The sequence below is a fragment of the Scomber japonicus genome, chromosome 11 (assembly GCF_027409825.1).
Source record: "Scomber japonicus isolate fScoJap1 chromosome 11, fScoJap1.pri, whole genome shotgun sequence".
Classification (NCBI taxonomy): Eukaryota; Metazoa; Chordata; class Actinopteri; order Scombriformes; family Scombridae; genus Scomber; species Scomber japonicus.
Window position 1 is genome coordinate 25,212,934 of NC_070588.1, and position 72,089 is coordinate 25,285,022.

General features: G+C 40.3%; 3 protein-coding genes across 3 annotated transcripts in view; 2 read left to right on the forward strand and 1 right to left on the reverse strand.

Moving 5' to 3' along the window:
- The first annotated feature begins 293 nt into the window (after positions 1-293).
- Positions 294-9,078, forward strand: tnfaip6 (tumor necrosis factor, alpha-induced protein 6). The gene is made up of 6 exons (XM_053328279.1): positions 294-393; positions 1,733-1,870; positions 2,798-2,959; positions 7,043-7,271; positions 8,832-8,872; positions 8,969-9,078. The coding sequence occupies exons 1-6, from the start codon at positions 294-296 to the stop codon at positions 9,076-9,078; spliced, it is 780 nt and encodes a 259-aa protein (XP_053184254.1).
- Positions 9,079-10,888: 1,810 nt separating this feature from the next.
- Positions 10,889-32,463, forward strand: rif1 (replication timing regulatory factor 1). The gene is made up of 36 exons (XM_053329205.1): positions 10,889-11,014; positions 11,567-11,615; positions 12,753-12,889; positions 12,983-13,061; positions 13,169-13,265; positions 13,387-13,517; positions 13,605-13,699; positions 14,585-14,774; positions 14,875-14,967; positions 15,479-15,617; positions 15,730-15,881; positions 16,508-16,616; positions 16,717-16,902; positions 17,608-17,718; positions 18,283-18,345; positions 19,259-19,362; positions 20,634-20,720; positions 20,820-20,893; positions 21,474-21,654; positions 22,282-22,389; positions 22,488-22,637; positions 23,000-23,099; positions 23,203-23,492; positions 23,686-23,888; positions 24,034-24,127; positions 24,236-24,367; positions 25,273-25,418; positions 25,518-25,607; positions 25,697-25,751; positions 26,914-30,066; positions 30,153-30,281; positions 30,362-30,448; positions 30,684-30,799; positions 30,937-31,087; positions 31,190-31,316; positions 31,590-32,463. The coding sequence occupies exons 3-36, from the start codon at positions 12,774-12,776 to the stop codon at positions 31,859-31,861; spliced, it is 7,410 nt and encodes a 2,469-aa protein (XP_053185180.1). The 5' UTR covers positions 10,889-11,014; positions 11,567-11,615; positions 12,753-12,773; the 3' UTR covers positions 31,862-32,463.
- Positions 32,464-46,562: 14,099 nt separating this feature from the next.
- Positions 46,563-72,089, reverse strand: part of raph1a (Ras association (RalGDS/AF-6) and pleckstrin homology domains 1a) — a 63,833-nt gene continuing 38,306 nt past the window's right edge. The window contains exons 7-19 of the mRNA XM_053329206.1: positions 71,438-71,617; positions 66,090-66,164; positions 58,384-58,461; positions 56,749-56,823; positions 56,247-56,331; positions 53,455-53,576; positions 53,218-53,283; positions 52,464-52,607; positions 52,266-52,376; positions 51,841-51,939; positions 51,516-51,636; positions 51,206-51,336; positions 46,563-49,246 (exon numbers count right to left, since the gene is read on the reverse strand). Coding sequence (XP_053185181.1) covers positions 46,877-49,246; positions 51,206-51,336; positions 51,516-51,636; positions 51,841-51,939; positions 52,266-52,376; positions 52,464-52,607; positions 53,218-53,283; positions 53,455-53,576; positions 56,247-56,331; positions 56,749-56,823; positions 58,384-58,461; positions 66,090-66,164; positions 71,438-71,617 — 3,657 coding nt within the window. The 3' untranslated portion in view covers positions 46,563-46,876. The remainder of the gene's footprint in view (positions 49,247-51,205; positions 51,337-51,515; positions 51,637-51,840; positions 51,940-52,265; positions 52,377-52,463; positions 52,608-53,217; positions 53,284-53,454; positions 53,577-56,246; positions 56,332-56,748; positions 56,824-58,383; positions 58,462-66,089; positions 66,165-71,437; positions 71,618-72,089) is intronic.

Sequence of the window (72,089 nt, forward strand, 5' to 3'; positions counted from 1 at the left end):
TAACAACATAGTTATGGAGCTAAAGTCCTAAATTGTAACACCTAACTAAATCAGTGCGGTTGACTAAAAACTTGAATTCATCTCTGTGGCTACATGCAGTGAAAGATCGTATCTGTGAAAATAGAAACTCTCAAGGAGGGGGCAGTAATTGTAGTACTACGTGAGTAAGAAAGAGTGCTCACCCACTTCCCACCTCTCTGAGGAGGCAGAAGCAGTCAGCATGTCGTATATAAAGCCAGCGCTCCTGGAAACATCTGGACCGGAGAGAACAGCTGCGCACGGAGGGCTGCAGGATGCAGGTCTTCACTATCCTCTGGACACTCGCGTTCTTGTTGAAAGAGGCGCACACATGGGGCTTCAAAGACGGAATATTCCACAATTCAATCTGGCTGGGTAAATAATTACGATCTTGCTGCTGTTGCTGTTGTAGTCGTTGTTGGTGAAATAATGTCGGTGACGCTGTCGCTGTGACGTGAGGGTCCGCTGTGGGGTAAAGTTCATCACTTAATCATTTTAATTATTGTAGGCTACTGATAGTGATGAAATCGGTAACGATCAATTATATTAACATCCTCAGTTTCATTCACTGAACATAGTCTCATTTCCTTTGTTTTTCTAAAAAACAGGATACTTTATTCAAACCATCAGACTCCAGTCTCAACGTTATCAAGCAGCATCCTGTTGCTTTACATGTCTCTGTTTCACGATGTTGTCCTCTCACAGACTTCTACCTGAGCATGTGAAAACTTCTGTGCTTGTTTTTTGGGAACATGGCAAGAGTGACCCTCACACAGAGGCACATTGTGAAGAATAACAAGGATTAATAGGCTGTACAAGCCCAGCAGCTTTCCTCTCTGCCAAACTTCATGTTTATGACCTGGCCGAGTACTGCATGAGGCTATATGGGGAAATGACTTCATCCCAGCATCCTACGAAATGCACAGAAAACCGCAAACAGGTCAGAGTCAAAAGAAAAACAAAAAAGTTCAATTTTCTATGACTTTGGGAACATAATTTTGTGAGCTTCCCTGTTCAATTTACTGAATTTGAAGAGCCGCTGATTCCTTTACAATCACCCCTGACTAGCAGCTCATAAATCCCCATTCTTTATATTTTTATGAGGTGTGAGCCTGTTGTAATACTGGAGTAGTGTTTCATATTGCCATATCTGGTTCACATGTACAGTATTTTCTCATATTATTACATGCAGCTTCTGCCTCTGTTTCATCTTTCCATTTTTTGGTTGGGCAGTGCTCAGTAAGGCAAATTGAGTTTCTCTGATTCTGCAATTGAATAGTTGGTCGCTTACTGGTGTTAACGGTAGAGTGAAAAGGCAGTTTTTCAGTGTAGTATGAAAGTTTGATGACTGTAAAAACACACATCAAACATGTTTAAATGATCAAAATATCAAATTGAGGCTATGTTAGAGTGCTCTCTGCTCAGTCTTGCAGTCATGCATGCGTAAAACCAAAACAGGATCAGCAGAGGACTCCCCATGGAAAAGACCAGGGAGCAGGTGACCTATTGGTGAATGTCCAAAATGGAGAAACATTTCATACACCTACCTCCCCCTTCCATGATTTATGTTTGTCTCAATGTTTGGATGTTTTCTGTATCTTTCTGATGACGCAAAGTCATCAAATTCACTGTGATTGCTACAGAAACACAGGCTGTCAGTTGTGTCTTGGCTGTGGACTGTGTTAACAGCTTTCTTGTGCTCTTTATTTGACAGAACAAGCAGCTGGGGTTTACCACCGGGAATCGCGCAAAGGAAGATACCAGCTGACGTATAAAGAGGCCAAAGCTGTCTGCAAATATGAGGGAGGGAAACTGGCCACTTATGAGCAACTGGAGGCCGCTCGACAAATAGGTCTGCAGCAACCTGCACACAAACATCTACAATACACATGTAGAGATCCTGCCAAAGAAGATTTACAATAGGGAAACTGTGTGGAACACACTTCATCATAACTCACAGATAGAGGCTCTTTTGTCTCTGTTAACACTAGTTCCCATTAGTCACAGTGTGCTGTTTGAGCCATTAACTTGGTGCTGTTTTATAACTTTTATAAGAACAAGTATTTACATTACCAGTCCATTCCACCAAATAGAGGCAGGTGGGGCTGTGTTTACCTTTGATCCATGAAATACAATTTTAAAAATCATGTTTGAGGACTTGTCTCGGATGTTATATAGGTAACACATCTCTTCACCCACTGGAATGCTTTTAACATGTAGGAAAAGAAGTTCATATGTTCAAAGGGTAAAGGTCAATTCGAAGCAGTTAGTGAAGTACTTCTTTCCACGAGTGCTTGGCTGTGAGCTGTTGCATGACACTGCCAAAATTTAAACTGTCTCTTGAGTATTGTAAAAGCCTGTTAACACGTTCTTGGAAGGGTAGTATCACTGTTCCCATGGCACAGAGATTGGATCCAGCCACTGGCTGTGGCATTGCAATCCACCTCCCTGACAGCTGAGTTTCCCCACGGCAGTCTACCTAGGAGGTCCAACCTTTTATCTGGGCTGCTCTGCCTGGGGTCTGCTGATTGTAACTCTAAGCTAAACTCTGAAGCCAGACTGTGTCTCCACAAGTAAGAGCGATCAAACAACAAACCAAAAAAGTCTTGCAGTGGTCGCCAAGAGGCCCTTATTCAATCTTTTCCATCTGAGGCTCACCATGTGGCACAGTTGAAATAATGCCTTTTTGTGGTTGAAGAATACAGTAGTTTATTTGTGACAGCATTATCAATGACTGTGACAGGTACTCTTGAATAAAACCAATTATTTGCTCTTTTAGGTTTTCATGTGTGTGCAGCTGGATGGTTTGATAGAGGACGTGTGGGTTACCCCATCGTCAAAGCTGGTGCAAACTGTGGATTTGGAAAAGTTGGCATCATCGACTACGGATTCAGGCTGAACAAAAGCGAAAGATGGGATGTGTACTGCTACAACCCAAACTGTGAGTGCATGTTTTGCATAAACTGTAACTTTACTTAAGAACTGTACTCAAAGCTGCCTTAATTAACATTGTTATACTAACTATGGGTTAGATGTGTAATGTGAACCGTGGCAAATCCGCAGATAATTATTGCCTGACTATGGAGCTCTCTGAAGCATTTTAGCATGTTTTTGCACCTTGTTATAATTTTCTGACCTGCAAATTTACTGTTTGGTTCACTCTTGGGTCTCTTATAGTTTTTCCTTTTTTCCAAAAGTGCCCAGATAAACCAACTAATATCATAATAACACATTCTCTATACCAACCTTATAGGATTGATAATGATGTTTTGTTGCTCCATGTGGCCAGGAAAAAAATTGTACACATACATATTTAAGTACTTAAAAGTTTTTTACTTGACTTTTATAGATAAGTGTATAATATTTATAAATATATTATAAAGAAATATTGAAATTTTGAATTCATGTTTTTTTCTTGCAGTACTCATAAGTTCCCTGAAGTAAACTAGCCGAATAAGAGGTTCTCTGTGGTTTAAACAATAAATGATGACTGTATCTCTGTGATTAAGTGTCAGAGTAATGAGTCACAGTGAGGGGATTCAGGTTGGGCACACAGGTTAAGAATAGTCATCCAGTCTGAGGCTCCACAGACTCAGGACGTTGTCATCACCACTGCTTCAAGTCAAACATGAGGGAGGGTACAGAGAACTTAATCTGTGCAGGACGGGACCACAGTGGAAGATAGGATCTTTTAGAATCTAGGCCAAAGCCACAATCTGAGTCCCACCCTGTGAGTTAGCATGGTCAGACATAGTATAAACTTGGCAGATCTAAAGCATCAGTGTGGTTCAGACGTCAGTGAGTAAATGCACCATGGAGAAAGTGATAACTGAGACATATGCTGGCCTATGAGTGAGGCACCACGCCTGAATGATTCACCATAGGCTGAAAGATGGAGTGAAACATAAATGACACAAAGATTTCACAATTTGCCATTTTAAGCTAAAGAATATATTAAACTTGGACACAAAAACATTCATTCATTCATTCATTTTCCAAACCGCTTATCCTCTCTAGAGGGTTGTGGGGGCGCTGGAGCCAATCCCAGCTGTCATTCGGCGAGCGGCAGGGCACACCCTGGACAGGTCGCCAGTCCATCACAGGGCCAGTCCATCACAGAGCTCACATATAGACACAAAAACTATTCGGAGAAATATTTTGAAAATGATTAATTATTCTTTCTGGCCATCTGATGCATATAAGTCCAATATTCACTCTCCTTTAGTTTTATTAAAGTTAAATGTTCAACTAAGTTCAGCGATAGTCGCTAATTTTGTCTGTCTACTGTTTGGTGCTGTTCACGTAGTATTCAGTAGGTTTTCAGAGCTTTTTTGCTTAAAACAGCTGCCTGTCTTCATCTGGAAATGATGTAGATGAGAGCCGTGAGAGTAAAGTTTTTAAAAGATGCTAAAACGCTCCAAAGGGCTAATGGAAACTGCAGAGTCAGATGACAGTTCTCTGTGATCTTGTCATTACAAGTAACCTGTTTCACATTACACATTGAAAATGTTGATTACAGCATCCCTAAACTGGGTCATCTCTATATTCCCACAGCCCTATATTCCCCCATTTCTAAGAAACTTTCCTCCCATCAAAATTAGGCCAGACCTATGTTCCCTCAGCCTTATGAACCCTCAAGGATTTTCCACCAATTCCCCTAATGCACATTCCATAATACACATAATGTGTTTCATCTATTAAAATGCTTGAAAGACAGGTGAAATTCTTTATTTTATTATTAAACTGAGGGAACACAGGGCTGAGGGAACATAGTACTGTGGGAACATAGACACGCTCCCCTTTAAACTTAGTCATTAAAGAACTGTGACCAACATATGTACAGAGCAGGAGATTTTATAGTTGAAAATAAATTTGAAGATGCTCTCTGTTGGACAAACTGTGTAACTGACACATTGCTTCTGGTACTGGCTGAAGTATATGCTGATACATATGTGTGTTATCATCATATATGCTGATGATATTAGCTCGTCTCGGTTTAGAAAATGTTTCATCCCCTCAAGCCAGTTCAAACAGATGATTTTAGATTTTAGACTAAATCAAGCTTAATTTCTCTCATTTCCTAACAACTTGCATTTAATAATCAGCGGCTGTGAGATTTATTGTTAGAGAAGAAAGCCACTTTCCCCTTTATGAATGAGAAATTATATAAAAGGTCTAATTTCATTTCCCGCCAGGAAGTCTGGAAGAAAAAACTTTTGATATCATTGTCATCAGCCTCAACATGTGTGTTTAATTTCTCCTCACTCAACAAAAGGATTTCTTTTCCCTGTTTTGAAATCATTCAGAGCTCACACGCAAGAGACAGACCCCCAACCCAAAATGCTTCACATGAACGTATGCACAGTCCCGTTAGCCGATTAAAGAAATACAGAGGACTGTGGGGAAAATGATACACTGGAGGATATCAAGTTTCTCCACGTCTGCGGTTGATAACGGTCCAGAGCTGCCTTTTACTGTCATGATATAAAATGTGTCAGTGGTTTTCTTACATGTGTGAGAAATGTATACACTGTATTTATATTATAAGCACATACAATATATGTAATATGAGTGTGAATGTGGTTATGGCACATGTACTAGGCCCCCATGCCGCCTTTATTTAGATTTGTTTTCCCAGTGAGCCGCCATGTAGTGATCTACTGTGCAGAGCTCCTACCGTTCACCACATTTACTTCATTTCTGCATGCAAGGAATACTTCTATGTAAAATATGATTGTCGAAAAATGTAATGTAACGTAACATAACATAGGCTAACGTACCATAGGCTAATGTAAAATAGGCTAGAGTGACATAGCGTGAGTATAGACTGTATGAAATGAATGGACGTAACATCTGTGACGTCACCCTTTGGTTTGTGGACTGCTGCTCGGAAGCCAGTAGTTTCGAATCTAGGCAGCGCCATCTTGAACATTTCAGGTGCATGCTCGGAAAAATAAAAACACGGATTCTACTTATATGGGCATGAGGCGGGGCCATAGGTGGAGCCATGGGCGGAGCGGGAAGGTTGCGATTGGTTGCGAGGGCTGGATCTCGAGGACATTGGTCAAACAACCTGTCAATCAAGACGTAGCCACACCCCAATGCATCGTCAAATATAAAATCAGGGATACTGCATTGAAGAAGGCTTTAAACTAGCGATTGAGACCATAAACACATTTTGAAAACGTTTACTGAGGTTAGAAATCAAGTGAGAAGTTGGTGAATTCTCCATTGACTGGTATAGAGTCGGTCGCCCCCTGGTGGCCTTTTGCTAGAATGCAGTTCTAAGTTATTTCCACATTGGCATCATTTCAGGACCGGAACTCGCTGCCTGAGCGTGAAGCAATGTAGCGTGACATGACATAATGTAATGTATGGAAGGGAACAGAACAAAAATGTAACATTACATAACATAACAAGCATTTAGATTTTCACATTTAATGCTAGTCATAGTAATTCATCATAGTTAGCAATGTAGCACTTATGATATTAGTTGTATTTCTAGTTCAAGTTAAAAGTTCGTTTTGATTTGTCATCACTCATTTGCTCCACCTGTCATTACTCCGATGATTTGATTGGTATTTGGTTGTATGCATTCCTGTCATCTAATGATCATATTAGTTGAAGAATATTTGTCATTTCAGCCCACTACAACCAGTATCTGTGGCTCCTCAGAGAGATATTCAGCTTTTTATAGGATTGCTTTAAGTTGATCTGATTGACCGGGACATTATCAACGTATTTTTTCAAGTAAAGCATCTGTATTCTATTAAGTGCCTTATAAGGTATCACAAGCGAAGTTATCACGTGAATTTAAGAATTTAAAAAAAAATTCTCTCGTGCTTAGAGCATGGTCTGCTTAGATAGTATATAAATGATATTTTTCACCTATTCAATATATCTAAATCTTCCATGTGCATATAAAGGGACCCACTTGTGACCCTAACCTTGTGTGTATGAAACTCATCATTAAAACATGTATCTGTGAAGACTAATGAGCAGGTATGGTTAATGTGTCTTACAGCCAAGGAGTGTGGTGGTGTGCTGACAGATCAGCAGAGGATCATTCAGTCTCCTGGATTCCCTGAGGAGTATCAGGATGAACAGATCTGCTACTGGCACATCCGAGTGCGCCTGGGTCAGAGGATCCACCTTCACTTCAGGGAGTTTGATGTGGAGGAAGACACAGCTTGTATCTCAGATTACCTGGAGGTTTATGACAGCTACGATGATGTCTCAGGCTTTGCTGGCAGGTGAGGATCACTGAGGGAAAAATAGTATCTATACATGAAGCTACCAAAACCTTACTGGACTTAAACATGTGCTTCATCAAGCAGTTGGCCCTAATGATGAAGGACATATAAATTGAATACATCATGCTGACAACATAGCCAATTAATCAAAAAAGAAAATAAATACCAAATGTGAACATTTACAATAAGACACTCAATACATGTTGGGACCACCTACCAATTTAACCCTTAGATGCACGAGTGACTGGACCCTACACTCTTCCAAAAGTGGGTCAAAAATGAATCAATGTGTTTTTATGCCACTTTTGTCATCTTGGTTAAGAATAATAATTTGTATTATATATTATTATATATTTTTTAACATGTATATATAATTTGCGTGGTCCACAAAATATATATTCCTGACAGTCACAGTTGATAAGAACCAAAGGTTCCGATGAAATTCCATAGGAAATGAATGCCGGTCATTTTTGACCCACCTATGGAAGCATGGTGTAGTAATACAAAAACTAGTGTTTCGTAAAATGTATAAAAGGTAAATATTAGATATTTATGCCATTTAAATATTTAAATGGCATGATATCAATAACATCGAGGAATAGCTGGAATATAAAATGATAACTTTTCATTACAAAGATATTGCAAGAAAACAACCGCACCAGTTCATTTTTGACCCACTTATGCATCTAAGGGTTAAGTCAGTGCATTAAATAGTAATGGTTTATTTATGATTTTGTTTAGTTTGGGAAAATCTGTGGGAAAAATGGGGATGTCCTTGAAAGAATAGCTTAATTAATAACTGACAATTTTCAATTCAATGTTCGCTAACTTGCTCGGTCTGGAGATTTCATCACACAGTCCTCACCAGCAGACACAGTTTGTTTAGTTGGGAACTGTTGATATTAAAAGTTTCAAAGCCCTTTCAGGACTTAAAAGTCAACAATGACAGCTTTATTTCTCCTTGAGATGCCAAATGTGGTGGTTGAATGGTGTTTCCAAGGGCAACAATGAACTGTCAAGCTAATTCAGTTGGCTAAAACACTCTGGTTATACTGAAAGGTTGATGTTACAGCAGTGAACTGGAAGAAGATTAGAAGTGTACCAATTAAACAGTGTTGCTGTTCTCTGTACAACTTATTTTCAGAAAAGTTCTGGGAAATAAAATAAAGCAGCAACTAAATCATTAATTTGTACATTAAACTGCAGGTTACCATTAGCAACAATACATGTGCTTTACACTATGTTACCATTCAATGGTGAAAGTAACTTAAGCTTTAGTTAAACTGACCTTTTAAAAAAAAAAGTACAACAGTATCAACAGTGCAGGAACATCAGTCAGCTTCATATAGTGATGTTCTTCACCTCTAACTCCCATCATTTTCTCTCATCATATATTACTGCTTGTTTATCAGACTGGTTGTCACTGTGACACTGAGACACTCTACTGGTCAAATCTGTTTTTTCGGGTGTTTTTTTCTGTCCTCTGAATGTTTGAACTGAGAGAAGAACACAACTCAAAAGTGCAACATGAACATCACTTTCTAATGTGTTTGTCTACAGGTTCTGTGGTGATTATTTACCTGACGATATCATCAGTACAGGTAAGACATCCTTGTACTTTCATAGAGGAAATACAGAATATGTCTATGCTAATCCTACAACAAAACATTTTATTCCTTTAATTTTTTGCTTTACAGGAAACGTGATGACACTAAAGTTCCTGTCTGATGCTTCAGTCACAGGGGGGGGCTTCCAGTTACGTTATACTGCCTTTAATGCATCTCTGGCTAAACACGATTTTCACTGACCAATGGTTTTATACACTGATGTAAAATGTAGTCGTATTAGTAGTATTGAATCTTTTTAGCTAATTAAAGAAATAATTATGTTGAATAAAAAAGGTCATTAAATTGTGCTTGTTTTTCTTTTCTGGTCTGACTTCTTCTTACGTTATAGAAAATAAACAATTCTGTCAAAGACTTACACTATAGAAAATTTAAAAAAAATAATGTATCCCTCGAGGGGCAATTTGAAGCAAGCAAGTCATTCACACACACATAAAAAATGTATGACAATGTTAGAGTTTAAACACACATGGATTAATAGTAGTGGCTCGTCTACAGCTGGCCAACAACATTCAACACCACAAAGACACAAAAGAGTCAAAGTGTGAATGCAGGAATGTGTCACTACACTGTGTCTATACACAAGGTCAGCTGGCCGTTTCTTGTACTGTAGCTGTTCACAAGTCTAATGCTCAGGTTATGGTCTGGTTTCCATTTATTCCACTTCTTTTTTCATAGGCTTTCACACTGTTAAGTCTTTTCAAAGTTTAACAACCATTACTGTGGCTTTTTGTGAATAAGCATTTATGTTTACACTGCTGCTTCTCAGTTTTTAATACCTCATCTGTGCATCTTTTATGAAACACCACCGTCCTTTAAATACATACGTCAACTTTGTACCTATTTATAATGACTTCATACTTCATACCTCTGGATTGATAATGTTGATAATTCTTGCATTTTACCAGTTTACAATGTTAGGTTAAGTTCCAGCAAAACACTGTACTGTAACTTTGACTCTTCTGTTTTATTCTTTTTTAGCTTATTTTTATTTTCTATTTAACTCTCTGTTAACTGTATTTAAATGTTTTTTTAATAATGTATTTTTTACATTTTGTCTTGATGCCTTTTATGTTTGATGTAAAGCACTTTGGATGACCTTATTGAAATGTGCCAAGCAAATAAACATGCCTAATTAAAGGGATTCTGGGTGGCAAATCTCATTAATATACTGCTTTTTGTTTTTTAAAAGTATTTTTGCATATTCATTTACCTTAGTGTACTATAACTGCTAGGCAGGCACAAAACTTCAATCAGTTTTATACATTGATAGACTTTATTATTACTTTAAGAAGGAGGGGTTTTTCACTCATGTTTTAAATAGTCAACATGTTACAGAATACATATATTGATGTTTTTAATTTTTTTAAATGAATATTTTTATATGTTGTAAATAAATCATGACGTGGGTTTATTTGGAGCACACGTGGGATTAAATGGTGTCATAGTATAAATTAAGCCCATGCCAGACTTTTGACTCTTTCACAAAATATCTTTATTTTATATTCCAAAATCTACATAAACTAATGAATACATTTTTTTATAAGAAATGATCTCCATTATAATCTTCCCAAACCTGACACTGGTCTTGTGTTTTTGTCTCATTGCAAATGATCACAGACCTAAAATAATTAAAACTAAATTACAACATCAAATTACCGTATAAATGAAAAAATTACCAATTCATTAGATTTTTATTGTTCGAATCTATTTTATTTATCTTTAATGCCATTAGATTAAAGTGAAGTTGAAGTTAAATTAGTTGAGACTGCAGTTCTGGAGAGGAATAAATAGGAGAACGTCACAGCTGGTTTAAATAGTTCCCTGTGTGTTTGAAAGGCATAATAATGGAAAGAAGAAGAGGAGGATGAAGATGAAGCTGCTGTTTTTCCTTATAAGGTCAGAGGGGCGGGTCCTGAGTGTGACGTACGCGGGGTCAAAGGTAATTTTGTACGTCTGCGTGGTGGTTTGGCGCCAGCGATTTCGCGGGGTAAAAGCACAAGGCGCAACAGAAGAAGAGAGCTAAAATAGAAAAGTGTAACACTGCGGAGGGCAGACTTCCACTCTTCACACACTGAGGAGGACTGCTGGAGCCTTTTCTTTACCGGGGGGTTGATGGTGAGCGGTGGAGGGAGGCTGCGTGTGTGTATGTGTATGTGTGTCAAACAAGCAAGTGTAAATATATGTTTGTTAGCTTTGTTTGTTCGTGTATTTGTTTATTTGTGTGTCGGAGAGTGTAAATAAACACCTGGCAGAGGATAGGTGAAGCACAGTCCTCCGCGGTGTGAGCACACAAAGTGTTGTCCGCCTGTGTGCATCAAAGTTGGGCCAGCTGCAGACTCGACATGCAGCCTGCTAGCGCTGCTAATCTGTTACAGCTAGTTAACATTAGCAGGCTTCTTGCTACTTTCCTGTATGCTTCAACATGACTACTGTTAGGGGTTTATGTGTCCTTAAATAATGCTAGAGGCTAGTTTTGGCAGTATGTTGAAGTTTTTAGTCACAGCAGGACACTGACTTGTTGTGATTCCTCTGAGTGTCCGAGAGGATGTTGCTAAATGGCCTCGGGTAGCATTCAGCAGCAGCAGCAGCAGCAACACACACTGAGAGACTGTGATGTTCACACATATCTGCAGAGTTAACATGTCTTCCTCTGCTCCATGTTCACAGCTCTGGATAGAGTGGAGGGTGAACACAACTCCACATACATCTCAGTGAGGTATGTCCATTAATTTGTTTTCTACCCCATGGCTTCTCAAAGTGAGGTGCAGGGACCCCCAGGGGACACTGGACTCTAGGGGGTTCCCAGCTTATTGTTGGTATCCCCCATCCATAAGTAACACAATGACAGAATGTATGACTGTTTTTGGTCATAATAAAACATCTAAAAGTACAAATCTTATTATGATATGGGAGACTGGGATAAAATCTTATCAAATTGGGGTCTGTGGTATAATTTCTGTCAATTATGACAGCACTGTGAAAGGTTAAGTTTGTGTTGCACCTAGCAACATCAAAACAGTTTAAACTGCTTTACATAAGATATAAAAAAGTCATCAAGGTGAGAGATAAATACACATAAAAGACACAGGATTTAAAAAATGTAATGTACAGCAAAGTACAAAATATGGTGTAATTGTGTTAGATTAATTTGATTTTAAAGATTTGGAGCAAACCTCAAGTTCTCTGGGAGTTTGTTCCAGATGTACGCTGTGTGAAAACTTAATACTGTTTCTCTGACCCAGAGCTTAGCAGACATACCTGTACCAGATCTTGAGTTATTAACAGATGCATAACTGTCTTCTCTTATCATCTTGTGGATGTTAAAATTTAGGTCTCAGTCCATGCATAAACCAAGATGTCGGCTTGGTTTGAGATTATTAATAACTGAAGTTGTCCTGCTTTGACTCAGCAACTTCTATTTTTAACCAGAACTGGAGTATAGACTTGAGTGAGTTATGAAAAATGTATGCAAATGAGTGGGTCCATCATGGAGAACTACAAAATAAAACGCTGACATCACAATTTTTCAGAGCCTCATATGATGTTTTAAGATGGGTTGTTTAGTCCATGTCCCAAAACTTACAGACTTTCAGTTTATGCAGCAAATTCTCACATTTGAGAAGTTGAGACCACAGAAATGACTCTAACCATGAATTGATTATCAAAATAATTAGCTAATTAATTCCCTGTCAGCTGATTAATTGGTTAAAAAGCAATTTACATTTTTACACAAAATTCAAGGTCTATTTCTAATGATCATAACATCTCCCCCTATCCACAACCACTCACTCCCTTGTTTCCTATCATAACTAACTCCCTCCTGCTTTTCTCCACCTTTTTTTTTTTTTTAAAGGCCTTGCGGTGGTGAGTAATAATGATGGCGACGGCGGGGCCTCCCAGCAACTCCAGCTTCCTCCCTCTGCTGGAGTCTCTGGAGGACGGTGCTGCCGGACAGTCGGAACAAACAGATGCCTACCTCACAATCGCCAAGTAGGTCGCCAGTGCTCGAACAGCCTCTAGATTTGTTGAAGAAGTCGTTATTGTTGGAATTTGTGAGGGGTAAAATATTTTCTTTATTTGCAGCCGGCTCAGCGGAGAGGAGGGCCGTCAGTTTCTCCCTGCAGTTGAAAAGCACTTTCCTCGTTTGGGTAAAGCCATCTTGGTGAGTCTTTTTTGCACGTCATTGATATTTATAGAACTCCTAAATGTCCTGTTTATTATGTTAAAATATTATAATTAATGCTGTTTTTCGTTTCTTGTTGTTTCCAGGCTCACATAAGCAGTCCCAACACCGACCTGTGCCAAGCTGCCTTGCAAGCTTTAGGGTTCTGCGTGTATCATTCTCACGTGGTCTCTGGAGTGCCTGGTACACAACTTTTTAACTTGAAAGATCACATGACATGGTGGGATCACATGATTATGGCTTTGAAGTTGCTGCTTTGAAAGTGATGATCCTTTTTTTTTTTTTTTTTTTTTTTGTCTTCCAGAAACCTTCGCATCAGAAATACTATCAGCACTTTGCTCCTTGGTGGTGAAATCGACAGATAAGAATACGTGCACTAGAGCATTATGGGTCATCTCCAAACAGAGTTTTTCTCCAGATGTGGTAACAAAAAAAGTAAGCGTCAGTAGAGGTTTGAATGAAGACAAATGTAGTGAAGTTTCAGGAGTGTCATGCTGATGTTGCATTGGTTCCTCTGCTCAGGTGCCTCGTATACTGGAGACTCTGGAGAGCGTGTGGAGCAGAGAGGACGTCCAGTCTGTTGTAATGGAGCATGAAGCATTGAACGTTGTCATCAGGTAAAAGAACATTTAGTCATGGTGGGGCATTATTGAATGGGAATACTAGTTTGTATACTAGTACTACTTTGTTAGATAGAGGGAATGAATGTGGTTATGCGTCTGCTTTTGTATTAAAAATGAGCAAAGTAGTACAAATCGGACAAAAGTTTTATTTTACAATATACATAGAAATATTAAATATTGTAGTTTTTTAATGGTCTGACTTTAGAGTTTAAATTTGAAACACTGATTGGGTCAGATTAAACAAAACGTTTATCAGTCATAAATAGCAATATTTAACTTCTGTAGCTTAATTTTTTTTAAAAAGGTGATTGTAGAGGAATGAGGGAAGTATTTCTTTCTTCAATACTTCTATGTCTTAGTATCACAATAAACAGCATTGAGCAATATTTAGTGAATCTGGCATATAGGTGCGTCTTTGTATTGCCTCTTGTTGAAGGTTCAGGTCATGACTTGAAGCAATTGCAATATTTTTTTAACACTTTAATCTCTTGCAAGGTCATGTTATGTTAAGTCAGTTATTTCTTCCTGGTTGCAGTCTTTTATCCTACAGTATGTAACAACACTAGAATGTGAAATAGATATGTGCTAGTTCAGTGACACTCATCTTTTTGTCCCTGAAAGTTAATGTGTTATTTCAGTGTACTGATGGGTAATCTTAAAACCCTGAATGGAGGTCATCTTTATTTCTGTCCAGGCCCACCTCCACTTTAAGACACTGCAGGAAGAAAACTGTCAAATAAATGAGTTACCTGGTTGCAGTGCATGTGTGTGCTTTTGTTACACACCATAACGCAAATGTATCTTCATTAGATTTTAAAGAAACTCCAATAATGCTGAATAAACAGCAGTAATCATTTATCTTTTGTATATTCTTCACAGGCTGCTGGAGCACGTGCCGAAGCAGATGGGCGAGGGAACGGTCCGGTGGGCGAAACTGGTCATCCCGCTGGTGGTGCACTCTGCCTCCAAGGTGCGCCTACGAGCCGCGGCGGCCATGGAGCTGGGCATGCCTCTGCTGCTGGAGAAACAGACGCAGGTGGCCGGCATCATTGAACCCATCATGTCTTCGGTGAGTAGTAACAACACATCACATTTTTAAATTTCTTTTTGTTTCCTAACATGAGAAACTGAAACTGTGCTGACATATCTTTTGTGTTTTGTCTTCACAGAAACTGATCCCAGAGCTGCAAAAGCTTTTCATGTCCAAGAATGAAACAAACGTCCTGAAGCTGTGGCCTTTATTCGTTAAACTTCTAGGGAAGGTAAAGCTCATCTGCCCTCATGTTCTGTTTTGTAAAGCATTAATATGTGAATCTGTGACTGTGAATGTGGCTCTTTTTTTTTTTTCTCCATAAATCAACATTGTCCATGGAGGAAGGGGAATTAGACACACTAGAAAAGTTAAAGCAGATCAGAAACATTCTTAGCTTTGATTTAGTTCTGCTACTAATTATAACTTAGGCAGACTTTAGGCCAAGAAAACAGTGAAAACATGATCAGCATCCCTATTTGAAACAGCTGAGGATGAGTTAGTCCAGACTGCAGTGTGTTCTCTGGAAGTTTTCCAAGGTTGAGATCAAATACTTGATACTTGGGGGGAAAAAAAAAAGAAGTCTAAGATCTGTCTTGTTAGAAGAAGTGAAAATCTGCAAGTTATCAGAAGTGTGAAGGTAGTAATTAACTGTCATTAATTTCCGACAGAGAGCTGGACATTTATTCAACTGTTTTTATTATTTTATTAATTATGTTGAACTTTTGTGTTTTTATGCACAGCTGCTCCACAAAGGAGGCCCCTTCATCAACTCCCTGCTGCATCTGGAGGAGCTCGGTTTCCGTAGCTCGTCTCCCACCATCAAGAAAATCGCCTTCCTCGCCTGGAAAAGCCTCATAGACAACTTTGCCCTCAATCCAGGTGAGCATCTCATCCCAGGTTTTTCCTCTCAGATCAGTCCTGGACATGATTTGAGCTCTTAGATTTAGTTCTTCAGAGTTTTAACTTCTCCCTCTCTTTCTCTCTCTCGCAGACATCCTGTGTAGCGCCAAACGCATGAAGCTCCTGATGCAGCCCCTCATATCCATCAACGTGAAGACGGAGGCCCTGATGCTCACCAAGGTGGAGGTCTGGTGGTACTTGGTGGTGCAGCTGGGAGCCAACCTGTCGCCCAACTTTGATCAGGTTCGACACGAATAAAAAAAAACAAAAAAACACCACCTAGACTCTATCTCAGTTGTCACATCTCTCTCTCTTCATTGTCTCTGTATCATATAGGCTGAAGGTGATGCTGCTTTTACCGTCATCACTTCATGTTTTGTCTCTTTAATGCTTGGATTTTATAAAAATGTGGTTTTGCGAAGTCCTGATTTGTTTGAAAAGGTCTTAAGAATACACAGTAGTAACCATTAGAATTAGCTGTAGTTACAATTAGTTGTACTAAAGTCAGAGAGCAGCTCAAAGAAAAGTGTGGCGGAGGCATGTGAATAATGGCTGTAAATGGAAGTCCAGCATTTAACTCAACTTGACGTGCCAGTGTTTTACTGCTCAGTGGTTACTTGTATAAAACCCGTTTGCACACAAGTGGGCGAGAGAAACAGATTGTTACTGTTTGCTTAGCAGTTAGGAAATTGTGTCAGTGGTGACAAAGAAGGATTGTTTTTGTGTCAGTAGTCTCATGTTGATGAGGTCAAACAGATTGAAGACATACATCCAGTATAAAAAGCTTACTAAATGTAGATGATTGTTGTTATTGCTTTAAGCCTGTTTATGAGTTTAGACATTGTGCTGTTGTGTGTGTCTCTCTCCAGGTTTCTGTCCCTCTGCTCCAGTCCACCATTGCAGCAAACTCCTCTTCTGTCCCAGGCACCCCCGCTAGAGCTCAAAACGGGGTATCAACACCAGGCACACCCAAGACTGGTACGTTTCTGCACATCCACTCTGACACATAAGTCTCCTGAGGTAACACAGCCTGACTGGTGGGGAGAGTATAATTTGTTTTTTTGTTTTTCCCCCCCAGCTACTGCCGGCACCTCAGGCTTCAACAGCTCGGCCAACGCCACCCTGATGAGCCTGAACTCCAGCGTCCAGGCTCCCACCACCTTCCCCTCCATCCAGGTGCTGGGGCTGGAGATGCTGCTTCATTATTTCCTGGGACCAGAGGTTGTTACCACGGCAGCAAAGCACAAAATCATCCTGAGTCTCGGTGAGAGTCGGAGTCACACGGTCCCTCGTTGTACATGCACTGCTCCGTCACAGGCGGATCTCACACCTGTTACTTCTGTTTCTGTTTGATGTTCTTCTATATTTTCTCCTTCACCTGAAGCTCTAAAGAAAATCACAATCGCACAACATCTTAATGGACTCACACTGGCAAAGTTGACAGTATACCACTGTAATGTGACGGACGTAACATACAGCAGGTTATAAATGAAGTGCAGATGTAGGGTATTGTTGGTATAGCCTTGCATATTCAAAGTTTCCCTTTTTAAACGGACTACCAAGGCAGCAAATTAGGAAATGACCCGGCAACAAAAACAGTGATTCTTCTATCTTCCACTACTTATAAATAGCCAACAAATAGTAAATGGTTGAATTTATTTACACTACTTTTGTGCTTTTACTTTTATATGTATAATACTTTTATCCAAACCATTCCCTAATAGTACGGAAATAGCTTGTTTCAGTCCTCTTCCTTCCTTATCAGAGGCTTATAAAGTGGATGAGGCAGCTTTCTAGTTGTATAGCTCGATAGTTTATTTACATAAATGGTCATGTCGATGATTCAGCTTCATGATCAGACCAGCATCTGATTCGTCAGCCTCTCCGTTGTCTAGCGTATGATAGGTCGATAAATAAACACTAGAATGAACATGTTTCACCACCGTTCTCTCTCTTTCCTCTCCTCCAGAGCCTTTGAACCACCCGCTCCTCTATGCCGCCTCCTCCTTCACTAAACACGCCGCCGCGCTCATCTCAAACATCAGAGACGGCATCACCAGCGTCGGCCAAGAAGCCCCAGGTAAACCTCACCGTCCCGTCTCCACCTTTCCTCCAATCAGCATCCAGCAAAATGTCAATGATTGTTAGTAAAGTAGAATTGAACCACCAGCAGTAGGAAGCTGTGTGTGTTAGTAAATGCTCAGAGCACATAAAGATGGACACTCTGACAGTTTATTAGTAGAAAGCAAAGTGTGAGTTATTTGACAGAACTAAACACATTTACAGAGAAGTACATTTTTATGGTATGAGTAGGGAGAGGGTTCATTTCTCTGAAGTCAGTAAAGTGTGTGTGTGTGTGTGTGTGTGTGTGTGTGTGTGTGTGTATATATGTGGTAATGTGATTCATGCAGAAACACTCTTTAACTTAATGTAATGAGAAACCTGGATTTCTGACTCAGGATAGAGGATTAGAGAAACTGAGAGCATCCTGATATACAGACTCATCACAATTTGCCTGAATTTGAAATATATTAAGTCTAAATATATCATCCCTCTCAATTACCACAGGTTGTATTTTAGAGCACATTTACTGATTTGTTTCTGTATTGACCTGCTCTCATCTCCTCTCTTCACCTCCATACAGAATCCCTTTTGTCTGTCTTATGGACCAATCTCGTTCGTTTTGTCAGCTTAACTATCGAGTCTGGTAAGTACTCTGGTGTTCAGTCACTCTGTACTCTGTGTGTGTGATTTGTAGAAAATGGATCTCAAACTCGGAGTCATTTGTTCCATTTTTTTGCAACAAATGCTGGTTTATAAACAGTTTCCTCTGTTCTGCTCTCTGGTCCAGTTGCGAAACCTGGACTGTTATGATGAGAAAATACCACAGACATGACAAAAATAGAAGCTGTGGGTGTCTTTGTTCTCATCTAATCAGACTCAGACTCCACTTTTAAGTCTGCAGTATTTTTATAAAAATATTTGATTTAAAACTTTAAAAAAAGCAGAAAACTGATCCTAATAAACACAGAACAGCTTCCTGTGATTGAGTGACTTTGTTTGCAAATTGATGAGATGCTTTTGCAGAATATTGGTTTATTTATCAGCATGCTTTGTGTCTTTTATTGCTACATTAATGGATGTTTCACTGCAGAGCCGATGAGATGAATCATGATCACTTGCCTGTAATTTCCACATATGAAATAACACACATAAATGGTCTTGCTTTACGCCAGCGTCTTTATAAACTGTTCTTTCATATGTGATTGTGGACGCTGCTCAGCAGGGTGGGCTCTTAAAGTTGTGGGTCCCGCCCAGCAGCTCCACATAGAGCACTCTGATTGGGTCTGGGCTCCCGTCAGTCGGGGGGAGGACCAGCGAGACCTCGTCCTCGTCTCCCGCCCGACCCATTCTCACTGTCATCAGTTTAAGTCGGAGCATTCAGAACCTTTTTTGGGTCTGGATCGCTGTGAAGAGATAAAAACACTGAGGGGGTCTCCCCCCCCGATGATGACCCTTCAAAAGTCTTAAAAAACAAGCCTCTGTAAGGATTTGTTTGTAGTTTTCATTCTGCTGATGTGTTTTTGTAAATGATTTCTATTCACATGTGTGTCTGTCAGTAGGCAGTAAGAAGGACCGTCAGGGCTGTGAAGTTCTGACTCTGATGCTTCAGGCTCTGCAGAGCATCGTCACCTCTGAAGCTCTGCCTGCAGACAGAGTCCTGGTAAGACTCAGCCCAAAACATCTGCCTCATCTATTTATGTACTTTACTCACCTCACTACACCCACAATTCAACTCTACTCATTTTATTCATTCATTTGTTGCTCCACATGATGGTTGGAATCTTCAAAGAAAGTGTGTGTGTGTGTGGTGTGTGTGTGTGGTGTGTGTGTGTGTGTGTGTAATGATAAAACTTGAGCACAAGTATTTTATAGTGTTAAAGTTGGTCCACACCAAGAACTGTAGGATAAGTTACTAGAACTAGAAATTGTTCTAACTGAAGTGGATGGCGGTGATGGAGTCCACACAGCATCTGTAATGATAATGACAGTGGTGAATGATGTAGTTTGGGATCACTTCAGAGTGATTTGATAAAGGATAGGAAAGCTGACAGCCAATCAAAATCTTTCCCATAGCCCATACAGCACCACACAATCTGCATCCAGCCTGACATTTCTAGTAAAACTCCTATACCTGCAAATATCGTAATTATGGCTGACTTAATGACTGATGACAATTTAATGCAGCTTTGCTCCTCTCTCACCACACACTGACGTTACTGTATACTGGAGCAGGATCACACTGTCATCAGAAGTCATTTCTTTTTTAGATAGATAGATTCTCCATTATCACGTAAAAAGCAAAGGTGGAGGATGTTTTAGGCTTCATGTCTGTGCTCATACTGTGTTTCTGCCACAGTGCAATTAAAGCTGCTCAACTGTGCGCTTTTTCACACGGCACTTTGTAGCGTCTCCCACTGTCAGTCGGTGCAGTTCGGTCTATAAATAAAGAAACAGCTCAGCAACTAGTGTCCTGAAATACACTTGAGAAACACATTGAATCAGCACCCGCCCTGTGAACCTGTCTGCCTTTCCTTCTTTATTTCTCTGTATAACATACAGCAGTAACAAGTTAATATCCATTTTTATTAGCTGCTGGAGTGTGCAGTGTGTGCTAGGTGCCACTGTTTACAGGGAGTTATTAAGTGTGGATGCTCACATTGTTATTGTTACAGTTATAGTTGTGGTTATCGTTGTTGGTGTGGACGGCCCTTTAGTAACAGTTAGTGTTGTGTTTTGATAATGAATTCTGCTGGTCTGTTGGAACTACTTCAAGTCATGCTCCTTTTCTAAATTAAAACAACTACAGCTTTGGGTTACATTCCAGCTCATCCTGCTTCTTTCAGCTGATTGATCGAAGTGTATTTTGTATTAACAGTTGGAAGTTTTTGTCGTTGAAACTGCTTCAACACAAATGTCTGTCTGTTCCTCCAGATTCTGTTTGAAGCCACAGTGAAAGGCGTTCCCCAGAGAGTCCTCGGCTCTGCCTCCTACCAAGTGGGCAAGATGGACGTACTGAATGTGAGTGAGAGCTTCTGGATCTACATTTTTATCACTTTCATCAATAGTTTTCATGGAAATGTTCTCAAAAATTTGATTTTTTGTTTTCCTTTGTTCCAGGGAACGCCGGCTCTGTACCTCGTTCTTCTCCTGTTCAACAGCAGCATGCTCCCTGCATATATAGAGGATGAGAGGTGGGACTCATTCTTTTTTTTTTTTTTTTTTTTTTCCCTAAAATGATCAGTTGAGCTCACATCTGTAGTTGGGTTCTCTCAGTCCAGACCAAATCTATGGTTGCCTGTTTAGTCTGTGAAGGTTATTCACTGACTCACTACAAGTCAGTGAAGAGTTGTTTGGAATTTGGGAACGTCCTTTTCAACAGCTCACTAATGTGGCATTCACAGTTTGATAAATACTTCAAGTTTTTCTAGTCTCGCAGTTTAGAGCCTGGTGCCTGATTGTCACCTGCAGAAAGTTTTTTGTCATAATTACAATCATTATGAGATTTAAAGCAGTTGAGGTTTAAAGCTACTAAGCTAGAAATGATCATAAGTATTATTTTTGACAATACTTGTGCTATTACACTAAATGATCTGAGTAGAATGTTATAGAAAATGCTTTGGTGCTTTAAACACAAATATAAAATGAGGATGTGAGTTTGAAATGGTGCACCAACACATGCATGCAAGATTTAGATTTTTTTTTTTTTGTCTCCCACATCTCAGCCCTAAAAAAAAAAACAGCTTAACATCTTTTTTGTATTTGTGTCTGCAGGTTTTTTCACTGCCTTCAGACTCTGGTGGGCTGTGGCCTGTCTGGTCCCACGTCCCCTCTGGCGTTTGGGGAAGCGGTGCTGGGCGCCATGAGCAACAGCGCCGCGACTCTGCAGAACAAGGAGCAGCTGTTGAGGATGTGGAGCGTGATGGTCAGCCCGCTCACAGACACCATCACACAGGTACACACAGAAGCACTGACACTGAAACTCACAGCGGTATGGATAGCTAAACAGAACAGACAATGAAGGTTTTAGTTTCTTTGTCACTGATGAGAACTGGAGAACAAAGTCTGATTTTGTAAATGAAGTTGAGGAAGGATGCTTGTTTAATATCTTTTTAATTTTCATCTGGATTTTAGTCTGCTTCATCTTGAACTGCAAGTTTATTTTGCAGTTTCTTCACAATCTATAAAACTCTTCCTGCCACAATAGTGTGACACTCTTCTCTCCACAGATATTTTACTGAGCACAAAAGTAAACTATTAAAAGTTGTGATGGAGGCAACATGAAACAGCTGTATTATCTCAGACCTTTTCTGTTTAGTATTATTAAATATTTAGCTTGGACTGGTAACCTTTTGTTTTTTGTACCTGATTTGAAGTAGAAACATTACAATGATTACAACACAGATTACATAAGTGTTTTTTCTGGGGAAAATATTATTGCAGCACATGAGGTTGAAGGTGAGGGATCACAGGATGTGTGTTTTCTGAGCAGGCCTGATGGCAGCAGAGCACTACATGAGTTTTATGTCAGAAATATTCTACATCTTTCCTTTTTTTTTAATTTTTTTTTTTTTTATAACAGTCTAATGAAGTCAACCAAGGTGATGCCCTGGAGCACAACTTCAGTGCCTTGCACTCTGCCCTGCTGTTCCCAGTCACTCATCTGCTACGTGGTGCTCCTCTACAGCAGGTCTGTACATTTTAAGCTACTTCACTATCATACATTCAGTTTGGCCAACAGTAATGATCTGATTCTCATCTCTGCATGTTTTTGTTTTTTTCTTTCAGGCATCCCAGAAGTCCATGCTGTCTACGTGGTCCAAACTGTACAAGGTGTTTGCCCGCTGCTCAGCGCTGGTGGTCACAGCGGAGGAAAACATCTGCTGTGAAGAGTTCTGTGCAAAGATGGCCGCCACAATCGACAAAGATGCCCTAACGGTGAGTAGAAGGAAAAAAACCCATAAGTGAATACCTAAACAAATGCATATGACAATGGATGGTCATTTCACAAATATACTCAATTTAAAAGCTACCAACCTGGACACAAATTCAGTAATTAGGTGGTAAAGGATGCAAAATTATGAAAATACATCTGCTGGTCCGATGTTTTTGTAATGATTCACCCTCAAGTTGAAGTCACTATTTTGCCACCACCAGCAGTATTGTTCCACAGTCTAGCTCACATCTGAAAATTTGGGCACATATTTTTAAATAAATGAGGAATGACAAAATAGAGACTGGTAATTTAGCATGACATTTATTGAATTTAACAGTCTTGTAACCCTTGTGTGATCCTCCAGGCTCCTTCGACATTGAACGCCGTTGCCAGTATCCTCCAGGTCGTGGTGGAGTGTGTGGACTTCTCTCCATACACACCTCATTTTCAGCAAAAGCTTAAGTGTAAGGAAACTTGAGCTCCCCTTTAGTTCAGCCTTTATATAACCCACTCTCCTGATTAAAGGCCTCTGTATGAACTTTTAGTTTTCTTTTTTCTTTCTTCCAGCTCCTCACACTCCTGTAATCTGGACAAGAAAGAGGAATAAAGCTCTGGGGAACTTGTCCACCTTCCAGTCGCTGCTGATACAATGTCTAGACGTCTATCTGGAGGACCCCGAGGCTTCCGCTGAGCCCACAGGATTGGCCCTGGTCTCCATCCTGTCTGCTCTCTTCACAAACCTGGTCCTCGCTATCGCTGTCCAGGAGGCGCTAACATCTCTGATTCAGCCTCTCACTGTCTTCTACAAACAGGCTGCCACCGAGCCGCCTAAATTCACCTCACAGATTCTGGCAAAGGTGGGTTCTTAATCAACACTGTCTTCACAAACCCTTTTTATAAGACTTTCGAGTGGCAGTTAATATCATTATAACTGCAGCTAGCACAGGAGTTAGGAAGTGACACGTGAAGAGAAGGAATACTGATATTTGTTAAAGCATGAATGTAAATGAACACATTTTAACAGTTTTATTTCCGCTCTGCTTCCTGCAGTTGGAGAAGCTACTCGGGGAAGTTCTCGGCTGCCTGCAGAGCAGCTCCACTTTGGCCTGCGATGATGAACTCTTGGCTCTGCTGTCTCCTCTGCTTTGTGTGGTATTTCCTCACAAGAACAAGCAGGTCCGCACGTCCGTCGCCCACTTCTGGAACTCTACCTTCGCCAACTCTGTCAGCCTCGCTTATCCAGATGAGCTCAGGTGAAAATCTCCATGTCATATTTATTGCAATCACATTTTGAGCCAGAAGAAAAGGCCACATGTATGTTTTGTTTTGATTTGAATAAACAATAAATGACATGAGATCTCCAGAGTTGAGATTATAATCATCTTTTTCTGTACTCAGACCAATCCTGAGCCAAGTAAAGCAAAAGACTCCAATCATTCTTCCTGGCTTTGAGGCAGTCAGTGTTCCTGATGAGCTCAGTGGACAGTATTCAGTGAGTTGGCCTGAACACCTTCTAACCTTTTTTTGGTTTAAATTCATTTAGTTTTAATTCACTACTCTGTCGTTTTTCTCATCTGACTGATGTTTTTTGTCTCTTCAGAGCGAGAGTTCCCAGATGGAGACCAAGCTCAGCGGTATTACAGTTTCTTCTGTGGGCAAGAGAGACTCACTGCTGGGAAAGACTCCTGAGCTTAAAGACAGGAGGTCCGCAAAGACTTCCAAGCCAGTTTCTGTAAGTCTAAACTCTCTTCCCAAGTCTAGTCTAAACTTTAATATCAGTCTAGACAGCATCAGATAAAGAGAGACGTTTGACCACTACACGAGTGCCAATGAAAATGTCAACTGTTTAAACACGACTGGCACATCCCACACAAGGTCTGACCATCAGTGATAACGTGAATGTTTGGTCTGCGCTCCATTTTCAAGAAAAACAAAAGATGTAGTGTTGAATAGGAAACTATTGCTTTTCTGTGGGCACCTCTAGAGAGAGCATTACTTTAAAAAACAAGTTATTTAAAGATTTCTGAGCCAATCTTATTGGCATCTACTAAATAAAGCAGATCCAATGTTGATCGTGTGGTTTCTGTACTCAATCAGCCTGGCAGTGTTGTAGCGCTGCTCTCTTATACAGCAGCCTACAGTGCGTGAGTGATCCTGGTAGTCAAAATACAGGGAGATTAACCAGGTTTCATTTTTACTTTTCGACCTTCAGTCATCTTCATGTTTTGAGTGTTTTAAAGCATTTAAAACTGAGATAGTAAAAAAACAAACAACTTTATTTAACAAGTTCAGAGAAGTTTTACTGTCTGTAATTTGATGACACTTATTATTGAAAGAGAAGCTCCATTTAAACCTGTGTAAATATTCATTAACCAGTTTTTGATTATTGTAAATTTAATTTGTTATAAATGTTGAACTTTCATTCATTACATATTAATTATTTAAAACAGCTCAATAGTTGTTGGTAACAGCAGATGACCAATATAAAAGGGTCAAATTATCTTTACCATCACCATCATGCTATATGCCCCCAAATATTGCAAGTGTATGTCCCCCAAACAAACAACTTGACTGTTTTTTTTTCACCATTGCACAACTTTTTTGTGTTTTTTCTTTTCTCTTTTTCCCCCTCTGCAGACAAAACTGGATTTTGGCTCTCCCAAGCCTCCCCGCAGAGAGGTTTTGGAGGAAGAGGCCTCTATTGACTTTGTCTTCATTCCTCCTGAGACGACGAAAGAGAGAGTATTAACAGAGCACCAGAAGGAAGTGAAGAGGACTAAAAGGTCAGATTTGTCCTTTCTGGTTGTTAATCTGTCAGACACTTCAAATGTAAAAAAACATTGCTGAGTGTAGAGCTAATTTTTTATTTTTTTATTTTTTAGGGTTGACATCCCAGCCATGTATAACAACCTTGATGCTTCTCTGGATACCACGGTGTTCAGCCAGTACACACAGAGCCAAGAAGATTCAGTGTAAGTTCAAAGCATCTGTTACCAAAATCTGAATAAATCCCTGCTCTCCCATAAAGCTGGATTCATAGATTAAACCATTTTTCCCACAGGGGCAAACTGCCAACTGAACAAGAGGACATGGTTGCCAAGGAGGCTCCAGGCAAGGTAACGAAACAAACACACACCAACATAAGGAACGAAATAACACTGGCAGGAAGGACTCCACCATGGTCCTGTCTTGTCCTGGTTTCTCTAATACTGTCAGAACAATACAAATAAAAACGGCTCCTTACACATCGTTTCTCACAGCACTTTATACCCGCCCCACGTGTAGTTTTAAGTATTGGTATCATCTCCAGGTCAAAAATCTTTACTACAGAAATCTTGAGCATTAATTAAGTCAATTATAGATAGTGATGTCTCATAACAATAGGATGCCATCAAAATAAAGGTAAATGAGGCCCTAAAATGTCTACTCTTTTCAGTGGGCAGAAATCCAATCAACAATCTGTTGATTTTTCGGGTTTTTATTCTTATTCATTGTGCATTAGAGTAAGTATGATGGCCCAAACATCTTCCTCCTGATCCACACCCTTAAGCTTTTCCTGTAGCATACTGGACCGTTCCTGGGCCAAATACGTAATTTCTCCAGCATGCTCTGGGTCTGCTCCAGGGTCTCCTCCCAGTTGAACGTCCCTATAAGGCGTCCAGGAGGTATCCTCATCTGATGGGGGAGAAAATTACAGTTTTCTGTTATCAGTTTCAGTAGTCCCAGTTTATTTTTAAAGTACATGGAAAAACAATAAATTATCAAGCATAAAATGCTTGTGAATCCCAAAGCAAAACAAATATTACAATATTTATGGTCTCTCAAGCATAGTTATTGAGCTGCAGGGTCTAACATTACTGACATTATGAGATGTATTTAATGAAAAGATATCGTGGTCGAGACCGAGTTATTGCTATCACTGAACTGGTAGAACGTGAAACTGCAATTATCTACAGCAAATGACAGATGCATACCTCATTATTACTTTACAGTGTGGTGATAGTGTATTGATATCATAATAAATTGCGTTATTTTTCTCATCCTGAAATGTTTACATTTTACTTTTCAAAGTAACCACTGATGAAGTAATCCATTAGATCCATTATAGATCCATTGGAACACAGCCATGAGGATTTCAGTAGCAGTTGAGACTGGTCTGAAACAATAGAAATCATCGTTTCTTCATCACTATAACTATAAGAGCAAACAGAGATGCTCTTAGACTTATAACGGATCTTTTGAGGACAGATTTATTCACTTGTATTTGGTTTCTTTCAGGTTTCTCAGGAAGCTGTGGCAAATGAGGAAGAAGCTGACGTTCAAACAAAAGAGACTCAAGACTACATGAGCCCCACAGCAGTGGAGAATCAGACAGAAAACCACAAAGAGGAAGAGATGATACCCCAGTCGGCAGATGTTTCAATGGAAGAGGACGCCAAGAATATCAGCACAGAAGACATGGATACAAATGCTAAAGAGGGCACCAGTCCCAACATCTCAGGCTCTTCAGATTTGGTCTCAGGAACTCCTCAGAAACCCTGCAGCCGTCGCCAATCCTTTATTACTTTGGAGAAGTACACTGAGGGTAAATCTGCTAGCCCCAAATCTGCATCTACGTTTACAGGTCCCCTCATAAAGACCACCAATAGCCAAGAACGCAGTGACGGCCTCAAAACATCCACCCCTCAAGCTTCCCAGACAGTCACTGGCCCAAACTCTCAGGACTGCCATTCCTCACAGACAGGACAAATTAACTCGCAGTGTCTTGAGAACAATCTCCAAGAGTCTCCTCGAAGGCCCAAAGTAGACTCTGGGAAGAAAAGTAAGCCTGTAAGGCTAACTGATAGACTGCCAAGTGACGCAACAGAGGATGAAGATGTTATCCCAGACACCCAGACTGAAGCTGAGGTTAAGGAGAGTACAGAAAAGTCTTCTACATTAGAGGAAAATTACCCCTCAAGCCAGGAAGGTGAATCTCAACAGAGTCTGGATGAATCTCAATCCTCCGAGACCCAGACCTCTCCAGGTGAACCCAGACGATCAGGACGCCCCAGAGTCAGACCTCTGCTGCCTGGAGAGAATACAGAGGAACAGGAAGAGAAACACATGCATTTGAAAAGGAGACGTTCTGGAGAGGAAAATAAAGGGTCAACCCCACTACAAGGCAGACCAAACACGAGAAGTAAACAGGCTGCTGAGGAGGATAGTGGCAGAAGACGAACAAGGGCTCAAAGTGACTTGAACAAGTCCAGTCAAACTAACTCTCAGGGTAGATCGTCGAAGAAGATCAGACTGTTCAACAATTCTCAGGATTTCCTTGCTAAACCTGAACACAAAAGGAGAAGTGCCAGAGATCAGGAGTCCAGCCAAACTGACACACAATCTGAGCATGAAAGTCAGTCACAGAAAAGGCCTCCGGGTCGTCCACGCAAATCATTGGAGAAAAAAATTTTGCCTGACAAAGAGTCCAGCCAAACCAACTTACAATCAGATACACAATCTGATTATGAAAGTCAGTCACAGGAATGGCCTGAGGGTCATCCACACAAATCATCAGAGATTAAGGTTTTACCTGAGAAAGAGTCCAGCCAAACTGCCACACCTGAGCTTGAGCTTGACCTTGTGGAACAGTCCAAAAAGAATGAAGATGAGTCAAAGAAAGATTCTCAAATGGTCACTTCATCTCCTCAAACTGATAACCAATCCCAAGAGCTCAAGCATGTAGAACAGACCAAAAATGAAAAGGTAGATTCTCAGACAATCTCCTCTTCCCCAACTAATGGAGAGTCACAAGATAAAACAAGCACTACAAGCCAGTTGGTGAATGAGGAGATGGTCAAAGACCAACACCAGACAGTAGAAGGAACAGATGACAACCTTAGTCAAGAGGACTCTCAAGTGATCACACCGTCATCTTCTGATAGCCAGTCTTTGCGTAGAAGAAGAAGAAGTAATGTAGCATCTGAGACAGCCGAATCGCAGGACTTAAACAACTCATCCAAAAGGCAGAGTAGATCTAATTCTCAGACAATGGAGTCAGTTGTCAGTCAGGCAGAGCCTAGAAGTGGAGGTAGGACCAGAAAGAGCAAGGTACAAGAGGAACAGTCCAAGTCAAGTCCAGAGAACTCTCAGTCATTAGATAATTCAGAATCAAGCCAGTCCTCCCAAGGAAGGGGCAGATATTCAAGACGAAAATCTTCACCAGCGTTGGCAGCCAATATGGAGTCTTCAGAGTCTGAATCTTTGGAAGCCAAAGAGACGCCTTCAGTGCCCAAAAAGAGAGGAAGGAAATCTCGAGCGTCTCTTGCAAGTCCTCTCACTATTGAACCCAAAGACATGATTGATGGTAATATTGCTAAGATTGATTCTGATATTTCTCAAAAGGAAGATTCACAAGGCATAGAAACAACTAATGTAACAGATTTGAATTCCCCAAAAAGCCAAGATTTGCAGGGCTCTGAATCCCTCCAGGTTACACCTAACATTGAGGAGCAAAGTAATGAAGGAGGACAAATGGAGGTGGAGGCTGACACTGCTGTACCATCAGAGCCTGTTGTCATGGACAAAACTGACACTGAAAACACAAAGGACAGCAGTGTGTCACCTCGCAAGAAAGACGAAACAAATGCTGATTCTACGTCACAACAAAGTGACATTGGAGACTCACAATCGGCCAAAATGCTTGAATCGGTTGAGATCAGCACTGAACCAATTCAGGAAGACTTACCATGTGGCACCTATGACTTGCCTGCTGGTGACGTACCTGCTGGTGACGTACCTGCTGAGACAACAGAGGAACAACAGGCCTCAGCGTCTTCACAGGAGCAAGTGGCTGAAGTGGCTGAAGTGGCTGAAGTGGCCGAAGTGGCCGAGCCCAATGACACGGTTACAGAAAACGAAAAGGAATCGGATCAAGACCACCAAGAACATCCAGTAGAGGACACTCCCAGTACCTCTTCCGGACAAAACCCAGAGGAGTGTCCAGATGTCATTGATGAGCCCTCAGTGGAGGAGGAACAGCCTGCTCCCATCGTAGAAGACAAATCAACAAACCAGCTCACAGAGGCCAGTTCCGGTGAAGACGTCACACCTCTGGAGGACAGCAGTGGTGACAACAAAACCCAGATTCTGGAGTGTCAGGATGAAGAGAAAACTCAGACTTCTAACTCTGAAAACAAAGGAGTCGTAACATCGGCTGCTGCTCTGAATGACGTTTTTGTCATTTTAGAACCGATGCCCAAACATGTTTTCCAAGAATCTCCAATGAAGCAGAAAGACCTGGAGGCTTTGATGGAACCTGACGTTGGTCAAAGTCCCATCAGTGGCAGGACCAGAGGAACCTGGTCTCCCTCAGCCTCCCCTTCTACTAGTATTCTTAAAAAGGGCCAGAAAAGACCATTAGAAGAGGAGACTCCCTCACCTCTTATCAAGGTAAGTGGATTGTAAAACATAGTTGGCTCTTCATATAAACAAGTTTCACTGCACAAACCTGGACTTTGTTGTCTCCAATTTTGCAGTCCCGCCGTGTGTCTTTTGCTGATCCCATCCATCAGCAGGAAACTGCAGATGACATCGATCGTCGCAGTCCGGCCATCAGAACCAGCTCCCCCAGAAGATCCAGAATTAGCAACATTCCACAGCCCAAAGTATGAATGAGGTCTACATGGTTGTTAATTGCTATATTTCAGTACCACAGGAACCTAATACCTTCTGCTCTTTATTCTAGTATATTACAACTCCAACAAAGGGCCTGCTAATCCTGAGTCCCAGAAATCTACACAGTCCAGGTTACAAGAGCTCCAAGAAATGCCTGGTATGTACACGAATAAGAAATGAACGTTCACTATTGTCATCATGTTTTTAGAGGTTGTTGGCGGTAGAAAAAACCCAGAAACAAGCTGGATTGCATTTTTATACATCATGCAGAGATGGAACAACATTAGCATTCATAAGGAACTGTCTTTGTCCACCATCTGTCAAATATTCATCCTTGTTAAAGTTCTTGTTTGGCATTATCTGACCCACTGGATGTTTGACTTTTCCCCCAGATTTCTGAAATGAGCCAGGAGCCTCGACCTGTCTCCAAAGACTGTATCTACCCTGCCCTTGTTGGCTGCTCTGCACCCGTAGAAGCTGTGCTGCCTCAGATATCCTCCAACATGTGGTGAGTACACCACAGGGTCCAGTAAAGCAAGAGGACACATCATAAATCATAACTGATCATCTGTATTCAAATATGAACTTGTTTTTGTATTCATGTCGAGCCTAAATGAAACCAAATGCTGATAATTGTCCTCGTAGGTCTCGTGGTTTTGGGCAGCTTGTACGAGCCAGAAACATCAAAACAGTGGGTGACCTCAGTGCTCTGACTCCCGGTGAAATCAAGACTCTGCCAATTCGCTCCCCAAAGATCTCAAATGTTAAGAAGGCGCTTAAAAGCTATGAACAACAGGTATTCCACAGATCCCTTTTTTAAAAAAAAGAAGAAGAAAAAAAGATGAATAAATGAGATGAAATTCTTAATTGTATTAAAATATGAACGATTGTCTTTCAGCGTAAAGGACGAGGTCTTGAGGAGTTGAAGAGTTTTGATGAAACCGAGATGATGACCTCTGAACTGGAGGAGACGAGCACTCCTCACAACCAGGATGAGGAGGATAAGACCTCAGGAGAGACACTAGGTGGGTGTAAAAGCTTCTATATGTAAAGGTCCTCACTTACTCTATTTGAACATTTGTTTCTAAAGGTGACACAACACTTAAAATCAGTGTCACTGGGGTTATGCTGTTCAAATGAATCTTGTAATGCATCCTATAATATCCTGGAGTTTGTGTAAATCTACATTCACCCTATGATTAAAGCACTCTTATCTATCAGCACATGGAGTTTAAGCATGTTTTCCAGAATGTCAAACTATTCATTCAAGTATGTAAACAACATGTTTCTCTCTGCAGCCACAGAGCTGGTGGATGAGCCCGTTCCTGTGGATGGGAGGATGGAGGAGAACCACTCCGGGAATCTGAAGCTTGACCTGCTGGCTGCAGGGGAGCGGCCTAAAGGACTTGTGTCAGAGGTGGAGGCCCTGACCTGCAGGATGTCACCTCTAGAACTCAATCGCTGCTCACCACAGCAGCTCGTTCAGATGCACGAGGAGTTAGGAGGGATGATGAGGCGCGTGGTGGTGGAGCTGCAGACACGGGTCTGCCAGACAGATAGCAAACCTTGAAGAGACTGCTGCTTCTGCTGGAGGAGACGGCAGCACGGACATAAAAGGCACAGGACAAGATCAAACTATTGGATTCATTGAGACATTATCTGCAACAGTACATCATTGCTCAAGTTAAATCAACTGAATTGACAAAGGAGGATTTTATGCTTTTAACTGGGTATGGTTTCCCCTTTTTCTCTGCTTTAAATATTTTAAAATAAATACTAAGTTTTATGATCTTATTTCTCGAGCTGTAATGCAGCATATTTTTAAAGACACTCAAAGGGAAGCACAGTCACACTTTTTAAGCTGTGTTGAAGATGAAGTCAAGTTTTTTGTTTTGTTTTGTTTTTTATAGTGCTAGTTGGAGACAATGGTTTTTTCCTACTTTCCTGTATAGACTTTGTAATAAAGGACTGATGGAAGACAAATGTATGTAGAAGAAAAATAACTTTTTTTTTTTTTTCTCCACACTTTTTTTGAATTTTCTACTTATTTTTTCTCATGTCAATTCATTCCTTCATTCCTCTGTGTGCCTGTTTTTAGGCTGTTTACAGTTCATCTGTGCCTTTGTATATTTTGTAGCATTTCTCTCATCTCACTTAATATCTTCTCACATTTTTTAATTTCATGAAATAGACGGTAATAGACGGTCTGCACTTCAGTATTTGTGGTTTTTAAATACTTCAATAAAATACAGAACTGATATTTTTAAAGCTGTTACATTTTCATACTTTTTGTTTGGATTCCATTTTATATGAATGTTGCTTTGCTCAGAATGATGTTTTTCTTCCTGTTTTGAATTGGAGCATCATTCTGCACAGTGAAGCTGTGAGAGTGATGTTAGGAGGCTGTTTTCACATTGAATCTGTTGTAGGGGGGAAAGTTACTGCATGATTTGTTACCTCGTAACTAGTTTGGCGCCAGTAAACAACTTGGACAAGTGTGATGTGGAACCTTTAAAGTCTTCAGTTCTCATAAACTGAGAATGGACTTTATAGTGAAGTCAGAGACATCTTGTGTCCAGCAGTTAAAAATGTTTTAAAGAGAAATCTGGAGCTTTCAGTAAGAGGAGGAGTAGATGTCATTTTAAGGATTTTAATGAGATAACTGAACATTTCTTTTGTAGAAAAAAAAAGATTCCCTCCACATTACTAAAACATGTGGAGGAGATGTTTAATATTGTGCAGGAACAAAAAATTCTGCACACATAGACACCCATAGTCAGTTTTGGGGAAGGACAGTTAAAAAAAATTAGACTGATTTATTTGACTCATTAAGTGCATTTATTGAAGAAACAGAATGTACACTGATATACAAATATGTGATACTTGAACCATTTTTTAAAAAAATACCTCAGATAAACAGGTGTGCTGTACAATTTTTACACTCAGATGTTTTTCATAGATTTTTTTTTTTCTTTTCATACTCTTGAAATTGTTATAAATTCAGCCAGTATCTTCTCCCTGCAGGTACAAACAGAAAGATTGATGATTCAGCATTTAACGTGATCAGTGATATTTTCAGAGAAATTTGGGGTTTTCCATTCCAAGAGCAGGGCTCATACGAAAGCTCTACATGAAAACACTTAATATTATGAAATGGGGGTTTTTTTTTTGTAAGCAAAAATACAAAACATTTGGTCATTCCAGCTTTTCACATATCTCGAAATTGATCCTTTTTGTTGTCATACAGCAGTGGTCACCATCCCTGCTCCTGGAGAGCTACTGCCCTGCATGTTTTAGGTATCTCCCCACTCTAACACACCTGACTCTAATTATTAACTCCTTATCAAGCAGCTGAGGTTTGTCAAGTGCTTGATAACAAGTTAATCATTTGAATGGGGTTATTAGAGTGAGGAGATACCTAAAACATGCAGGGCAGTAGCTCTCCAAGCGCAGGGTTGGTGACCACTGTTATACATGATGGTAAACTGAACTTTTTTACTAACTTTGAACTTTTTTTTTAACTTAAAAAAAAGACATTTGAAGACATTAACTTGGGCAGTGGGAAATTATGAAAGCATTTTTTTTCAGTATTTACTGACAAAAGGTATAATCAAGATAATAAATGGCAGATTAATTGTTAATGAATATAACCCTTAGTTGCAGCTCTAAATAGTGACTTGTCAGATTTAAAAAAAAAAAAAAAAAAATCTTGAGAAAACTTATTTTATGCTCAAAACTTTGACATTGGCACATACTACTGCTTCTTTTCCATTTGGAAATCAGCCACTATAAACACAATTAAATGCATTTTTTAAGTCTGTCTTAAACAACATCTGTGAACTTTATCAAAATGAAACAAGCGTTGTGCCATTTTCAAACTGGCACCATCTCTCTTCGCTTTTGGAGTTCAGCTTCTAATCACACCCGACAGTGACGTCACAGTGTACTGACACACCCAGGAGTACACACATACATCACTGCAGCAAGGTGAGAACTAAACCACTCCCTCACTGTGTTCATTGGATGTTAAAACATGTGTAAATTTGGTAGTGATCTTCTTGTTGCTTTTATCACTATTCCAGTAAAATCCTCATGTAACCTATAAAGCTCCTAGAGGCACCAGCTTTATAGAATCAGATTAAGTTGGTATGATCGCTGATGGGAAGTTATCTAAAAGCCTAATATCTTAATGGAAATACAGTAATGGTAATAAAACACTGTATGACAGAAGGTGAGGCATAACTGATTTCACTGTTGCATCTTCTACGGTGGGGGGGCCTGATAAGCAGACCTCTCTTTGGCTCGGTGTGTGAAGTAATTATCTGATTATTCTTGCAGAGCGCTGCCAGAGGCTGCGTTGCATTTCCACAGTTTATTGAGAGCAGACGGACTCAGTGTGCAAGCTTAGCAGATTGGGCTCCAGCTCTCTTCTTGGACGATGACCAGGAAGAGAAGGCGCTCTAACAGCATCTCTACTGCAGGGTGAGAGCGTCCACACAAGCACTGTGAGGAGGAAGCAACACGGAGGTAGGACACGAGATTAAATTGCATGTGAACACACTGAGTCAGTTTAATGTGCTCGGACTAGGAGAGGCATCAGTGCCAGGGTTTAGCTGTCATGACTATAATTTAAACTGTTAATTGTTTTATCTAGGACAAAAAGCCTTGAGGTGCATTTTAAGATTTGCGGCATGCAGAAAAAGGAGATGGATTGATTGTAATAGACGGCTGTGATTAGTTTATTTTACATTTTCAAGAGTGAATTTGTCATTTTTATGAGCACAAGTAAGTAAATGCTCTTTGTCTAGTGACCCAACAAGTCATCACTGGGAACTGGCTTGCTTGAGAGTGTTTCTTAAATCTAGAGGTGTTGTTTATGTCCGCCTTATTTCAAGTGCTGCAAACACTAACCTAACCCTGTAACTCTAACCCTAACCCTCTGAAGTTTAACAGGAGACTGGTCATCTATTTTCAACTGAAGCAAAGGTTAATAGCTTAAAGTGGTTGATGTTGTTGTTGTTGTTATTGTATGTTGTGGACAGAGTGGAGATGCTGACTCAGCTGGTTCTGGGATGGACCGCCTTGCTCAGTGGCCTCCAGCCCGCTGCTCCCTCTGTCACAACCAGTAAGTACTAATGTGAGACGACAGAGATCGAACAATAGTGGGCCTCCATCCATGCCAGGAGAAGTTGTGTCTTAGCCAGATCAAGTCCATTTTGAATTTGTGTAGCCCAGTATCACAAATCACAAATTTGCATCACAATCTGTACAGCAATATAACATCCTCTGTCCCCACACCATCAATTTGAATAAGGAAGAACTCTCTTAAAAAAACTTTTAGGATAATGGAAGAGATGTCAGCAGTATTTTCCTCAGTGTGTGTGTTTGGTACAGAATGAGCTTGACTCAATTAGCTCCACTAATTGACATCAAAGTAAATTGGAATGTGAGTCGCCAGCTCCAAATGGAGGCTAACGCTGAATGTGCATTTTAGCTCTGGTTGTTTTTGATAGCACAGCTTTATTTTCTGAGAATTAACTGACTGTTTGACAGCAACACATGAGGTCTTTCAAACCAGCTCACCCACTCTCAGAATGTTACTCAGTGTGAGGAAAATCAGTTTTCCACACATGATTGAATGGTCAGACCAATAAAGAACTCTTATAATTCTTTAATTGTGAGTTCCCAGAGTGCCAACAGGTGAACAGAATGAGGCCAATTACTGGAGTTATTCCATGGAACCCAAAAAACAGGTGGAATGAGACCCTACAATCGATTTGACACCAAATTTTGAATGTTCAGAGCTCGGTGGGTTTTACTCTTAAATGAAAATGTGATGATTTTTCCCCACATATTGTTGCATTGACCCCTCATGCAAGGAACAGGATAAGAGATAAAGCAGGTACAGTAGATTAGACTTCACTTTGTTACTCCTCTAAATTATGAACAGGAAGTGTTTGAAGGAGGTGGGCTATTGTAATCCTTTATGAATATAGACACAGCTCTTTAAGATTGGAATCTCAGTAGCTTCATCTTTGTCAGGTGAAGAAGAATCTGGTATTATAAGAGCTAAACTGAGTTTGGCTGTGTGCTCGCACTCATAGAATGTGGAATTATAATATAGAACAGGTACTAGCACTCTTACTCTAATGGTAAGATGCTAATAAGTTGGGAGGAAAACTTAGTAGGTCACTTGAGAGTTTCAGTAAAGTTTTTCCATCTCTGTGTTTGTGTGCAGGGTTTCCCTCTAGCAGGGAAAGCAGGTGGTCAGCTACGAAATGTCAAGCTTTCTTCCCTCCTCCACTTCCACCCCCTATGTTTCCTCCACTCAAGCATAAAGCAGAACTGATGGTAAGGAGATCACACACACACACACACACACACACACACACACACACACACACACACACACACACACACACACACACACACACACACACACACACACACACACACACACACACACACACACACACACACACACCAAGTTTACCGAAGTCACTTTTGGGTGTTTACATAGACTTGCATACATTTCTTTAAGATTAACCCTAACCCTAACTACTGACCCAAAAAAATCAATGTTTTAGCAATTGGGGACACAGCTTTTGTCCCCCAATTGCACAAGCTGCCCCCAACTGGTTTGTGTCCCTGAAAGTGACATGAGCATGCCCACACACACTCACACCAACTAATGTGCATTGCTGTAGAGCATTCAGGTTAAAAGAGGTTCTCTACCAATTTTGCAGGTAACCTAACATCTATATAACTCGGTCACCTCCAGGATTTTTATTTTTTTTCATTCTCAAACATTGTTCTGTTCTTCAGTGTGATCACTAGAGGGCACATACACAGTAGCACACCCCAAGACCTGTAACGTGACTTTCAGTAAAAGCCGTAGTGTATCTTCTGATGCTACGTCTAGGATAACCTTTTCATATCCTACACAGAGACTTTAAATGACCAAATGTGTGAAATAATGATAGTTTACAGTTTGCCATGAGCAAAACACATCCATGATGGTGGTGATGATGATGATGGTGGTGATGGTGGTGATGATGATGATGATGATGAATTCCTGCTGACTTGACTTTAACTCCTCAGGTTGATATCACAGCATACATCACAGGACCTAAAGGAGAAAAGGTATGACAAACCGTATTATTAAAACAGTTCTAATTTTTAAAAAAGTTTGATAATTTATAGTAGTGACTTCAGTAAGTAAAGTATAGCAGCTCATTCACACTCATTACTGCTGCCATTCATTGCAGTTGTTACAATGACTGTTGTTGCAACAAATGTTTTCTTATCATATTATATCAATAATAGATAATACAATTTGATGTTCATGTTTAAAGGGCTGCAGAGGACCCAGAGGACCCCAGGTACACTATAACACACACACACACACACACACACACATGCACACACGCACGCAAGCAAGCATTTAACTTAATCTTGCTGCATATCTGTAACTGTGTATAAATGGAGATATTAAGCTTAAAAGGAATAGTTGTGTTAATGTGTGCTCTGAACGTCAGGGCAAGCCTGGTGTGATTGGTCCAGACGGAGAAGTAGGACGAGTGGGAACCATGGGCCAGACTGGTGAACAGGTCATACAATGTTTTTCCATGTCTATGAACCCACTATTATACACTGATCTACAGTCAGTGCATCTGACTGACTGTTACACAATTTCTAAAGGCTCTTGTGTTTGAAAGATTCTATTTAAATATAACTTAGAATAATTAAGAGCAAAATGTACTTAAAATATTGAAGTACTAATTTTGTCTGTCTGACGTTCTATTATTATATATGACATTATTACATTATGCTATATGTTTTGTAGTTCACAATCTAGGCGTTGGGCCCCTCCAAAGGGTCTCTAGATAAATCTGAGGGGTCGTGAAATGGATTGGAATGAATTAATGGGAGAGGAAAGAAGATACACAAGTTCTGATACACACATTTTTTTTATCCTCAATCTGAAAAGTAACTAAAGATTGATAATACAATATTTCCCCCTGAAATGTAGTGGGGTTGAAGTATAAAGTTTCAAAAAAATGGAAACTCGTAATAGAAGTACAAATACCTCAAAACACAACTTAAATGTACCTAGATACTTTCCACCACTGGTTACTCTGTTTTGTAATAGTTAGAATTAGATGTGAAAAAATAATTAGTATTTACATTCATTTATTTTACTAATTAACTGTATAATTTTAACCTAACACTAATGTTGTGGTCTGAGCTCATATGAAAGTGTTTCCACAGGGAGAGAAGGGAGACAGAGGCTGGAGGGGTCTGTATGGAGACATGGGAACTCCCGGGATGATAAAGGTACATCTTAACTTGGATTCATGCCTCATTCAGTGAACCTTTGTAACCAAGTCATCACACACCACCTGATTGACTATACTGTATATCACATGAGCTGGATTGATATATTGCTACATGTAAATAATGTAAGCCAGGCATCGACCATAGCTTCCACTGCCTGGATGTTATTCATTACTACTTGTTGGCTGTTATTTACACACATTGTAACTGAGGAGTGGGGGTTGTATGGGTTTATTTCCCATAAAGCTGCTGAACTGTTTGCCAGATGTCCATCATGTGTCGAAATCATACATTAGAAACATGTAAAATACAGTATCATGTAACCTGCCCAAGTTTACCAGTGATACTGTGTTTACTACCTCATCTGCTGTTCAAGTGAACTCAGAAATGTTTGACAAGATGAATGAACTAATGACTGCCTAAATGCTCCACTGGTGCCATCATGAGTGGCACCTGTTCTTGCTAAAACTGAATTATGCTGTGACTTAATGTCACTTGTCAATTTATGTCACTTCTCACAAAGTGATCATGGCACTGCCAGTAGTGGACTGCAGTCAAGTGATTTTTAATGTGGGAGAACCTGGTCAAGCCGTGTGTGTGTGTGTGTGTGTGTGTGTGTGTGTGTGTAGAAAGGACAACAGACTCACATTACAGCAATCATTTCTCAAGTTCAATGGAAGACTGCAAGGGAAGACTCATGTTCATCTCTTATTCGTTGACTTCCCCTCTGCTTTAAATACCATACCACCCTATATCATGGCTGAGGAGCTCATATCCCATTTCACCTTTGACCTCTTCTAGGTGGGATAGATATTGGACTTTCTGAAAAAAACATACCCTGCAGAGTGAGAGTTAAGAGTCCGGTCCAATGAGCTTTCCACCACTGGTCCTCCTCAGTTCCTCCTCTACTTCATATTCCTCAGTGTACAGTGTACTGTATACTGACATAAATGGAGCCTGTGTGAGAATAGTACATTATAATATGATTATGAAATACCCTGACAATTCTTTTGTTGTCAGCCTGCTTCAAAAAAAATCAGTCTCTTTTAGATGATTTAACTAACTGGTGTAAATCTTCTTACCTAACGGTCAATATAAGCAAAATGAAGGACATGCTGATTGATTTTGCAGTTGATTTACATTTGTGTGTGTTTGTGTTTGCAGGGCAGTAAAGGACAAAAAGGATTCAAGGTAAGTGACTGTTATGCTGCATGTCTTCTTTTCAGATTAAAACACCACTGGCATTTTCATAGATGTCACTTATTTTTCATCTTTATTTATTTGTGTCTATATTTTAGGGTAATAAAGGTTTGAAAGGAGACAGAGGACTCAGCGGAGGGATGGTGAGTTAGGGAAAAAAAACGTCTTTCATTTGCTTATTGCTGGAAAATGTGACACAAAATGATATAAAACAATTTAACTGCGTGTGCCAATCAACCTCGGTGTGACTGCAGGGTGAACGTGGCATCGCTGGAGAGCCAGGAGAGAAGGTAAGCTGACATGACGTATATTAAGTTGAAAACATTACATGAATGGAGGTAGAGCTGTGAATGCAGGGGTTTCTGTACTGTGCTGTTCCAGGGTGACTGGGGCCAGTTGGGAAAGCCAGGGCTGAGGGGTAAGCCAGGACCCAGAGGAAAGACTGGAGACAGAGGAACCATGGTAGGTAGATTCAGTATTGGACAACTTTAAAAAAGGATTTCGGGTGGGGAACTAGTTAAATGACTTGAATGAATGTCACCTTTTTAGCAAGCATAAACATCATTAAAAGGTGTATGTTTATAATTTTTGATGGTAAAAAATGTTTAACTTTATCAGGGCATGTTAAATAATAGCTGAGGTCTCATGCCAGAGTTACGGTTAGCTGACAGTTCATTGAAATACAGTATATAATGTGGAGTATGTGTTCGAGGCCCCAGGAAAACTGCTTTAATAGAGTTTTTATGAATAGACAGTGAGACAGGAGGCCCCCAAACCACAAACTTGAATTTATGCATCAATCTGTCTGCAGGGGTCGAAAGGTTCTCGTGGGCCTACAGGCAAGCAGGGACATCTTGGTCAAGTAGGACGGCCTGGTCTGAATGGACAGCCTGGACGACCTGGACAAGGTTGGTGACATCATCACTGATTTAACATCTAGCTGGCTGTTACTAAACCTGAAAAATACCAGAGTTTGAATGATTTGAGGGTAGAAACAGAGGGTTTATTAACTGTAAGCTTGTTCATGATGTTTTAGGATGAACCACAAACATAAACTCATTTTTAGATACAAATATAGTGCTTTCATGGATTTATAATAAAAGAATGTTAATGTAATGATCTGTTGGTCATTATTACAATTTAATTTTCATAATGAAGTGTTACCCTTACTTACACATGATAAAATATACAAAAAATTTAAAGCTTTTTAAAATAAAAAATAAATAATCCTAAATGTAAAAAGACCGTGTTACAAGACCAACACAGCCGTAACATATAATATTTGATTTGACATAAAAATGAAAAATTGTCATTTGCACACTAAAACTTTAACAAGCTCACTTTAGTGACAATTATTTATGCAATAAAAAGCTATTTTTGATAGATTAGAACCTCACCAGTCACGCACCCACAACTGCAGTTCATCTAATGAAGGTGTGGAAACATTGTGGAGCACAATGTAATAAAAAATAAAAGTTCACAGAAATGAATGTATTGCCCCAGTGCATGCTGACAGGCTTCCTTATGACATGATCTGCACACAGCCAGTCATATGAATCTTAATCATGGTTTCATCTCTCCACTCAAACTGCATTCAAAGAACCAAATTAGCAGGTTTATTTTAGCCTGATGACAGCATGTTAGTCTGAATTAGTTCAACCGTATTTGAAAACCGGACACAGATGTCTGATAATATAACTTTGTGTTGTAGTGTATGTCCTATCAGGTCTGGAGGGAGACAGAGGAAGCCAAGGTCCTTCCGCCACATGCAACTGTTCACAAGTTCCAACCCGACAGCAACAGTGGGACAATGTCCAGTCGGTCAGTGTCCCACACTGTTCGCTTTGTTTATTTTGATCTCTATGAGCTGCTTTGTCTCAGTGTGTGATGTCAAGAGATTTCAGTTGATTTTGTTTGTAGTATGTATCAAGAATTCAAATGTTGCTGTGTAAATAGGCCTTTCTCTCTCTCTCTGTGTGTGTCTCTCTCCAGATCTTTATTGCAGATGGGGAGAGGCAGATGAGGAGGCTGCGGGGGCAGAATGTGATGGTGCTGCGGACAGACAGACAGGCTCTGTACATCTACGCTGAATCCCAGTGGATCAATGTACTGGTAAATACTGCAAGAAAATCACACAGACAAGAATGACACGTCACAGGTACACTACGTATAAAAGCATGCAGCTAGGGTGGAGAGGATGATGGTGCAAGTGTAGTTGTCAGAGGAGGATGGACAGACTCCACTGAGTTTCAGGTGCAGTGATGATGTCTTCTTTCTCCTTACGGCCTTCTTCTGTTTCTGTTTCGTCATGCTGCTGCTTGTGTGGACCATAAGGACCCCAGACACTGAGCCGCTCCACCCAACACACTGGAGATAGGAGCATGGTGTAGCCAAGTAGGACATGTTCCTGGATCAACATTGCTATCAACCAATCACAGCCCTCTGACATCAGCAGTGTGCTCCTTTAAATTCCTTTGTGCTTTTCCAAATTGAAGTCAGTCCAATTAAACAAAATCAACACTAAAACTGACCAAAATCCTTTAACTATCTCTTTAAGTCAGTAATATAAAATCTTTATTGTCTACCTGGAGCTGTAGCTGTATAGCTTGCTAACTATTGGCTATGTTAACATGTAGGCTTGCCAATACAATCAAATATTTTTCACTAACATTAAAGAGTAAAGATGATATAAGTCACTGCAATCTTGCAAATATTGTTTTGAATAGACTATTTAAAAGGAAGGAAATGTGTTTATTACAATTCTTTGTGTGAGTCACAATGGTAAATAAGTCCGTATTAAAGGATTAAGTCACTTAAAGACATGCAGTTGAGGATTTTGTTCAGTTTTTGTGCGGATTTCATTCAATTGTACTGGCTTCAATTAGGAAAACTTTCCTCTGAAGAAGCACAAAGGAATTTTAAAAGAAGCACAGGAGCAGCGCACTGGTGATGTCAAAGCTGTGATTGGTTGATCATAATGTTGGTCCAGGAACGCAATGTGGGATGTTGATCCAGGAACATGTCTCACTGGGATAATCACGTCATGTGGAAATAGGAACTCTTTCCCTTCTCTCATCCCCACCACTGATCACTGATGCACCCCAGAGCAACACACTCCTCCGCTGGAACTCCGATGGAGACGCATGTGCATTTGTTTCAGCACTGTAAACGGCCGTAAAGCATTCTCCTTCTCTTCGTTGATACACTTAAATAAACCTATATATTTGTTTATAATGTTTTCCTCCTCTGAAAAGTATATGATTGAGTCCTCTGATATGATTAAAGAGTATATGATATTTGCTGTTGCTGCTGCAGAGATCCCACAGAAAGATCAATAAAAATCACATCACTGTCTCTTATCATATTGTGATATTGAAGACGTTTTCTGTTGTTTAGTCATTATCTTTATTGCTCAGTGCCTAACTAAATAAATGAAATTCTCTCTGTTTGGTAAAAATGACTTCTTGCAGGAATTGAGAAGCTCTATCAGTTTAATCTCTGTGCATGCAGTAGATAATCAGGTTGCAGTTTGTAGTGGAAAATGTTATAGGGCAAAGATTGTGAAGGCCTCACTTTAAAGTTAATATTCTCTTGAAAAATGATAATCATGTGGAAGTTTATATCTGGGAGCTGTTTGAAACAACTGCAGCTTCCTTCACTTTCAGCACTTAATGGGAAAGTCCTGTTTCCATGTTTGGTGGTGTGGAAGAAAAGCAAAATAAAGACTGAATTCTATGATCTTGACGGTGATATGTAGTCTCAATGCTCTTTAAAAAAATGTTGAACCCTTAAACAGGAGATACTTCTTGTTTTCTGGTGCGTCACACACTGATGACTCTGAACTGCAAGACCTCAAGTGAGATCACATTAACAGAGTCCATTTGAGGAACCCATTGCTATATTTACGACTTTGTACCTTTTTAAAAGGGAATTCACAAGTTATGATATACAGTTTTTACAAAATGTAACTTAAAATATTTTTTATCTACTCTTCCTGAACATATACTGAAATCTAATTAAAACAAAAGACATGATATTTGAAAAATAAGGCAACATCCATCTTTGCTTTGCTTCTGTTATTAGCAACAGTTTCCTAACCCTAACTACTTGAATCATTAACTCCACTTAATTTGTCAAAAACATGACATCACAAATTTCATTTGATGGCAGTAATACTTTTATACTTACCAGTACTGGAGCACATTGACTGGTGTGACTTTATGTATTAATATGATGAACAGGAGCTGGCCAGTCTGACTCCACCACTGCATGCATCACAGAGTTTTAAGACCGTTCATAATGACTCAAACATACCATCTGAGTCCTACCTCTTCTCAATCCACAGCTTCTCAACACATGAAAATTTACCCTCCAAACTCTCAAATCCCAAAATTTCCAACGCCTCCAAGCAACCACATTTGACCAGTGTAGAAACTCCAAAATTTGCACTTGATTTTGAATCATTTTTCTCATTTATTTTAAATGCAACAGCAGGTTTGATACCCATAACAGCCATGTGCTCTGCTAGGATATCCTTGAGCAAGACATTGAATCCCTTTCAAACTGTATGTTGTTCTGGAGCGTCACTGACATGAAACATAATGTAAGTCTAGTGATGACTTTCCTGCAGGGCAGTGGACATAGGAAGTTCTTCTCTCAGGCTATTCCTCCCCTCCGACAACATCACAAAAACAGACAAATCTGATGTTAAAACTACCTTGTTAAAGTACTTTAAAAACAAAATGAATGCACACTGATCACTGAAAAGAAGAAGAAGTAGAATATAACCGTAACAACAGTATATTCATTTTTGGCATCGGTGTTGCTGCACTGGTGGCAACATGTCATGCAGATAATTGGAATCTTGTGATAGTCAGGAGATGAAAACAGGAGGCAGAAACAGACTCAGATTCAGCTGGATATAAAACAAATACAAAAAAAAAAAAAACTATGACCAGAAAATGTATCAACAATATCTCCATCAGCTGATCCATATTTTTTCCCTCCAAAATGAAAGACTATTGAGTGTGGAAGAAAGCTGCAGACTAACTACTTTACTGACTTGGTTCATTAAGCTAGCTAGGCTAATGTAGCCGCTTCACTGGATGTCTAACTAGCTGTGGCTAGCTAATAGATAACACTTGTTCAAAACTAGAATTGTAGCAGTCTGAAATGATGCACTGACTTATTAGCTAACTCAATGTTGTATCCATTATCATCTTCCTCTGAGCAACAATGCAGTTAGAGCTCCTGGCAGCTGGCACAGGTCAATATTGGTAGGGTCAGAACTTAATGAAAAATGAGGCCAAGATACTTAAAATTGCTAATTTTGTCTCATTAACATTCCAAAAAGAATTCAGAATGAATATTTGAGACTCTGCAACCAGTGACTTTGAGGCATTTTATTTTAAAAGAACTTTTTGAAATCAATTATCTAATAGTAGCTAAAACGGAAATAAAACTATTGGCTATGAAGCTCAGTGTTTGTCAGGTCTCTTTTTAAGAAAATACCAATCATAGAAGCAACACACAAGACGTTACCCCGAGAATATCAGACTCCTATATAAATGAGATGGCAGTGTGAGAGTGGTAAACCTAAAACTCAGAAACCTAAAGGGTGACATCACTTAAAGTTACAGTCGAGGGTTTCTGCGGCGTATATGTCTTTTACCACACATCTGTGAGCAGTTTGAGCGTTTTGTTTTTTTCAGGCACTTGTTCCCGGGGCGTCCCTTTGGCTTTTCTGATCATTAGCGGACACACACCCTTAATAAATAACTAGCAAAGTGATCGACCAGTTGCTAAGCTGACAAAGTGACTGATTTATTTAGTAGCTGTAGCGAGCTATCACACAATGATCTAGCTTGACTTCGTGACACGTTAGCTAACTGTTAAGAGTCTGTTTAATGAAGGTCAGTCTTTCACCTAAAATGTGCGGACATTTGCTTGATGTTGCTGAGTGACTCATGCTAAAGCCCAGCACAGATTACAGATGTTTTGGAAAATACTTCAACTTTCAGTCAGTTCATGTGGGACTGTCTGGATAAGTCAAACCTGGTGTTTACAGGTTCTTCAGACAGCTGAGACGAAGGGAAAAAGATGCTAATATGCCAGCAACAACCTCCGAGACATCTCATAACTGTACAGAGGGAAGGGAAGACATTGGGAGAACTGTTGCATAGCTCCCTCTGGTGTAATAATTGTAAAAATATAATGTGAATTTGATTGGGATGTTAAAACACCTGTAATCTGATCTGTTGACTACTTCTAGGAAGTATTTGTTCCATCAGTGCGCATTTAAGCATAAAGTCTTAACTCTCGGGAGTCATCAGCCATGAGGCTGATTGAAAAATACTCGATGAAATGATCCAAACATACCCTCGGTTGAACAAGCTGTTTAACACTTCGACATATTTTGAGAGTAGAGACCATTTCTGGTCAATCTCATACACCTTTGACACTTCTTTTCAACTTAAAATAATTATAATAATAACAATATCTTTCCAGTATTAAATAATCTTATATAAAGACACACACACACAAAAAAAGTTTGAAATAAATGTCAATGCTCCCTCTAAGAGTGCCCCCTTCCCATCCTCCCACAACGCTACTTCCATTGCCACGGCTCCATGCAGTACCAGTTACTTTGCAGCAAATAGTCTCTGTTGCTGTTGTCGTTCAAGTCTTGCCTTTATAGTTTTTCGATGCAAAGCTGCAGACGTTGTGAAAAAAGCTTGATAGGTGATTTTTCTGGCTTGCTTGTATACAGATATATATATATACATATATATATTTTTACTCATGTCATTAGATTAAACATGTATTGGTAATGATAGTAATAATGAGGATAATAGGAACAATCATAATCTGAGATTAAGAGTAGGAAAGACGTCTTGCTACTTTCTCGATATCCAAGGGTGTATGGTTCAGGATGAGGAGGAGAGACGGACAAGTCAAGACAAACATTGATTATTTCTTCTCTGCAGGAACAATGAGACCTCATTAGTCAGAATAGTTCTTTAGGGCTCCATCCAGGGTCTTTGCCCCTTTACCAGTCACTGGTCAGTTTGGTGCTTTGGTCCCGTTTTGGAGGAGCGGGAGGTGGGCCTCGCCGCAGCGTTGCATAGCCTGAGATGTTGGCATGTTTGGTGGAGTGGGAGTGCGTGTGGTGGCGAGACAAAGTGTGAGAGTGTCCTCGGACACCCTGTTGATGCTGCTGCATGAGCTCGGGGGGAGGAGGCGGGAGGAGCGCCATGTCGTCCATAGTGGCCACTGGCTCCATCTTAGAGGAGGGGATGAGGTTTGAAGAAGTGAGCGAGCCATGGCGAGACACTGACTTCCTCTTAAGAGTGCGGTTAAGGTCTTCCAGGAAGTGAGGCTTCAGTGCCAGGGCTGTCGGTCCTGGTGATTTTGGGGATGTGGGGGGGATTGGGGATGAGGAGGAGGAGGAGGTGTAGGAGGACAGGGAGGGAGGTGGGGTTTGAGACATAGGAGGTGGTGAGAGGGGCATTAAAGTTGTATTGTCATACTGGGCCGTGTTGCTGGTCCGCCGATTCAGTGTCGGAGGAGGGACTGCCCCCTTTTTCAGCGAGCCTTGTTTCCATGACGATGACGACAAGGAAGAGGTCACGGACTGTTGAGGTGGCTGCATCTGGGGCTGGGGGTTCACCACAGCGACCTTTGGGGGATGATGGAACTCTGAGGGGTGGGGGGGAGGAGGGAAAAGCTCAAAGTCACTCGGGGGAGGCGGGAAGTAATCAGGGGACGAGTCGAGGTGAGGAGGCTGGGCGGGGGGAGGCGGGGGAGGAGGGGACGGGAAGTCGGAGGGTTGATGGTGCTGGCCTGTTTGCAGCCCTTGGAGTGCCAGCGGGAGGTTCGCCAAATTCAGCTTCCCCGGCTTGGGCAGTGGAGCGGGGAGGGTGGAGGAATCTTTTGAAGGAGACCCGGTCGCTGACGAGGAGCTGGACGAAGTACCAGTTGGAGGTGCTTGGCCAAATTTGTTGACCAGGCTCTCCACTTTCTTTGGCCTCTCATCCTGGACCTCGCCTGATGAGCTGGACCGAATGGAGGAAGCTCTCTGTGGGGTCGGCGGAGGCCCCCGCTTTATGGAGCCTGTGGATGAGGTGGAAGGCGACTTCTTTATGGGGGAGCCCGTTTTGGAAGAGGATGTGGAGGGAGGAGGGGGGAAATCTCCTAGGGAGCTGTCAGGAGGGGGTGGGGGAAACTCTGGGGACTGCGGAGCCGCAACGCCCCCTGGCTGCCACTTTGGTTTGGCCTTGACCGCAGGAGGAGACTGAGGAGCGGAGAACTTGGATCCTTCCATGGAGTTGGAGGAAGGCAGAGAAGAAGGAGCAGAGTTTCCTGGGAATTGATTGACAATCTGTTTGACCAATGAGGAGGTAGCGGCCGCGATAGAGACGGAAGTAGAGGAGGAGGGAGGAGAGAGGGCAAGGTTTTTGGAGGAGAGGCTGTGCTGCTTTGGCAGAGTTGGAGGTGGCTGATTTGGGGAGTGTCCCGTAGAGAAACTTTGCTGCTTTTTTACCGGCCCGTGGGTGCTGTGGGGCGGCGTCGGGGACACTGGTGAGAGGGCGATCGGGAGGGAAGATGGACCTGAAGGTTTGGGAGCAGTTTGGGGAGGGAAACCACCCGTGAAGGTTTTCGGAGGTGCGGGAGGAGGCGCGTTTGGAGACAGCGGCCGTAGATCTTGCAGTGATGCTGGAGGAGAAAGCTCTGGAGGCGGAGGCGGAGGGGGAGAATTATCGTCGAGCATGTTCGGGCTGAAGTCGTACACCATGTTGGGAAATTTCTGTGACAGGAATTGTTGGAGGCCAGTGTTGGTGAGTTGAGTGCTGGAGAGCTCTAAAGGGGGAGGAGGAGGCAAACCGTTGGCTTCCAGGCTCTCCGGTGGTGGAGGTGGGAGGTAAAAAGAATCCTGCATCTCCTCTTCCAACGGGGGTGGCGGTGGCAGAGCGGATGGGCTGGATGGACCAAATTTCAGCACGGCCATTGCTGAGCCAGGAGCCGGCGCTGAGGGTGGAGGAGGAGGGGGAGGAGAAGGTGGTAGTGGAGGAGAGGAGCTGTAAGCAGCTGGGAGGGTATTGTAGTTGGGTTTAGGTGTTTGGATGGGTAGGGTAGGTGGGGCGGCTCCGGCCGGCTGCGTCCAGGATTGGCTCTGACCTTGCAGGCGAGCCAGTGTGCTGTACTTGACGTAGGAGGAGGGAGGCGCAGGCTGATGAGTCAAACTTGACATGGCCTGCAGAGGCGGAGGCGGAGGAGGCGAGGGCGGCGACGGGGAAGAATCCTCGGTTGGGATGAGGCCGTCGGTGTAGCTGGTCCGGGAGGGTGGAGTCAGGGCCTGGGAGGAGAGGCTAGGGATCTGGACAGGGATAGGTCTACTAATAGGGTCAATCCTCATAATCTGGAGAGAGAAACGGAGAAGAAGAAGAGAAGAGGAAGAGAGACATAAGAGGAAGGGGTGATGAGAGGAAAAGAGAGAGATACAATTACAACAAGTAACAAACAACTCAACCACTTTCAAATTTCTGAAAACCAAACAACTCAAGACAAGATGCAGGAAATCCAACGGCAAACCAGTGCAGAGAACACACAACTATTGAAACTATCATCTTAACACTGACTCTTCAAACTGAACTGACTGAACTGAATCATCATTTGTCTCTGACCGAATCAGTAGCTTTTAGAAGGGCAGCTCCTCACTGGTGACTGAGAGCGCTGTTGTCAGCACTTTGTGATTCACAATAGGTTATACCCTTGTAAAAAAGCTTTACAACAGATGATGAAAGCCATGAAAGAATCACAATGTGGCAACTATGTCACAAATAGCTGCTTGTTGAGCCACTAATCTTATAGACAGCAGATGTAGATGCCTAGTTTAGTAGTAAACCAAAGATTAATCAGTATGAACAGTGATGTATTTATATGTACTGAAATGCATTTGGACAGTGATGTAATTGCTTATCTTAGGATCTTATCGATCAATACACATCAGTTCAGCATTTAACAGGTTATACATTGGTTCCAAATATCAAATAGGTTGTAAGAGAGGTCTAAAAGGTGACAGAAGTGCTTATAGGGTCTAAAGCCGGTTGCTCGAAGGAACTAGTTGTGAGTTAAACAGTGTGTTTAGTGTATTTGTTACACCAGATGTTGGTTAGGAAATTCATCACACCACCAGTTAGTACAAATCAACAGTTCAGCTGCATCCATTTAAAAACAGATATAGTAAACCGTTTGCAGTTATAATAAACATTTTTATATACAATAAAGGTTAAGTTCATCACAAAATTGTCATGGCGTTCTCTCTCTCACACACACGCACACGCACACACACACACACACACACAGTATTCATTGTGTATAACAAACTGATCCGATGACTTTTTTCTGTGCTGTTTCTTAAACTTCTGATAATAAACAACCACAAGTCTTCTTGCTGTTAAATATCCATCATGACTAAAGAGTTATAGAGACACTCAGTTGTATAATAGTTTTTTTTTCCCAGTGTGTACCGCATTAGGATTCAAACTGCTGCCTGTCAGATAAGCACTTAAACTGATCAAACAATCGTATACACAGCCTAACAAATTTAGAATGCCTGCAACATCTTTTAAATGAGATTTGTAACACTGAGTGGCATCTTGACTATCAAATGACCTTCAGGAAGCACAACTATTACTGTGTACAGATGAGTCTGCAGAGTGAGACAGACAAATGTTTTCATCCTGAAGAAATACGGTCATCAGCTGAGGGTTTGATGTGATAGTAGAGTTTATGCTCAGCTACTTAATACAATGAGAATTTTTATTGTTCATATCGAGCATCATACTATTTATCTCTTCTATGCTATTTAAAGCAGCAGACTCTTAATACATCCTGCATATCTGTAGGTGTGAATACTGTTGAATACTGAACCCCCCCCCCCCCCCCCCCCGTGTAGCATCAGTGTAAATTTGTCATCACAGTCCACTGTATATGGCCCAGTCTATAACTTCAGAGGGCTGAGACACACTGTGTCCCACTGCTAATGCTACATCCACCAATGCGATGCAACCAAACTAAGTCATGCCACAGACAAATGTAAACTGGTCACTTCAAAGCACAAACATAGTTAGTCAGTGTTTTAAAAGCTGCAGATGATCTGTTAACATGCCTGTAACACCACTTCCTGTCTAACCTCCACTCCCTCCTCCTCCTGCACAAAAAGTAACGGCCTTACGTCCCTTCATCTTTGACTGCTGGTAGGAAAGCAGAGGGAAACATGGGAAATGTGGTCCAAAACGTAAACAGGACAATGACAGGAAAGGAAAGGAGTTTTTCTATGTGTGTGTGTGTGTGTGTGTTCGCTGTGTGGTCGCACCTCTCCTTGTGTTCCTCTCCTCCAGGCATCAGAGAAGATAGAGCTGACGACACTCTGGGACCGGGTGTGGCCTGATGACGCCATCTCTGACACACCACTGTCAGACTGGCTGGAGTGGTTAGACTGGGATTCTGCGGTGTGGACACAAACAAGTATTTATTTATTTTTCATTCATTTTTATCAATGTGAATTATTAATACTGTATAAATACTGTATTTTATTTTTCAGTGTTTTTGTACAACCAGTAGAAAATCGCCAATATTCAGCCTTTGAGCTCATCAGAGATGAATCTAAAGGCAGACAGACTGACCTGGAAGGCTGGAGGAGCTGGATCCTGACTTGATTGAAGAGGAGGAGAGGGAGGACCAGTCATAGGCCGCCTCTGTCCTCCTCATTGCCTCCTGGAAGTTGATGTACAGCTGCTTTCCATACTGACAGACAGACAGACAGAAAGGCAGGTTTGCAACTACATGAAAAAGACAGCAAACTTTACACGCTTAACACTGATGGTCGACTATATTTAACGTAATGCAGCATGGAGACTGTGTGTGTAAAATAATACCACCGTTCATATGGGAGCAGATATCAGCATACTGCAAATTTTTATGTTGCTGCACAACAGGAGAAGCTGTTACCTTGGCGATGCGAATACTGTTGATCCATTGTTGGAGGGTTCTGACATCATCGCAGCATAGGTACTTGATGTACTGAGACTTCTTCTGGATCTGAGGGTGCTACACACACATACACGGTAGTACTTTATAAGATGCTTTTTGTACTTTACCAATACTTTTACTACAATTACTGCCACTATTGCTGCTATACACTCTAAAGTTGACATTCCTAATGTTTCTTTGAAAATTAAATTATAACCACTGCAGCATAAATACACTAAACAAAAATTAATATTTCTTTTGTTCTTCTGTACGCCTTAAAAAAAGAAGTTGTAACTACTCTGTCAAACCACTAGGTGGCACTGTGGGATTATGGTGAAACAAACCAGACATTAATAATGTCTCCCTTGTTTCACTACTGTGTGTGTTTCTGTGAGTGTGTATACCTTCAGCACCATGCAGTAGTCAGTAGGAGCCTTGTACTTGCTCTTGTAGTCCTGGCCATGATAGACGTTAACATGATCCAACTGGAGAAAACACACCAGGTCTCTGGATGCCTGTGTAAACACACACATTGAATGTCAAGTCATTTCACTTCAGTAACACATATTTTTGTCCGTACTTTGTTTCAGTCACAAACACACCTTGGCTTTGCCTTTGGGGACGTAGTAGATGCCAGAGGCTCTTAGAAGGAAGTAGCGTTTCTTCCATGACTTCTTCCCATCCTCTTTCAGCCACAGCACTCCCTCCATCTCTGGGACGGACACGGAACTGCCGCCGAAACACTCCTAAGACAGGCAAAACACACACACACACACACACACACACACAGAGACAGAGACAACAGATGTTTGTTGGTGTGTAATCATGTTTTTCATATTGAACTGAAAAACCTGACAGACTGTCTAGAGTGCAGCAGCATGAAGGAGGATTATCAAAGTCTTCACTCTTTTTCCTCTTCTTCTCCTCTACTTATTTGGGTACATTTTGATTGTTTCATTTCACTTTGCTGATAATCTATGCTGTCAGAGTGCACCACAGTGAGTTTAAAATCTGTTACTTTTCAATTTGGCCAGTGTCTTCTTTTTGTCTGATTATGGAAAAAGAGAAAGGTTTAACAGTCTTGAAACTTGCTGTTTGATATTTGCAAGAAACCAACAGAAGTCTGTAGTTTACTTAAATGTGGGCTGTGGTGCAGCTGTGTGTCTCACAGAGGCGTTTTAGAAAGATGCAAACTCATCCTCTGCTTTGGTAAGGAACTAAAATAGTGCGTGCATGCCCTGGACCTACATTTCTGGAATACCAAAACTGGTTGCCAGTTGCAAAACCGTGAGAGGGAAACGTTCCAAGATGCATTTGTGGAAGCAGCTGTGTGCAAGACGAGCAAACAAAACTAACCTCTAAGAGAGCCTCTTTGTTTCTCTCAGCCATCTCACATGTCTCCTTCCGCCCCAGCAAATAGTTCTGCATCAGACAGGAATAAGATTGAAGGAGTAGGAGAGATAAACCACTGGTTAGCAGTTATAAAATAAACATATGTGTAGTTTTAATGACATATGTTTTGGTAAACCATTCCATGTGTGTGTGTGTGTGTGTGTGTGTGTGTGTGTGTGTGTGTGTTTGTAGGTGTGTTACCTGGGGGTTTTTGAACAGAGCATACTTCTCAATACGTTCTGTGAACATCAGGCGGTTCTGGCTGTCTCTGGTCCAGTTCAGCAGATTCTCCACCAGGTTCTCATGATCCTCAAAGATCCGTTCTGCACAACAACAACAACAACAAAAAAAGCAGAAAAAGCAACATGAGTCAGAAAAATAGGCCTGTTATGTTTTTAGTTGGACAAAGGCATTATATGTAGATTACTACAATATAGAAGTTTAAATTGTTCACTCGACTCCTACTGGTCTTATGGTGATACGTTTTTTATTTATTGTGGAATGAGAAATTTGGAAAATGAGTAGGACTGTTACTGCAGGAACCTTCACCTCTGTTAACCCCGCTCTCTTCACTTTTCAATAGAAGCCACATGGCTCGTGGCAATCTGCCGCCCTCATTCTCTCACACCCCAGTTCCCTTTAAGAGGCTTTCAGATGTCTTTGTCTGAGGACTCAAATAGTAAAAAATAAAAAACATGCCAGCTGTGACCCACACTGACTTTACTACTACTGTGGTGACCTTAATAACAAAAGGTGCCCTTCTTATCAAGTACTAACTTCTACTTCTCTGCTATGCTGCTTTCTATTGGCAGGTGTGGGGAAGTGGAGAAGCGATTTTTAGGGGGGTTGGGGCTAGTACAGTGTAATATTGACAAAAGTTAAGGAAGAAAATATTTCTCCAGAATTTACCTGAAGTCACATGTGACATAGTCTTTTCACAGGTCAAGTAGTACAGCCCATGATTAATTAACTGAACTTCTTGTGTGGAATTGGTGGTGTACCCCTTTAAAACTGCTGTAATATGCTTGTAATTTTTTGTAATTTGTAATCCTCCAGGAAAATATGTGCTGAAACAATTCATTAGTTTATTGTTAGGTCAATTACACTTTGATTATGGATTACTCGTGGGTCATTACATTGGAACAGTTTCCTGTCATTTAAGCTCCTTCCAAAGCTGTTTTGTGAATGAAACAAAGATCCAAGATGTATATTTTGTATAGTTTCCCTGATTATTGAAGATATGGTCTATGACCTAATTGATTATGTCATGAATAAAATACTAATATTTAATATTCATTACAATTCTGAGCCAGTCTGCCCACTCTCTACTGATATGACATAAAAATGCTTAATGACTCCGTAATTATAAGGATTAAAATACCTCCTGAATTGATGAGATCACATTAGGAACAGTGATGGTATGGAAAACACCATTATTTGTTTAATTTTATTATTATCATAATTATTATTATCATTATTATTATTATTATCATTATCATCATCATCATCATCATCATCATTATTATTATTATTATATGCTACTTTGTCATTTCCTGAGAGTTTAAAGATCAGATAAGAAGTCAGTCTCTTGCCAAAGGGCACCCAGCAGGGTGCTGGTGGTACTGGTATGTGTGTGTGTGAAGGGGGGTGTGCTTTCAAAGGGTTTGTCCTCCCCTTTTCAGCTACTGATACCACTTATTCTCTTAATTAACACAGCAGCCAATTTGAATCTTCCTAAGGCCAAATCCTGGCCTTGAGCCCAGGTATTAGAAACACACGTGGAATAGATTTGTGTAAATAAAGAAGGGTTTAGATTTGGCTGAACAAGGCCGATCAAGCTACACTTTAACTTCTATTCCTCTCTCTCTCTTTCATAACGATGCTGACTGGCTATTCAGCGGAAGCCCTCAAGATGTAGGTTAGATCACACGCATCATTGCACCAGACCTACATAAAGACTGAGTGTGTGTGTGTGTGTGTGCGTGTGTGTTTGTCAAAGAGTGTTAAGTGAAGTTGAAGCTCATAGTACAGTGTGTGCTAGCAAACACACATTTCATCCCACCCCAAGGGAGGTGTGTGTGTGTGTGTGTGTGTGTGTATGTGTTTGTGTGTTTGCACGTCTGCTCATATCTTTACAGCTGGATATCTGTGCTGTCTGATAGTCACTGCTCAGCACAATGTCAAGGACTGCGATTAAAAATGTACTAAATAATAATGTCCTTCCCTCAACATGCACACACTAATACACCTAAATATTTGGAATATCTGGAATGGGTGGAAAAACTACTAGTTTGTGTTGTATTAGTTATTTACTAAACATCTGTAAGTGGGAAACATCTGTCAAAAGATAAGTGAAAATGGAAATCACTGCACCATGCTGGACTCCAATGGAATTTCCATGATGAAGGTGTAAGATTACATTATATGCTAGTTAAGTTAACCATTTTAGGTTTGGTTTATTTATTTATGAATATATGGACATATTTATGGCTTTTAAATGGATTCATTAAGAAATCATTCATTCATGCAGTTTAGAGTAGGAGGGGCTTTGCTACAGTAGTAGTGGGATCACCTACAATATTTCAGCTTATATATGCATAAACCATATACTGGGCCAACCATATACTATGCATGAACTTGGCTGAGGGGTTTAACATGCTGTAATTTAATAATGCATAGATTTCAACCTCACAAACCATTTGAAATATTAAGAGATTCTGCAGCAAAATTGTATACATGTGTGTCAGTAGTTAAAAGACTAAGCAGCTGTCATTACTTCTGGGGACAGATTTTGGATTTAAGATCATTTAATTGGGCATGACAAGCCATGTCCCCGAACATTGATTTTTTTTGGGGGGGTAAGGGGTGATCGTAAGGGTTAGGAAATTAATCTCCAGGAAATTAATGTACGTCTATGTAATTTCCGCCAAAATTGACAGGATGCCCTAGGACAATGTGTGTGAATGTGCATGTGAGTGTGTGTGTTTGCTCACCCATCTGTAGTTCATTGATGGTTTCCACCAGCGACCAGTCTGGACTGAAACCACAGTGAGATTTATCCAGCAAACTGTCCAGAACCTGAAGAACAGGAGACACTGTGAGCACTAACAGCATTACTACTGTACAATTACTGCTAATGCCCTTACAACTAATATGAATGACAGCGCTAATGCTAATGACAGCACTACTACTGCTACAACACAACTACTACTAATACTACTACAACAGCTAATGCAGCTTCTACCATTACTACAGATGATACCACTACTATTGATTATATTACTATCACTATGAATATTTACCAGTGCTGTTATAATAACAGGAGACTACTGCTACTACTAGTAGTATAACTTTAACTGCAGCCAAAATTAACACACAAAATGAATACAATATTACCAATAGTAAACTGTTACTACTAACACAACTACTGTTAGTTCTACTGTTACTGCTGCAGCTTCTGCTACTGTACAGGTGCAAAGTGAGGTGGAGTCGTACCTGTCGAACAGTCTGCCTCTCGTCCACCATCATGGTCTTTGAGCTTTCGTCTGACAAATGTACACGAATCACCAACTATGAAGGGAAAAAGAATAGAGGATAAACACATCATTACTACCCAGTTATGACACCTGTATGTTAAATATTTGATTCTGATTGGTTGATCCTCGTTAGGCGGTCTGTTTCCTGTTCTCAGAATTACCCAGTTTTACATTCCACAAGACGATTGCATTTTGTAGTTGTCATCAAGTTAAATGGTGGTAACTCGTGAGTAAAAGACACCGCACTTAGCTCTCACTAAGCTTAGAGCATTAAATATTGAAACCACTACTACTACTAAACTGCTTTTCTTTCATTGCTATGGCAGCTAAGATGAGCTAGTTTTTTACTGGATATTGTAGAGCAATGATGCAATTATATACAATCAAGTATCCCAGAATAGCACAGTAAAGGTGGAGGATACTTGCATGCCACTGTGCATTCATCCAGACATGCAAACAGTAAACCCCCCCACCACACACACACACTAACAGTACATACATACATTAAAATACCAGATAAGTCAGAGGTTTCCTTCCCTAAGTCTATAGTTACATAACAGAGTATAGTATATTACTACACTATAGCAATGTAGTGTGTATACAGTTATTGTTGCTATAGTTACCTCCAATTTAAAGGCCCAGTCTAATTATACTATTGCGATTACAGCTTATTTACATGCAACATTTAAGAGTTAGAATTTTAAACTGTGTCTTGGCATAAGTTAAATTCCAGGTATGTTGTGTTTCCAAACATAACTGATGTACACACATCTATTACTATGTCAGAAAACATGAATCACTTAGATTTATATTTGCAGCCTAGTCTTTGTCCACATGATGAAATAAGTCTCAGTTTGGTAGTAATAGCACAATCCAATCCTGATTGCGCCTTTCATATGCAATATTTCATGCACACATTTTTAAAGTGATGAAACTTTTCAGTTGAACAATGTTTTAAGGTGTCCAATTTGTATAATTATGTGTGTGAGAAATTGGGTATAATTTTCTATGTTTCTATGCATATGCATCATTTGGCTGCTATATATTACCACCAGCCACTCAAATGGAAGTATTTCTCATGGCTCTCAAATGGCTTTTTCATGTCCTTTATCTTTTGACCATCTTATTGGATCTCTTAAATGATATTGCTTTATTTGTGTGTGTATGGAAGAGACAGTTGGTGATACTGCAGAAAAATGCACTTTCACTGTATGGGATCTCTTGACAGGACCAACATACAGGCGATTAGACTGAAAACACACAAACATAAACACACACACAGGTTGTTAATCCAGTTTCTCTCTCTCCCTCTCTCTGTGGGATTGGGATTTAACTTGCAATCGTCATTATGTTGAGTGCAATATCTGTCTGTCTGTATATCTGTGTGTGTTGAACCCAGCTGTTATTGACCAGAGCCTTCAATGTGTAGTAACACTGACCTGACCCAGAAAACAGATCCACCGGACACGTGCCAATCACACACCCACCCACCCACACACACACACACCCACACCCACACACACACACAAATATACACAACACGTCTTTCTTTAGCGTCTCTCAATCTTGTGTGTTTTTTGTGAACCAGACTCACCTTCTTCACCTGGGCCTCTTTGATCTTCTCCAAGGCAACTCTGATATTATCTGCCTTCAGCTTGGCAGCCTGCTCCTCCTGCACACACACAAACACAGAGTGATGATATCCACCGATCAATCAATACTTATAAACCAATAACATTGACAGACACATTTCTCCAACACGCACTCCTAATGAGGCCACACATGCTCAGAAAACTCTTACCTACCTGATTTTTCCAACAGGAATTCATTGTTTATCTCTGTTGATTAACAGCCAACGCTTCTGTGTCTGCTTAGCATCAAATAAAACAGCAAAATATGATATTTAAAAGAGAAGACAAACAGCTCCAGAATCTCCCAGTGAGTACCAGCAGAGTTTGGGTAAGGTATCAGTGTATTTCCAGTCCTGTCAGCTTGCAGTGCACCATTCGTCCTAACACATTACTCCTGCTCAATTAGGCTTCTTCCAGTGGGATTTATATCATGGTTTATAGTGTAACTGACAATGTGAAGGTGAGATTATTCCCCAAAACAGAAACCCAGGTTTAGTCCCAAGAAGATAAAGGTACGCTCCTCAAGGATCCCAGATTGTGAGGAATCTGCATCTCCTCCTCCTCCTCTTCATAATCATAATCACCATCATCATCATCATCTCTGTATTATTTTGGCTGCGCGCAATGAGATTAGATTAATGCTCAGACGCTACATGCTGGCAGATAGTTATTGTCTCTCTGAAGGAGGATTAGCCGAAATTCCCAAACACACACACACACACGCGCGTGTGTGCACAGACAGTCAAACTGGAAGTTATGGTAGAGTTTTCTCTTCCAAAGTGGCCGACAAACTAGAGGACAGATGGAGACAAAAAATCCGATGTGGTTTCCTCTAACAAGTCAGTGGCAAGATGCTCCCATCCACAATCAGAGCCTCTGTCTCTTTCAGTTTGATTCTGCAGAAACACACACACACCCCATGTGTTGACCTTCAACAAAACGCTGATCTCGAGGTATTCAAGCACTACGATAAAAAGCCTCCTAAAAACAAGATGGTAGAAGGAGGCAGCGGAGGAGGATGGATGGAGGAGCAGAAGTAATCAGACATCTGGAAGCAGAAATAAGAGTATAAACACCAGCAGACGTAAATAGAGGAAATCTCATAATTGATCGTCTGGTTGGTGAAGCAGCTGATTGACAAGCTGACTGACTCGTTCCCTCACTAGCTGGAAAATCAAAGTGAAAGATGCTACCTTCTCCTGTCACATCCTCCCTGGCCGAGCTGGATGGAGGGAATGAGCGGAAGAGAGAGGGTGAAGCATGAGATGAACCAGGAGTGGGGGGAGGGGCAGCGTTACTGTGCCAATTTACATGCACAGGCACTGATCTCTTTATCTCAAGCGCTCATGCTCCCTTCCTCGCAGTCTCTTTCCTCCTCCTCCTCCTCCTCCTCTTCTCTCTCCCTCCATCCAACACAGTCTCTTATCGGACTTGTTTTTCCTCCTCAGCGTTAGCGTTGCAGTGTTGTCCTCATCTCACTCTCAGTGATTCACTTGTCCTCTCGCTCTGCGCCGTCAATTTTTTGGGGTTCGTTCCAGTCCTTTCGCATGAGTGTCTGCGTGTGTTCTGTGTGGAGTTGCTCCCCTTTAGCCAGTCAGCTTACACACACACACACACATACACGCACACACATGCACACCAGGGGATCCATATTGTGAACAAGTGAAAGGACAGAATGAAATGAAGATGACGGGGACAAGGAAGGGGAGTTTAACAGCCAATCTTCTTATCCGCAACCCCACAAACTCCCTGAGGCACACACAAATACACACATACACACACACGCACACACGACCCAAAATCTCGAAGCAGCAGGAGACAACAGTATGAGATCTTCAACAGCTTCATAATGACTTGCCTACATTTTGATTGTTAGGGTTAGTGCCTGTGGGCATGTGCAGCTTACCACTGAAGCCAAAACTGACATAATAAACTAAATTTAACTGTACAGATATATATTTACATGGATTGTAACTGTCAGTATGTAAATTTACATTTCATTCTCTCAAAATGCACAAAATTTGTTATTAAAAGGGGAGGGGGAATATCCTTTTGAGTTAGTTAAGATATATAATATATGTATATTGTTTATTATATATAGTATTTGGATATTATTTTTATTGTATATTTTATTTTATTTTTTTCACTTTCAAAAATACTGTCAATTTTGAATTTTGCCCCACCTACTACCTACCTATCCTATATATAGAAGATATATGCTGACAATTAAAAAGTGTCATCACTTAACCTTAAACCTTTATTGTATTTATTAATTTGTCTTTTATCTTTCTATTTTTTATTTCCTGACTGTTTTTGTCTCCATAACCCAGCTTTTATATATTCTTATAATTAAATATATGGTATGTAAATACAGACATGTTATTTAGCATCAGTGGCTGTTAGCATTTACAATAGGTGAAATTAAAAGAAAAAAAAATCTGAATTTGTATTAGTAGGTTACATTAGTAGGTAACTTTCAATTCATTTAGTCACAAAATTTAAAACAAAGCTCTCATATTACTTAATATCCGCCACTAACAGTTAGCATTAGCAGTGGTTAAAGTGCTAGTGACGCAAATACATTAAACTTACATAACACCTATTTGAGATTCAGTACAGCTAAAAATATTTGAATCTGACAAAAGTGGGATTAAATTGACTAAATCTATTATACAACACATCATCTGTTGGTGCATTTTAACTTTTGAACTTAAGGAGAAAGTGTGGATTATATGTAAACATCACCAGTCATGTAACTTCATGTTGCGTCAGTTAGCATTAGCAATGTCACACTAATTGACTGTTTCTACGTTGTGTCAAAGTGTGTTGAAAGTTGACATTACCTTATGAATATTGCTGACCTGAGGGAGCTGGCTAATGAGTGTCAGTTCTGATCATCATCACCACTATCATAATCATCATCATCATCATCAACACTGCCGTCAGAGTCATTATTGTCCTGCTCAGCTCTGCCTTCAATATTTTCCATCACTGAACCTACAAATAATGAGTAAGGCACTGCCCAGGGTTAAAAGTCTGATATCCATATGCTCAAATCTAAGATACTTTTTCATTGTTGGGTGATTTTGGATCTTCCTCCCATACATAATTATTATCCCAGGAATCCCAATAGTCTTTAAAAACAGTCTTCTACCAATTTCCAAAACTTCCAAACCAAACCAGCCATTTTCTAACCAACAGTTTAGACATGTCCTGTTTAGCATGGTTCTGCTTATGGTAATGCTGGTCCACCACTTTGGTCCAGACTAAAATAGCATGACAACCACTCAATGGAGCCATGAACGTTTGTCCAGACATTCATGGTGCGGCAGGTCCTCTGAAATATCCCAACATCAGCTGGATGGATTGGTTGACCATTATTGTCTTAACTGTGACACATCTTGTTGAGCAGAGTGCGAAAAGATATGAATTTACTTAAAACATGAAATACCATTAATTACTTATGAATGCTGATGTAATTAAGGCATTTTTAATTGGGTTATAATGCGATAGGTAATTAATTGGTAAATTTCAAGGTATTTATAACCATTGAAATCCCTCAATCTATTCAGAAAACTGATGATAATCCATTCATATTTTAAAGTGTATTATTTCATCCATTTGTTAAACCCAAATCTGACTGTGCTGACTCCTTTTCCGTTTGTATTAATCTCTTACGCCATCTTATTACATTTTCATTTGATTATAAAAATCTAGGTTTCTATTATATATTACCCTTTATATATTTTGCCAGCAGGTTTCACATTTTCCCACCCACCACAGACAACAGGGTGCTTTTCTTTGCCTCCTGTCACCGTTGTGGCTGTCATTTCCAGCTTGCAGCGTAAACGTTTTCTCTCCATCTCATAGATATTCAGTTGACCTACATTATGGAGCCACTAAAATTAGCTTCTGCCCAGGAAAGATTGTGCAGCCTTTGAAGTTATGAGGAATATGTCCCTCCTGATCCGCCACAGGCTCAAAAACAGCAGCTGAGTGATGCGATTTACATAGAGGCAGCAGAAGTGGGCCAGCAGTGTGTGTATATGTATCTGTGTGTGTTTGTGAGAAAAGTGCGTGGGTTGATTGCAGCTATTGCTGAGGCTGTGTAACACTGACACAGAAAACAGTATGCTATATGCAGATCTTAGCACCTCGCATACAGTACATACATTTACACACACACACACACACACACACACACACACACACACACACACAGCTGTGCCCTGGAAGCCTCTCTAATGAGTGCAGATAATTACACCCTCAGCCTAATCACTGCTGCAGGAATTAGACCGGCCCCTTAGCTCGTAATCTGCCTGGAATCTCAGAGCCCATTGTGGCCCCACCCACTCTAATCTGGGACCACAAATTAAAATAAAATCTCATTTTTCAAAAGGCAGCTCAAAGCACTTTATGCCACGAATCAGTGGAGTCAGTATTACAGTGAGAAGGAAACACTGAAAGATGATGTGATAGGTTATCCTGGCTTGCTCTGTGGCAGTAAAAGCTGGATTTGAGACCAGTGGCAGCTGCTCCGAGATAAACGGATCTTAAAAGTAAAACATTAATCGGACTACATTCACTTAATTTGAATCCTCTCTGCTCAGCCTGACGCCAGTATTGTGTAATTGCTTAAAATCCAACAGTCTATTACAATAGTGCATGAATGGGGGGAAAAGTACACAAATTTAAATGTGATCAATTAGGAACTGGAAAATGTGAAACTTTTAAGGTTGGATCAGATTTGTGTGTGTTTAAGGTTCCTTCACATAAACAGTTAAAGCGACAAACTCCAAATAAGACGACCCGTTGCCAGCCAGCCGCTGTGTGTTTGTGTGTGTTGGCACGTTTGTGTGTGTGTGTTTATGTATGTATGTGTATAGGATGCTACGGGGAATCACCCCCTTTCTGCTCCAAAGAGGATTATCCCTGCAGATCTAGCACATTCCTCCAACATCCAATCAAACTGCCTCAACTGCTTTATCATCCAATCAAATCATGACATCGGTGATCCAATCATAATAAAGCATCCTTACTTATTTACTTACTTACTTACTTACTCTTGATCTGATGCTCATACACACAGAAACACACACACAGATAAATTAAACGTAACCCTTTAGCCATTAAGAAGCATACAGCTTAAGCTTGAGAGCAGCTGAGTGTTTCACATTATGTCATATTTTCATCCAAGGATGTAAATCACAAATTATGTACAGGAGAAAAATTCTCACAGAATTGTAATATTAGCTTTGGTTACCCAGCCATTTATCATTTATCACATTACTAATGAGTCAGTACAGTCAGAGCCCCAGAAAGACCAGGCCACAGCCACCAGCATCCTGATCTGGGTCGAACAACAACAACAAGAACAACAACAGTCAGAGCACTAGCTAGTCCTATTATCCGCATTGATTGGTAGTAGTTAGCCCCAGGAAAATCTACTAATCCCCATTACTGCCACTGGCTGAGATCCAAGCAACCATTTACTGTTAGAGAACAAACCCAGGCTCTGAAAAGGATATCCTTAAACAACTCCCTTTCTGGTCAATTTGGTTTATCTGCAGTCACATCTGCAGTGGAAATCATTTCAATAACGCTGCACAAACTTGAACTTTTAACATGAAGCCGGGACAACAAGTAGAACATGTGCTCCCTGACTCCTGAATGTCTGCAGTGGGGAAAGAGGAAAGATGTACCACACTTACAAGCAATAGTTACCAAACTATCTGTATGAAAGCCTTCTCAACATACTGTCAATCCCCAATATTGATCTTTGGCTCACTAAAGAGTTTAAATGTGTGAAAAGTTGAGACAGGAACATACAGTACGATCCCTGCTCGACTGATTCATGTCCTCCTCTTCGTTGATAAAAGCACACACAGAAGCGTTGACTGTTACTTACCTGCTTCCATAAATCATGAGGAAGTTTTCTCATGATCATTATTTTCTTAAACATTTCATGGAAATCTGTGAAGCATTCTTAAAGCACGATCACACAGGATTTGTTTTAGCTAGCAGATAGCCCTTCTTTAGGTTTTTGCCCTCCATCACTGGCATTTAATCTGTCTACTGTCAAATTAAGGCCAGACTGCTGTGATAAATATACAATAGACACAACTGATTGGCGTGTGAATTCAAATATTAACCAGCAGTACATTACAAACAAACTTAAATTTGGCATGTTGTCATGGGCAAAATAGTGGAAATTTCTACGGTACACACATTCTTGTGTGATCGCACTTCAGTCCTGTCAATCACTGTCACATGACGGCAGTGAAGCTGTAATGCATCACATACATTACACATGCAGTCGGGTACAGTTTGCTTTCACTCGTGCCATTTCACGTTCCTGAACACAAACCTTCATGCTTCACAGAAGGGAAGCAAAAATGGTGCCTGCACTCTAAAAGGCTAAAGGTTTGACTGAAAGCAACTGAAATCAACACTGTCGTTACTGTTAAAAAAAAACAAAAAACAAACAAACAGCAGCAAAACCTTTGCTGGGTAAAATGGAGAAAGGGCATCATGCAGTGACACATTTCTCTTTGCAGTGGCATCATTTGTTTAACAGGTGAACACAGTAGTGACCAGTATTCACAAAGCTTTATAGAGTGAAGGATCAAACACAGTCAATCTGTCACTTGTGTTCTAGAAATGAGAAAAATCTCATTTCATTTGAAAATAAAAGGCAGGTGGGAGTAAGGAAACACTGTCAGTTATTACTCCTTGACACACACTCAGTTGACAGAGGTGTTGACTCAAACTGATGAGTCATTTTTGAGCCTGCAGTCTGTGGCGGTGTTGAACTGTGCAATTGATTTTTTTAATCAATGATGGTAACTATTAACATAAGATACCAGCCGATTCCAAGTGGAGCAGCACAAATGACAAGTTAAATTATTTATTCTTTCATGAAAAGAAGAATCTGTAAAATGATGTTATTAAATTATGTAAAAACCTGTCATAGGCTGAAATCCACAAAGAGATCTGTCAGCATAACTATGGCTGACCAATTCACTGAAACTAAAGTGCAAAGTAAGACTTGTGATGACTTTATGCTCTACAAACACCTTTAACAGTGACAATTTACGTTTTCATGTGAATATTTATTATGTGTGTATTTTTTCACAATGATCACAATCACAATTTGCTCTTGAGTGGAAATCAAGTTTCTGCTCCATTTGATCCTTTTTATTTAACAGTGTGTTCAGCCATTGGTAACAGTTTGGAAAATGCATCTGATGCTTCCACTACATATCTGCCTTGAAGGCTGAAACACTGCACAACACAACATACATAATTAACACAGATTAGTTGGGCGACATTTACACTAGCACACGAGTTACTATATATAAACTATACTATGGTTTACTACTATCTGGGGAACTGCACAAGTACACCAAGTGTAAGCACAATCTCTGTAAAGCTTTGGGAATACACACCAGCACACGGTAGCCAAACAACGGGACACGTCATCACATGACCAACACACACAAAAATGGACTTCCCTCCAACAGAAAAAAGGAGGGCAAAGAAGGGAGGTGGAAAGAAGCATAAACATGCAGGGTGGTAGTAATGACATGTTTAAAAGTATGAAGAGGCTGCAGGATTTTGACATGCGAAAGGAAAGGGGGGTAGCGTGCAGAGGGGGTTGGGGCGTCACCTTTGTCAGCAGGTGGGAAGGTTTTCCTGCTATGTTTCTCAGAATCAGAGAGGTTTCCCTGTCCAGATAGGAATGCTTTAAGGAGAGAGAGAGACAGAGAGAGAGAGAGAGAGAGATAGATAGAGAGAGAGAGAGAGATGGAGAGAGAGTCCCGGTGAATTAATCTGGTGTTTGATTGATTGGACGTGGCGGTTTAGCAGAAAGCTGTGCAGTGAAGCAGAAGTCAGTGGCAGGAAAAAAACATCAACATCTCTGACACGACTGGCAGAGATTGAAACCTGTGGAGAAACACTGACAATAATGATACAGGTATTGCTGGGATGGAAAGGAAATGTTATGACACATATTAACCAACAGTCATATAAAGTAACTTAGAACTTTTTTTTACCCCCTTAAAACCAGATGATTCAGATCACCACCCTTGAGGAAGACACTTCAAAAAGAAACTGTAACTCTGTCTGTATATCATTAGTCACATTATTTTATAATGCAGTGCTGTCATTTATTTTCAGTAAACACATCTTTATTCCAATTGCTACTTTTATCATGCCATTTAAAAGTGTAGTATGGAGTAAATGACATTCCAAAACTTCATATACCTTTAATTAACATTAAATTATTTTTTTATGTGTTGGGTTTTCCTATTGACTTCAGTTTAACTGAACTTTCTAGCTACTGACATCTAGTGGTCATAAAGAGAACACAGAATAAAATGCATACTAATGATGATGTGGTTCTGGTAAAGTTGCATTGCTTAGTAAGGTCTGCAGCTCTTTTGACTTTCTTTTGAGAAATAAAGGTTAAATAATTCAAATAGAAACAAGGGTACAGTCACCAACACTGAAGGGCTAGACAGGAAACTGGCACGCACACAGTTTTAACTCCAGGCTAGCAGGATGCCAGACATATTTTAATGTATTATTAACAGTGTTTGCTCAATTATTTACAATATTACTCATATTTACTGAGAGGGTCATTTGGACACAAAGAGACACAAGTGCAATCTGTGGCAGAGGAAGCTTTACATAATCCTACATACGTGCACGTGTAGCAGTGCTGTGAGTCACCGGTTCAGCCTGAGCAAGTTCCCTACTGAGCAGATTGAGGTCCAGGCTCAGTATGGAGCCACAGTGGGCTCAACCCATTTTTATAGAGTTGGAAGACACACTGAGAAACAAGCAGTTGTTTATGTGTGTGTGGTTGTAAGGGTGGCGAAGTGTCAATGACATTGGTCCAATTCCAGTTTGCTTTTCTACTCTGTATATTTTGTGATGCTCTGTATATTCCTCAGTATTTTTGGTTTGGAATAAAAAATATCTATATATATAATATTTAATCCTACCTCATTTTATTCCAAAGAGATATTGTTTAAATAGTCTGACCCATTTAGTGCTGTTAAAGGAAAAAAAACAAATGTGCACTTCATTCTCAGACTCTTAAACATGAACTGTTCTTCTCTTTATTAATCTTGTGTGTGTTTCAATCACTAGAAACCATTTTATAGAAAGCATTAGCTCTTTCCTGATAACTACAGATTAAATATAATATTTAGGTCACACACACACACACACACACACACACACACACACACACACACACACACACACACACACACACACACACACACACACACACACACACACACACACACACACACACACACACACACACACACACACACACACACACAAACACACACGATTACGGCCAGCTTTTCCCTTTGGCCAAGATCTGACCAACCACATCCAAGAATGCACGTGTGTATCTGTGTATGTGTTGACCTTCTCTGGGCAAAAGTAATCAAGAAGGGAGAGCTGGATGGCTTTGTGTGTGTGCGTGTGTGTGTGTGTGTGTGTGTGTGTGTGTGTGTGTGTGTGCGTGTGCGTGCATGTGTGCATGTGTGTGTGTGTGTGTGTGTGTGCGTGTGTGTGTACATGTATTTTTGCATGCTTCCCTTTGTTAGCATTGTGGTTAGTATTGTATGTAAGCCAAAATAACAGGTTGTGATATCAAATATTCTTTGCAGTCATAATAGTCCAGTTCAGCTTTTGGGTTGTTTTATGTCCGGATGTACACAGATGGGGTTTTTTTCTGTGGATTTAAGAGCCTGTTCCTGATGATAAAATGCATCATTGCTCCCTGACATCATCATTGTGTTCATGTCCCTCCTGCTAGAAGCCACTGGGTAACTCAAAATTTGATACTATAATTTCTTCAGATTTTAACATATAAACATTACAAATTAATTCAAATGCAAGGAAATGTGGCCGACACCTCTGCACATTGCTAAGTCACCTGTGTATTTTTCTGATAATTTTTGCTCTTATTTGATAATGACAGAGTGACAGCAGAGAGATTATGTATCAAACATACAGGTGACCTCAAACTTAAAGGTGCAGTGTGTAGAATTTAGTGGCAACTAGTGGAGCAGACTTGGCAGAAATGTTAAATAATGTACTTAAGTATGTTTTAATCTGTGTATAATCACCTGAAAATAATAATCATTGTGTTTCTGTTACTTTAGAAGCAACCTCACTGCTAGATCCCACTAAATCCTACACAGTGCACCTTTAATGGGATGTTATAATTACATAACTTGCATTTTAAACCCAAAGACAGCTTGCTGGAAAAACTGAGTGATGTAATTTCTCAGCAGGAATAGGCGTGTTTGTCCTCATATTTTTTTGTCCCATCCATGTTGTAAAACTCAAAATGAGCTCACATGTTTTTCCCTGACGTCCATCTTCTTTACTGAGAGATCTTCTCCCTCAGCACCAGAGGTTTAATGTGGGGAGTAACTCTTGCATAAAGCCACACCAATGGTTTTAAGTAGTGGTAACACTTTATTTTACGGGTCTCGTAATTTTGTGCTAATTTCCTGGAAATATTTTGAGAAATCTGCAAGTAATTAACAGTTTATTTTCGGCACATTTTACAGACAGGGTGGTGCTGTTTGGTGCCAACTATTTAAAAAAATGGAAAGAAGTGTTGAGTTTAGTTGTTAAGTACACCCTCAGTATTATATATGTGTATATACTCTTTAACTGACAGAAAAAAAAAACTTTTCATTGTGTAGTTTGTGTTTCAAATGATATATAAGAACATAAGGTCGTTTCTTAAAAAAACTAAACTAAACCAACATAATATTTTTTCCATTTTTCCCAAATTACGCCATCCTTTTTATAGATACCCATAAATGAACCTGAGGAAATTTGTATAAAATGAAAGGATCTGTAAAATAAAGCATTACCAGAATTGTACGCCACCTTTTTAAAACCTTAGGATAAGGCCATAGATGTTGAAATTGTGTACTTGAATACAGTGTAGTTGAAAAACAAGGACTCCCCTGATTCTATTTCAAGTTAACATTTGTGACACAGTGATACTTTGATTACAGAGTTTTTATCTAACAATCAATACCCCATTTATCCATTATTTCTCTGGGGGGGAGACCAGCTGAGTTCTATAACCAAACACAGTCCATTTTAGTGAGATGGGATTTAGTGAGTCCTCAGATCTTGTTATTTTTACTGCCCTTAATAGGCACTCAGAGGGAGTGTGTAAAGGAGAGAAAGACTCAGTGATCCAGACTGCAGTTGTTCCAGTTTCTAATGAGCTGGACTCATGGGAGCAGCACTCTGGGCCAAAACACTACAGCACATCCTTTCTCTCTTCTTTTTCTTTTACTTTTCATCCTTCTATGGATCTGCACTCGTTTGGTTGCTTTTCATCTGTGTCACTCACTTTCTTTGTATACTCATCCTCATAGTTTCCACTATCACCCTTTCCCTTTGTCCTTTACTGTTGGCAGTCATTTTCAAACTCACTCTGTCTGGTCCTCTTATCTCAACTCTAATTTTATTCATTCCTTCTCTCCACCTCTTTCTTTTCTATGTCTTGCCGTCATCTCCTAATTTCTCTCTTTCCATTGTTGGTCTCTCCCTGTCAGATTTGCTGTAGTATCAGTGTGTATGAACTGGATGAACTCAAGAAGTGCAGCTCATTGGGTTCTTTAGTTGTGTTTGGCTTGTATAATTAAAAATGCAACCAACAAACCCTTTACGATTGTTCAGGGCGTCTTTCACGCTTTATCTTGTTCACATTTTGCTAGCACAGACGACTACGTAGGCGATTCATGGAAGATTATGACTAGGCTTTTCTTTTCTGGGACAGAAAAACAGAGCGCTTTTGATCATAAAAGAAGTGAGGACACAGCCTGAGGCAGCAGAAACTGCACCGCACAGCCAGCAGTAGGACAAAATGACATCTAACACAAACCACTGCAGCTGTGAAACCTTAAACAACCATTGAATTTTACAGATTAAACACTTCAATTTTATAATACTAGACTTTTAATCCTTAAATGGTGTTTTTCTTACATTCCAGGCCGTAGCTGAAAAGTGACTAAAAATCATATGCTTTCATGCTGACACAAGTTGCGTGACTGTCACACAGCAATGCAGTTTTAAACATTCTGCACTGCTTTACAACCCCACAAGAAGTCACTTGGACAATAGTTCATTGTTATAGATTTCCGCAAACAATTTACTGCCTGAAAGATGGGAAAGTCATCGAAAAGCAGTGATGTAAAGCAGCAACAAGCAGTGATGTAAAGCATATGGTCCTGGTATGGCCCTTTTAAACTGAATGTATGCATATAATTTGTCCCCTGAATCCCCCTGTCAATTATTGGCTCATAACTCATAATGCTCATAATCTCTTAATAATCTGTTTAAAAAATGATAGACTCAGCATAATAATCTCAGTCAGACGGCAAATGTGGGTCACCAAAACACAATCAGGGCTAAAATATAAAATTAGCACTGAGGTCAACTGTTGTGATGGATTTTCAGTTAAACATTGTGAAGCATGCCTTTGTCTAGCAGTTTCTGTCTATTTCTGAGTGTTTAATGATAACATTTAACCATAGTAACTACTAAAGTGTACATGTCTGATTAGCACCATCAGTGTGTTTGCTGCGTAAACGTGGATGCTGCTAGTTAGTTAGCTTGCTAGCTAGATAGCCTACTAACAGTCAGGGTGAGTCAGGCTGTTTCCTAACAAGTCTCAACACAGTTTTGGAGAAATTAATGGGTCTATGTAGAAGGCATAATGTTTGACAGTTACCATTTTTTAAACAAGTCTTCACTCTAATACAAGAAGTTTATTTCGTCTTCATCGGGCTTCCAATATGGTACCAGTCTAGGAAATATGTTGCTCATGGAGCGCTCTCACCACAATTTATTTAAGATGTAGTGTACTGTATTCATCATTAATTCCCTTGTTGAGTGTCAGAAAACATACAGTTTATACATTATTTTGTAGATAAAAAGGTAGTCATCATGTACCTCTGTGTTATCTCGACCGTGACTGGCTCCTTCGACTGGGAGTGTAACTAAACCCTGCTGGCCGTCTGATTCATTGGAGCGGAGAACGCTGTCCAGTGAATCCATGGAGGAGGCAGAGTTAACAGAAACCCCAGATGCCGAGGTGACGGAGGAGCGCGAGGAGTGGACTATTGAACGCGCCTGCAGTGAAACGACAGGAGAGAGATTAGAGGAGGACACAAATCACGGATCAGAAGACAGAGCCGGGTTGTTTAAAACCTATCCTAAAATCCAAAATGTCAGGTGGACTTCCAGTCCAAATCCTGAAGCTCTAAATCCAATTCAGCAAGATTAAGTTTATGAGCTTAACATATTGAAACAATATACTAAGATTATTTGTTCATTGCTTAGTCAATAACATCAATTATGGCTACTAACTAGCTTGGTTGTCTAAAAATTACGAAGATTCACCCTTAGTGTAACACTCCATACAAAAACAGCACAAGTTTAAATGTAATCATATTGTTAAGAAGATTCTACACTCATTAGTCTTGGTTTCATCTGACATAAGCACAACAAGTTCTTTAATGACGGTGGAATTGAGTTTTCCTTATAGAAATCGAGGGTGTATGGATAATGATTTTGAGCTTTACAAATACATTTGTCATTTAAA

What these genes read in the sequence shown, in the direction of transcription:
- tnfaip6 (XM_053328279.1), top strand. Translation starts at nt 294, where the DNA reads ATGCAGGTCTTCACTATCCTCTGGACACTCGCGTTCTTGTTGAAAGAG. An exon ending in GGAGGCCGCTCGACAAATAG is followed by an intron (nt 1,871 to 2,797) that starts GTCTGCAGCAAC and finishes TTGCTCTTTTAG; the next exon opens with GTTTTCATGTGTGTGCAGCT. An exon ending in GTACTGCTACAACCCAAACT is followed by an intron (nt 2,960 to 7,042) that starts GTGAGTGCATGT and finishes TGTGTCTTACAG; the next exon opens with CCAAGGAGTGTGGTGGTGTG.
- rif1 (XM_053329205.1), top strand. Translation starts at nt 12,774, where the DNA reads ATGATGGCGACGGCGGGGCCTCCCAGCAACTCCAGCTTCCTCCCTCTG. An exon ending in TTGAACCCATCATGTCTTCG is followed by an intron (nt 14,775 to 14,874) that starts GTGAGTAGTAAC and finishes TTGTCTTCACAG; the next exon opens with AAACTGATCCCAGAGCTGCA. An exon ending in CAAAATCATCCTGAGTCTCG is followed by an intron (nt 16,903 to 17,607) that starts GTGAGAGTCGGA and finishes CCTCTCCTCCAG; the next exon opens with AGCCTTTGAACCACCCGCTC.